The 72,089-nt window shown below is 36.6% G+C and overlaps 1 long non-coding RNA gene across 1 annotated transcript; it reads right to left on the reverse strand.

Moving 5' to 3' along the window:
• Window positions 1-18,681: 18,681 nt before the first annotated feature.
• Window positions 18,682-39,147, reverse strand: LOC125692068 (uncharacterized). Its single transcript, XR_007376433.1, has 2 exons — window positions 39,053-39,147; window positions 18,682-20,736 (listed from the first exon to the last, which is right to left on the reverse strand). It is a non-coding gene; the product is annotated as an uncharacterized LOC125692068 (long non-coding RNA).
• Between the last annotated feature and the right edge of the window lie 32,942 nt (window positions 39,148-72,089).

The raw sequence follows: 72,089 nt of genomic DNA on the forward strand, positions 1-72,089 counted from the left end.
TAGGGTATGTTATCACTGAGACATGGTGGTGCTGTTCTTGCCAAGTGTGTACTGAGGCCACTTGTCTTGATTGATAGCTTGTGGAAAAAATAGTATTCAGGAAAGCAAAGTGTGGCTTTAGATGAATCTTGAAGTTCAAAGAAGGGGCTCGCTGCCCTGTATCTGCCTTCTGCAGAAACCATGAACAGGTGCCAAAAAAAAGTAGGCAGTAGTGCTGCAGCAGTGAGGTCAAGGATAAGATTGCCTACAGTGATCATTTTTATTAGATTTATAGATTTAAATAAGTTTAGGTAAAGACAGTACCACATTCTTTTATAATAAAGCTAACAAAGAAAATTAAAAGGTACTAAAAACATAGGAATTGAAAATGTTTGTAAATAAAATAATAAACTGCTGAAATGATAAAATTCTTGAACAATTTTGAAGTGCTTATATTTATTTCATTTATATTTGTATTTATTTTAATATATATTTATATATATATTTATATATATATTTTTATATATATTTATATATTTATATTTATTTTAATATATTTTATATTTATTTCATTTATAGGAAGTTCATTTATAGGAATATCTGAACATGAGCCAGCAGTGCGCTCTGGCAGCTCGAAAGGCAAATGGGATCCTGGGCTCCATCAGGAGAGGGGTGGCCAGCAGGGACAGGGAGGTGATTGTCCCTCTCTACTCGGCTCTTGTGAGGCCCCACCTGGAGTACTGTGTCCAGGTGTGGAGCCCTCAGTACAAGAAAGACATTGAGATTTTGGAAAGGGTCCAGAGGAGGGCAACTAAGATGATCAAGGGGCTGGAGCACCTCCCCTATGAGGACAGGCTGAGGGAGTTGGGCTTGTTCAGCCTGGAGAAGAGAAGGCTGCGGGGTGACCTCATTGCAGCCTATCAATACCTGAAGGGAACCTACACCCAGGAGGGGAGTAAACTCTTCAAAAGGGCTGACAACAGCAGGACTAGGGGAAATGGTTTTAAGTTGAAGGAGGGAAGATTTAGGTTGGATGTTAGGGGGAAGTTCTTTACTAGGAGAGTGGTTAGGCCCTGGAACGGGCTGCCCAGGGAGGTTGTGGATGCCCCGTCCTTGGACGTGTTTAAGGCCAGGTTGGACGGGGTCCTGGGCAACCTGATCTGAATGTGTATGTTTGGTGGCCCTGCTAGGCAGGGGGGTTGGAACAACATGATCCTTGGGGTCCCTTCCAACCCGGGTGATTCTGTGATTCTGTGAAGTAACAAAGTTTAAAAAGTCCTTTAAATTGCTGAGTGTAACTGAACAGATCTGGCCATAGACTGCTGTTCTGAGGATAAAATATAAGAGAAGTCAGTCATCATTCTATAATTAATGGCCACAAAATTATTTTTCTACTTTACTTTTGTGGGTGAATATCAGAATGACAATTAATATTTCTTTTAAGTAAACTACCATTAAATCATTTAGAATCCTACATTCTAGATATAAGATGCAACTCACTGTCGTCTTATTGCAAAAAATAGCCAATGCAATTTGTAAACACAAACTGTACTGTTTCCAAAAGTTATGTTCCACTGCTATTTTCCATGGCTGGCTGTAAAAAAACACGTACAGGATTTAAACAACTTCTGAAAGACTTTGACAACGTTACTTCAGATGTCCAAATGATGTATAACAAAAATCTTCACAGCTTTACTTGGGAAACCAGTCACGCATTCTGACCTTTTTTATGCTACACTTTTGCTAAGTGTAATTTAGAACATGCTTGCATTAAAGTTGTCAGGCAAGATTCCAAGACAGAATAATAAAACTACAGGTGACTTACCACATCTTCCTTTAAAACTGCATGAGAATGCGAGTCTGGAAAGAGGACTCACTGGATTTCAACTAAGGCTTCCTATGAAGAACTTTTCCCCAAACAGCTTTGTTAGAAAGATAATGTAAATTAGACCCTTAAAACCTATTTTTCTAACATTTATCACTACTCCAATTCACCCTCTCCTCCCAATGCTTTCAAATGAGTGACTTGGGAAGAAATATAGCTGGAGTTAAGGAGCCTAGATAAACTGCTTGCTAGAAGTGTTAAATGCTAAGTGGTTTATCTATTCTAAATTCCTTAAATACACTGTTTGTCTATAATGTGTAGGGTTTCAACGGCAATGAAATTATTTTGAAAAACACAGAGACTATGTAGCATGTTTTAAGAATGATTATTAGCTTAATAGAGTTAATATAACCTATTTTATTCTGAGTATGTTTTCTGATTTTAACAAACTGGTTCTTAATTTATTGCCTCATCAACTGTAGTTCTATTCAAAATTAAGGGAGCTAAAAAGAAGCACAAGTGCTTCATCTAAAGCATTTCATAGAATCATAGAATCAAAGGTTGGAAAGGACCTGAAAGATCATCTAGTCTAACCATCTTCTCATTACCACTGATACCACAAGCACTAAACCACATCTCGTAGCTCCTCATCCAGATGCCTCTTGAATGCTGCCAGGGACGGCAACTCCACCACTTCCCTGGGCAGCCATTCCAGAGCCTGACCACCCTCTGAGAGAAAAAGCTTTTCCTTATGTCTAATTTATACCTCCTCTGGCACAACTTGTGTCCATTTCCTCGGGTCCTGTTTGTTGCCTGGGAGAAGAGGTCAAACCTCTCCTCATTTCCTCCCTTCAGGAAGTTGTAGAGTGCAATAAAATCTCCTCCAAGCCTCCTCTTCTCCAGACTGAACAATCCCAGCTCCCTCAGCCGCTCCTCATAAGACTTGTGCTCCAGATCCCTCACCAGTTTCATTGTCCCTCTCTGGAAAATTTCCAGGGCCTCAATGTCTTTCTTGTAGTGGGGGCCCAGAAACCCCTTAAAGGTTAAACAAGCTTTTAGTTCTGTTACCCAAAAAGGATAACTTCTACGCAAGGTCACACTGCTCAAAACAGACAGAATCCAAATCACTTATCATTGGTGATATGTGACATATATAGTGGCAGTCCTCAGGCTGCCTTTTCTGAGCATGAACCCTAGAATAACTCAAATTTATACACTGTAATGTTATAATGCAGTGCAATAACAAAGGTTAGTTTCAAAGCTAAGAAATATCTGAAACTCTTTCTCTTGGATTTTCCTGAAAGTGCCTCAAAGTTTCAAGACCTCATTTCCATCTCTCCTGAGTAGGATTTCACAGCTTTCCCCTCCCTAGGCTTGATCTAGGTGACAATAAGATATTGGTCATGACTGTTTTATCAAAAGCATCTGCAGTTTTGTATTTATATGACACAGTGGTCACACCTGTGAAAGAAGAAACAGAGCATGAATTCCTGAAAGGCAGAAATGTCTACTGAACTGCGTGAAAGCTTTGATTCTTTGTATATTCCACTGAACTGAGCTAACCTCATTCCTGGAGGTAAAACAAAACAGAAAAAAGAAAACCTCCTCACTCAGCCCGTTATTGCTGGTGCTTCCCATGTCTCTTGCAGTCTGTCAGCTCTTCATTGTTTCATCCTTCATAGCCTTTCCTAATCTATTCATGCCGCCTCCCCTTTTCTGAAATCTTTGAAGTTTTGGATCTATGCTGAACCCAGGCATAGCCCTAGGAAGAGTACGCCATTCCAGCCTATATGGAGTCAGTTTGTCTCCTCATAGCCCAGCAGCCACTCATATCCAAAATTCTTTGAAGTTGTATACCTGGGGCTGCCTTATCTGTGTTATTGTTCTACCATCTCTGCTCAGCTCTTAACAACTTTGTTGCCTTTTCTGATGTTTTAACTCTATGCATTCAGGTTGTCAGCACAACAAAGCTGAACAGAGGGAATCAAATAGCTACGTTACAAATTCTGAAAGTATATATTCCCAGATTTATGGTTTAGATAGAATAAATAGTAAATGTCAATTACTACATATATATATATATATATTCAAGCCTTAGTAGTTACTTAAATTGCAATCAAATAAAGCAGACTAAAGTTTATTCTAAATGTAAAATATTCAGTGACTCGAGTTTGACATGGATGAGATGCTTATCCCCCCTGGAATATTTTCAGTATGCAATGGAAAGCCAAGCCTACTTTGGATGTAAATGTATACCTCGTTTCCCAGAGTAGAGCTCACACCAGAATTTGGATCCCTATGTTATCTGTCCGTCACACAAGAAACAAGTCTCACGAACATCTCTGCACTACTGATATATTTGCACAGAGTATATCAACAGAAAACAGTGTACTGCAAGGCGGTCAGTTCTATGTGAGGATGGTCCTTCCAGATCTCCTAGAGCCAGGACCTAGAATCTCCACTTAAGGACAGAGATGTTCCTTTTGCACAGCTGAGGAGGATTTGGTTAATTTAAAAAAAAAAAAGCTGTGTCTAGGTGGTGTTCTTATGAATTCCAGTGGGTAGCATTCATTCCATACAAATTTAAATGGCTATAGTTCAGGCAATTCTGTCACAGAGGATGGAAAGAAATGGCCATTTGTTGAGGTTGAACAACCTGACCTTTTTCTGACATGTGTTCTTGGATAAGACGAATAACACCTTAAATTTGCTGTTCACTGACTGCTGAGATAGCTGAGATGTTCTACCTCAAAAGCAGGTCCAGTCTAGACATCTGTGATTTTTTTTTCTGTTTCACAAAGGAAAAACAATACCATTTAAATTAAATATGAAATACAATACAAAACAAAACAAAAACTTGACTATCAGATCACGGGCAATACATCTTTTATGTTAAGCTTTCTAGGAAATCTCTTCAGATAATAATACTTCTAGCTTAATTAGTTGTACAGGCTATCATATAAGTATGCTAAGTCATATGTTATGCATGACACGTATTGGCTAAATTAACATACAACTGTTTCCTCCTTTTTCTATTACTTTGATTATTGAACTGCAAAAGGTGATGAAAAGAGTCTGTAATAGTAATGTTAACACACAGACTTAGATCAGGTCTCCGAAAACACTTATAAAATTGCATCAGCCAAATTTGGGTCATAAAGTGGGTTTTGGTTTGAAATCGTATAAGTTTATGGTAGAATTTCAATGTCAAACTGTGCTAGCAGGAGTGTTATGCTTAATGTTCACTTCAATATTTCCCCAAATTTGGCCATGCTAAAATAAGACAGAAAGACTTAGCACAAACCTTAATATACTTAAAGGAGAGTAGCCCAGTATTTCATTTCTCAGAGAATTCAATGAGGCAGTGCCTAAGAAGCTGTTTGGCAGAGGTGTTTTTAATTAATTTTTTTGGGGGGGTCCAAAATGCAAAAACAAAAAATTATCCGCAGACTCTATTTATATACTTCTGTTGGCCATGCTGCACAAATAAATGAGACTCGTAAAAACCTTATGCCTGCCAAGAAGGAACCCCCCTTGATTATTGGCATTTCAATGCAATTACAGAATTCAGGTTTAAAAATTAGACTGAATGATAAAAAGCACATTCTTCATAAATATTTAACCTTCTTCAGCATGACAGTAATTATAGTGTGGAGCTCAGTAGCTGCATATTCCATTTAAAAGATCTGTCACACCTTCCATTCTAAATGCTTCCTTTCAAAGGTTTGTAATGCCAAGATAAAAAGAAAACTCCCCCAAGGTGGAAACTTAGAATAAAATCTTAGCTTCTAAAAAATATTATTAATAGTAGATTCTGAGGATGAGAGGGATTGTTTGAAACATAGTGAGATTTTACAACCACTGCTTCCTTCTCCCAAGCAAAATATTTAATAACACTGGATAGTCAATTCCGTTTTTACGGTCCCAAAAATACCTGCAAAAGATTGTAAAATTTTTTCATAATGAAAACACTGATTTTTTGTGACACTTTTTTTTTTTTTTTTTTTTTGTCCCTTGATCTCGTGAACAACTTATTAAAAAATATTTCAGATAGTTATTTGCTGTTGAGTACAGTTATTTTACAACAAATGAAGTGTTTATTTTCCAAAAATTCTAAATACTATATAGTGTTATTCAGGCAGGTTTAGATAGGCATAAATACATTTTGAGACATATAAACATATTATGGGAAGCTCAGTAATAGCTTTGAAGAAGGTTTTGATAACACTGAAATCCAATTCTCAAGTTGATTAACTGGGGGCAGCTAATTCATCCATTTGAAGCCTGAAGGGATGGAGATAAAGTGGGAAGAGCAAGAGCTAATCTACACTCTTTAGTTAAGCAACATTAAGATGTCTCATCAGAAAAGGGCAATATCTCTGGCTGCACTGGCATCCACACATTCGGCCCAGTTGTTTCCTTGTTCCCTCATTACAGAAGCAGGATGTAAGTCCTGCAGTCACTTCTGTTCAGCACGTGCCATCAGGACACTTAAGGAGTAACCAGCACTTCCTTCTCTCCCACAAGGGGAGAGCAGGAGTGGCTCCCAGGAGCTGTTTTCCCATTCCCTGCCCACACATTGTGGATAAGAAACTTGCCTACTTTATGTGTGGGTGGTGGGAAGGTGGAGGCAAATAAAACTGCATATCTTTATATGGCACATCATCTCTACTGGAAGTCAGGTTTGGAGCCCAGCTGCTGCTCATGTAGCTTTGAAAATCTCTGTCCTTGAAGCTGAACTATCAATCATTAAAGGCTGTATCAGTGAAGAGAAACTGACATCTCTCTGAGATGATAAGATTAGCCAGAGAAACGCAATCGAAACTTAAGTTTCACTTCAGATTCTTTTAAGCACTGAAAAATTTAATGAATATTTTCGTTTTCTATCTTTTCACTGCTAGGCTTCCTCTAAAAAAATTGCAAAAAAAAATAATGCTTTAGACCTGCATGCCACCACAGACTATTTTTATCCAGGTGCGTTACTTAGCAATTACGACAATTTCATGTCAGTTTTAGTATTCCATCAGTCAGCTGCAGGAGGATTTTCTGCCACTCTTGGCAGTCAGCTTTAGATTTATGTTTAAAATAATTCTTAATCATATAAAAACTTTCCTATTTCCTTATTTCTCTCTTCAGGACATTTTTTAAAGTGCTACATATCACTTCTAATTGTATTCTACTGTCACAACCAATTCCTACCCTTTGTTCCGTATCTTTTAAACATTTGTCAACCCAGGAAGGGACCCTTATTTTTTCCCCATGACAGCTTCATTTCTTCAACAATATTAGCTCAAACATCCCTGGTGATTTGCCTTTATCTTTAGAAGACCCCTCATAGATGGATGAAATAGGAGTTCCCTCTACAGATTTACTCTTCCTTCAGATAACGTGCAGTCACTTCTCTACTAATTCTAGTATATCACTCAATATAAAATGTTTAGCTTGTTAAGATATGATTTTAATATTAATGTATTAGATCTAGGAGGATCTTCAACTTTTATTTAATATACAAATTTTTATTTAATATACAAAAACATATGGGAGCTTAGCTGGTTGTTCAGTTAACTAGGCAAAAATTGGGAATTAATCTACACATTTTTCTAGTATAATTCTATACTACCCAGATTCACAGACACTTAGATTATTAGGGTCATGTCTGTTTCTTCTCAAGTTTTGGTATTATACTGACTACCTTTTATTACCTTTACTTTTGTATGAAGGTTAATTAAACAACAGGACCACCTCTACTTTCATGTTTGACTGCCATTTTCTACCTTTTTCATGTGACCATGGCTGTCAGGTAAGAAGGATGCTTTCCTCACTTGTGCTTCCAAACTCATGCCTTTGTTCACCTACATTCTTTCCAAATTCTCTGTACATCTTCTGAAGAGATTTGAAGAAATTCTAGTTGTTATTGAGTAGGCTAAATTTATGGCTTGATTTCAAGGTAGGATTAATTTTTGGGGTTTAGTTCACCTGATTAGCTGTTATTCAAACATCATTAAAATGCAAAACATTGAGTTCATATACCTGAGTCCACAATTCAAAGTTTTTTGCAGGTCAACAGTTTGAGCTGCTCTATAACTCTTCATGTGAACTGACTGCCTCAGTATCCACCATGGGGTGATACTGGAAGACTACAAGCACTCGATTGTTTTTATTCTCATCCTCATTCAGCAGTGAACACATCAGCAGCAAGGTTAATATTTACACAATAGCTCAGACTTAAGCATTGAACAGAATTGAAAGGCTCTGCATGTGAATGTAGGAAGACTGCAATGATACCAGCTATGAGTTCTCTAACAAGAGGATGAACTAGAAAAACTGACTTCATTCTATTCTGATGAAGGCATTTAATCAGTTTTGTCCTAGAAATCAAGCATAAGAATTGTGTGATACAAATCCAGATATGCTACTTGTACAGTAAGTTCAATTCTGTGACATGTACTAAAACATTTATCTACTTTTTTCCATTTTTTTCTCTTTTTTTTTTTTTTTCCTTTCAAGACAAGACAGGAGCGCTGCAGCACTCAACATTTCAGGACATTATAATGCTAACTGCTCTCTGCCTTTCACTGCTTCTAGAGGAGCAGTGATCCTTGCCTTCTCCTGAGTGTAGTCTTCAAAGCAAATCATGAGCTTGTCACAATTCACCTCTTGGATCACACTGCTGCTATTCACTATAGATATTCACGATGATGTTCTAAGGCACCAGAGTGCTGCAGCATGCCAATCTCCAGCCATACTTCAGGATATAGTCATACCAAGACTATAAAAACAGTTTCAGAATATGCTTACATACTGTATCAAAAATTATGCAAGCTTAAGAAATTTCCATGCCTATCTCTCCCTGCCACTTAAAACTCTTGACCCTCCTGTTAATGACTTCCGACTCTAATCCCATGCAGTATGTGTCAGTAAAATTGATTGCAGGATTTTGCTATGATTTAGATCACTAACATGAGTACGGCTAAATTTCTTTTCTACTGTTTAACGTATTTTTTTTCTATTATGTTTTTTAAACCCAGAACATTTTTGTGAATCATGTGACAGTTCAGCATCATAGAAAATGCTTTTCTAGCCAAACCGTTACAGAGATTCTTTTTGTCACTGCCTTTGGAAAGCAGCATGCATTAACATGAGTATAATACATACACATACATATCATACATGCATTTAAACATACCTAAAATTACAAGGATTTGGCAGATAGAATGAAAGTTTGACATTTAAAGGCAGAAAAGATCTGCATATAGATAGCAAAGAGAATAACATAGTCTTCATGAATTTATAGACATAATAAATTAAAAATATGTCTTCAATAAACAATTATTACTGAAATGTCTGATCTATTTAAAGCAAATGCTTCTAACTGGCTATACATAAGCAGAATAAGAGATATAATTCTTAAAAACAAGCTATTATGAATTTTTTTTTTTTTTTTTTTGCAAAGATGAATGGAGAGGGGATGGGGAGAACAGAAGTGGAAAGATCTTAAGGGACTGGATGCAATTCTAGATGAGATCTTCTCAGAAAGATTTTTATAGAAAGATAATGGCTAGAAATAAAACTCTAATCATATAGTAGCAAAATACAGAAAATGTGGCTGCTGGTGAGATTTCTGAAGCAGAATCTGAAAAAGAGAAGATAAAGAGCATGGAAAATTTGAATAGGAGTAAAAAAGATTACACACTAGGAATCGAGGTGTGATTGGAGGAAACTACACATGAATGTTGGAGACCAAAAATGAGAAGAAATACCCTCTCCTTGCTAAAAGACTTGCTGGTTTTTTTGTTTGTTTTTTTCCCCCCAAAAAACTGCATTAGGCTAGAATAGAAATGGGAGGTTATACTCTGCAGTGACAGCAACAGAAAAGATAAGAGGTCTAGCGTTAGCATACAAAGCACCTCAGCTCAAATCTATAAAACTTCATAAAGGAGATTTCCAACTCAGCATAGCCAGTGCCCACGTGCCAAAGAAAAATGAAAGGTTGAGTTCTTTGTTGGCAAGAAACAATTTAGTCCCACTGACTTCAAATAGAGATGGAGCAATTAATGCCAGCACAGAACTTTTCCTGATCCATTAGTTTTCATGCTAGCAAGAGAGAGGACAATTCCTTCTTAATGTGACAAATTTAAAATAACGCTGGCTGTCGCAGCTCAGAAAGTAGCTGGTGAAACATGCCCTGCAGAGCAGCTGGAAAAATTGTTTTATAAAAAACAATTCTTTGTCCCTGCAAAAACAATACCTTTTCTAATAATTTCAGTGTTTCTACATGCAACAGAATGAGTACCAGTCCAATACAGGCACATAAAAGCCACAAACATATTCAGGAAGGCCAAATTTTCTTTAAGTTGCTCACATGACACTTAATAGTATTCCTGAAGTCTCAGCTAACTCACGCTTGGCTGAACACTGATGGCTGATGCAATGTGTCCCAGAATCTGTCAGCTCCCGATATGAGAGATTTAAGCACAGGTTAAACCTGAAAGAGATCCCACACTAAGGGTTCCGTGCAGAAGTTTCACTTTTTAGCTTGGCTCTCAGGAGAAACCAAGATTGCCATGCTGGCTGGAAGTGACTAGAGATGTAAACACAGCCATTGCTGTGTCCAGGCAACATAGGAAAATCATCAATATTTTGCTTTAAAGAAAACTATACTTTATCTTTTGCATTCTAATTTCTTCATACAGGCAGAAGTTCAATAGATTACTAATAGAAATGTCACAATTTTCTTCCAGTGCAGAAACACTTTTTAAAGCTTCATGATCTCCTACTGAATGTAATTAGATACCTCAATGCACCTCAGTACATAAGCATCCAACCATATCATTAGTCATCTTTGGAATCTGTGAGGCTTCAATGTCTTTGTAGGTCTAGCCCCTAAAATACCTTCACAAATAATCTTGTATTGGAGAATGGGCTAAAGAAAACATAGAAAGGTAAAACACACCAATTATTAAAGCAGAGGAGTTAATGTACACGATTGATCAGCTTTGCTGCTTGAATGGGAACTGTTGTACAACTGAGTTTTTGGAGTGCGTCAGACACTATGGACAGCATATGATGCAGGGCACCAGCATTCCCCATTATCATCTCTTTCTCCCGCTGTCCATGGATAGAAAGCCTTCTGTAGGATGTTTCCTAATGTGTAGGATACAGTCATCAGTACAGCAGGTCACTTGTGCAGAAGAGAGCATGAACATAGCTCTTCCCTACTGTCTTTAATGTGGTTAGCACTACATATATGAGCAACTGCACTTTTCTCTTGTACATATCTTTTTACATTTCTTTTTCCTTTGATATCTGATGGTTTGCAAGGTATGAACTGGCAATCATGGAGAGAATATTTACAGGCCTGAATTTCTGGGAATAGGGAATAGAATATAAGACATTTGTTTTTCTAATATTTAGAAATCTATTTGTACATGAATATTTTTACTTCTCCTCAGAAAACAAAACAAAATAATTTGAAAAAAAGTCCTTGGGAAAAAATAAACCCTCTCTGAATAAAATAAAAGAAACTCCGGAAATTCAACAAGAGTTGTTTATCACTGCTAAGAACACTGAAGTTGGGGGCCTGCTCAGGATAAAGATGACTTCATTTCAGATACTTGATTTTCTGTTCTTCCTTTCATAAATATGACAGCTGCCTCCTCCTGACTCCCTGAGCACTGGCAGCTCATGAACAGTTCTCTCATCTCAACACCACACAGAAATCTCAAAATAAAATAATTGAGCAGTTACTGCACATTGAACTAAATAATCCAGTAAGTTGCTCATGCACATGTGAATAGAGAAAGCCAAGTGTTTGACTTTTTCAATACATGTTATCCTGGAACAGAAAAATATTTCCTTGAGGAACAAACAAACAAACCAACCAACCTTGCTCAAAATTGTACACTTCCTTCAAGTGTTATCATTGAAGTAAATTGTTATTTTCTCAACAAAAAGTTGTTTTGGAGATATTCATGTCATTCCATTACTAAGATCTCCATTTCATTTCAGACCATCTAGGGGACAGGTCAGGGTCTAGTGCTGCCAGGATGCCATTTCCTTCTTCCTTCGGCAGCCCACTAGAAAGGCAGAGCTCCCCTAACCCATGATTTACCTGCTTGTTAGCCTTGGCTGCCAGGGCTTTCTGCAAGGCATGCTTAGAAACACTTTTAAGAGCTCCACATTGGAGCTCCTAAATAATTTGTGTCAGCTACATCAGTGGAATTTGGAGGTATAGTTTTCCTCATTTGCTATCTTTTATATGCAGTTTTTCACAGAATAGAAAACAATACAGAAATCCACTGACTTTTGGAAGCCAGTAACTCCATTGAACAAGAAATTAGCAAATAAACCACACGAGACTAAAAGCTGCTAGGTACCAACAACTGGAAGCTGAGCAGAGTCAAAAGCACCGAAGAAAAGAAATTTGCACCACGTTATGGAAACAAAGCAAGAGATTTAACAGCCATGTGGACAAGCAGATACAAGACTGCCTACGCAGATGACGTTGCATGGAGATTGTGGTTTTGGTCAGAATTTTGAAGACATATAGCAATTTTTCACTACATTTTGGTAAGTTCTATTACTAAAAGAAAGGCAGTTTCATTTACAGTATGAAAAATCTACAAAATAAAATAAAGTGTTGTTATTCAGGAACTCTGAAGTCATACGTGATATAACTAGACATAAAAGTGAGTTATTCTGCAGTACTGGCAGGAGTTTTCTAAAACAGCCAAAGAAAAAAAGTTCAGTTAAACAAAAATCTGTTTGTGGCTGATGAGGTAACAGCACTCGCTCAACTTCTAGTCAGTGCTCTGTACACATTTCCTCTGTTTAAGTTTAGTGTGATCCATGTCAGAAGTGTAAACACAACATGCACAGAGTATTGATAAGAAGGGAACGTTATATCTAGCAGCGTCATTGGAATCCTTTACAATAACAATTTACTTGGACAATTGAATGGTCAATAAGCAAAAGTTCTAAACGCAGCATGCAAGATACTCAGATTCTTTATAATTTGACCAAAGTTTCATTGTGACATTTCCTGCTTGTTTTTTTTTTTTTTTTTTTTTTTTTTTTTTTTTTTTTTTTTTGAATATTTACATCTGCCTGGCAAATAGCCTATCTGGGAAACAGTTCACAATTTAGGAAGGAATAGGGCATATGTAAAAAGTTGAGCACTCATAAGATGAAAAGAAATCACTGCTCAAATTCTTTTCCATAATTGAATAAGCCCTTTTATTAAGGAAGGAAAAGAAAATGTTGAAGTGTCAGTTGCAGCCCCAATTTCTCCTTTCTTCATTCAGGAAAAGCTCTGCACATATTTTGGCATTGGGTCACAGAGTATTATATTAGGTATCTAAACTGCTGCACCTTGGTTTGAAAATTCTCTTTTCACTTTGCTCTGGTCCTCTGATCCTGTGGCGTTCAGTCACCAGAGCAAAATAAAAATCACAATATTAACAACAGTAAGTCAGCCTTGCATACTGATAGAATATCATGATGTAAGTTTTTGGAGCTCTTTCTGATTGATGATGAACAGCATCTTCTTCAGCAAATATTTCCATAAGGAAATAGTTTCCTATTTTTCAAACACATCCTTTCCAAACACAAGGGATCTGAAGTAGTATAGTATAATGGAGGAAAAAAAAAAACCAACAACTTTCTGAACTTCACAAAACTGTGTGTGATTTATTATGGTGTATATCAAAGGATGTCAGGGGATAAAGTGTAAATGAGACTATATTAACTGAAACTCAAAGGTAGAAGAATAAAGAAAAAAAGATAAAAAGAGGTACTCAAACTGATAGAGTTGCCAGGGCAGTAAAAGAAAAACAGCACTTGCAATCTATTAGGTGATTAAGTTCAGACACTACTCTTTAGGGAGAATCCAGATTTAATCTTCCATTGAAAGTTCACATCAAGAATAAAAATACAACCTCTTAAGACTCAAAAATTATTAATGTCATTGCTTCATTATTATTAATACTACTAGTAATGGCAATATTAATGACTTGTTCACCTGTGTAATTGAACAGGAAGTACCCCTTTTAATGTCAGTGAAGCTACTTCATTTTTCAAAGGTTGTCATGTGATGTTAAACTTTTTACAGACTTGTTCATATTTTATACCAAAGTCTTGTAAGAAAAAGCGAACATAGCTATGTAGGGAAGAAAGTATTGTTAGTCCAATTCATATTTTAGCACCTAATCAAAACACAACAGACAGGTGTTTTTTGTCCAGGTACACTAACACCTACATGTATGGTCTGAATTATTTATTACAAAATAACCTTCTAAATGCTATGGAAAATTATATGTAAACTTCCAATATGCATTCCCTTCCTCTGATGCTTCTCTTGCTCTAAATGCTTCTCTAGATCGATGATGAAAGCTAGCATCCCTTACAGCAGCTCAAAAGCAACCTGAAGTCTTTGCCCCACATAATAGGAAAGGCTGATGTTTGTTACAATTTCTAACTACACATTTCTAAAACAAGTTAAATAGCTCAAGCTTGCTAGCCCTGGCAAGTTCTAACACCCCTTACTGCTAGGTCAATAAAAAGCCTTTGGCTTTTGGCAAAAATTCTTACAGGGCTACATATATGAATATTTAGATACGTGTATTGAGTGCAGAAGAGAAAGGTACATACAAAAACACAGTTTCTATAAGAGTCTAGCCTAATGCCAAGAATGCACGAAACCTAAATGGAACGAAGTAAAAAATTGAGGTGCACAAATCTGCTGTCAGAGTTATGCTCCAAAATCTGCTACGTCATTGGATATCCAAAGCATAGTCACATCCATTTCTCCACTGAGATACATGATTTCTTGAACTGTGTCTGTTACTTTAGTATAAATATGGGTTGATATTTATAAGTATCGATTATGCAGAATAGAATAACTTCTGAAGTCAGGTGTTTTTGTTAGTAAAAGATAAAGTGTTTTTTAATTATTCAGGTCTTAAAATTTATCAGCTGAAGGTACGCAAAGAAATGGAAGAAAAGATAGTCAGAATTTTGAGAAGTCTAGGAGTCAATATTTGGGAAATTCTAATATCTTGAGCAACAGATAGAGCTTTTTCATAGGACTGTATTGATAGAAATAAATTATGTGCAGGAAGGGTTAGTAACTAGTACAGCCAGAAAGATTTGATAATGTAGTTTAATCTATTTACAAATAGTTTAAAAAGGGGAGTGAATAACAGATTTTGCAAAGATAAAGATTTGCATTGATTGGATTTAAACAAGTTAAAACTGATGAAAACTTAGATGTCTTTAAAACAATAGCCAAAAATAACAATAAAGATACAGGGTCAAATTACCACAGAATTGGATGGTATAATAAATGAGCCTTTATACCATAAAAATTGTATTTTAGTTTCCTGGTCAGATTTAAGAGAAAAATTTAAGTAGAGCTATATACTATATAATTGTCCCTTACATCTCTCACGCAATATATAGACAGCTAGATTAAAAAAAAATACTCAAATAGATGGTCACCTCATCAGAACTGATGAATACACTCCAGTGTAAGCATTACAAATATGAAACCTAAAGAAATATTCAGGGGAAATGTACAGCTTACTACTCCAATCATTTGAATATATTTAATTTTTGCTATTGAAAATGAATACAAGTTTCCATACAAGCGTAGGGGGATCGGCATTATTCAGTCTCTTAGACAGAATTTAAATAACAAACAAAAAAGTAGCCAAGAATGTAGTCACAGGACAGTTATTTAAAGACTAGTCTAGAGTACTCATGTGAATAAGGCATTTGATATAAAAAGTTGGCAAGCCATTCTATTATTTGTACTGGAAGTTGAGTAGTAAATTCTAAGGTTGTTAAAATATTGAATTTAAAATACATTAGTTATAGATAGCCATTCTGTAAACTTAATTTATTGCTGTTTGCCAAATTCCTTGAGCTACATCAAGGCCAAATCTCAACTTCAGGCTTGACTAAATGTTTGACATGTTAGAGTCATAACTGCTTGAGCAGTATTATGAAACAGAGGGCTAAGAATGTTTGTATGGTGTTGTAGCTGCTTGTGTTTTCTATTTCCAATTGCATCTCAAAAAAATGAGGCTAGTGCCTTATTCAGGTGTAGAATAATGTGTTGGATTGACATAACTCAGATTTCAATCCAGCTATTCTTAAATAGTTGATAGGAACAAACAGCATTTAGTTTTCAGATTACCAACATTTTATGAAAAGTATTCTCACAATTAAATCAGATTTTAGAAAACACCCACAGCAGTTTCAAATTGTCTGCAGCTCCTCTTCACCCTCCATCTCATTTCTTGATTTGCAAATAGCAAGATATCATGTAATCCCTTCACAGCAGCCGCCTTGCAGAGTACATTTTGTCAAATAACAAATTGCTACTTTAGTTTTTTGAGTTTGAGAAATGTGCTGTTTACGGTATTTTGATTAAGGTTCAATTCTGTCATACACAACACATACATGAACAGAATAAAAAACTTGCCCTTGCAGAGAAGGTAGCCATAGCATACTAAATTGTATTAGGAAGATGGTAGCCAAAAAGTCAGGTGAATTATCAGTTATTTGACATTTATCTGACACTTGTGAGTCAAAATCTGAATTATCATGTCCATTTGGGTTTTCTCTTAGGCAAGGAAATTGGTTATGTGCTACACATACATGAGAAAGCCGCTCCTGAAGCACAGAGCCTGTGGAAAAGCTGAAAGTGCTGTGTTTCTTCATATTTAAGAAGAGACTTGGAGAAGATATTGCTGCACACAGCTACCTAATGGGAAGAAATAAAGGTAGAGAAACAGTCCTCTCCCAAAAGTATACAGAAAAAAGACAAGCAGAAATAGACACCTACTTGAAAGATAATCTTATTATTAGAAATTGTTATAAAGAGCCCAGAAAGAACTATAAGCTTCTCAACTGCTTTTTCTTCAATACATAAAAAAGAACTACTGTTTCATTATTTAAATTCTTCTAAAGATCCCATTTTTACATTGAGAGATGAGTACTCTACAAAATATCCCAGATAACTACCTATGTGAAGATGAAAGATTTTGAGAAGTTACAAGTTAATGATTGTTGAAGAGCATGAATTTTCAAGTGCCTCAATAAGACAAATGAAAAGATAAGATCCAACAGGGATGAAGCTGCAATAGCCTCAACTGGAAGCAATAAGCATATCCTAGGAGGAATGAACTGCCTTGATAAAAGCAGCACAAATTGAGATCTGGAAAATTACACGTGAAATAAAAACAGTCTTCAGTTTAATGTTATAAAATGCCTTGTATTGCTGGGGACTCAGGAAGGATAACATTCCTTTGCTTTAAAAGAACCATCTCAATAAGCATTTTGTCAAGCTGTTCTTGATAATAAAACAAAATGTTAAGAACTACACACAAAGACTTATCTCAAGGCTAGCTTTCTTCCTTTCACTGGATCTAGAAAACTTTACAACATATTCTTTCTTTCTTTGAAACTGAAGACACTGAGACATGAACTGCTAAAGACCTGATAAGACACCAATTTATCTTGGACTTAGAACAGACTCTGTGTATCGGTTCATTGTCCAAACCACTAACACTTTTTCCAGTTGACTGAAAAGTGCATTCTGTGCATTACAGTGAACAGATATATAATTTTTCTTATTTAAAATAATGTTTTTTTTTTCCCCCCTTTAGGGAGGAATATCCATGTCCCCAGTCTATGTTCTATGCAAGCCAGCTGAGCACATCTTTATTGAGTCTTCTAATATTCATGTAATCCTTAAGCATGTCCTTCAGACTTTTCCATTTATATAAGAAGCCACAGTATTTCACAGTTTGTCCTGTCAGCTTTCTTGAGGCTTGCTCCATATCTCAGCAAGAGTTTATATTCCCAAAGGAAACAATTATTACTCTTCTGATTTGTCACTGCATAGAGGAAAGTCTACATATCAGTGTAATTTTATTTTATTTTTTTGGCTGAGAATGGACTTTTTCCCACTTTACAATTAATTGTAAACTAGAAAAGTCAACAGAATTATGTATGTCTCAATCCTTAATGGTAAGACATTAGAAGTATAGATCATATTGAATTAATTTGTTTATTCAGTAAAAGAAAGCAGTACATAGTGTAATTCAAGTAGCGTTCATATTCAATTTCATCTGCAAAAATATACTATTAGTATTCAGTTTTGACATCTTTTTATGAAAAATTGAATAACTTGTTACGACAATTAAAGTAAATACATGAGCTTAAAAGGACACTACATCTATTATGTGACAGAAAACGTGATTAACTAGAGTTTTGTCATTGTGGCCAATGACATCAACACTGACTGAAGTTTCTGACAGGTAGGTGTTACCTTGGACTCCCCTTTGAGGAACTGTGCTTTAAGTCTAGATCTATCCAAAGTAAATTTAATTACTAAAACAAATTGCACAGCTAGAATCAGAGAACTATTAGAATACACTGAGTTTGATGGACTCTTGTAGGAATTAAATATCTGAGACAGATCTTCAAGTTTCATTTCTACAAGGAAAGGAAACCTTGATGCACATATCGTAAACTGGCCATCTACCTACTATAGACGATGTTATTAGCAACAATAATGAAGATCAAAAAGCATCCCTTGTATACCCCCTAAAGGGATTAAATCCACCCTGCTGTAGAGGATAAGAACAAAGTTAATGTACCATGTAATCCTTGCATGAGTCCAAAAAACTGTGTTATTTGAGTTGCCTTTCAGTCATGAGAACAAAAAAAAAAAGCAAGGATATAGCTTTTGGAACAAATTTCTCTCTTTGAATTGATTTGGCACACATGCTTAGAATGAGGGAGAGCACACAACATTCATCCTGACAATTGTGTTGCCATATATAACAGAGCAGATAAAATACAGAAGATCCCTGTGAAGGTCAGTTTCTTCCACCAACCTTTATTTCTTAGGTCTAGATATACAGACTCTATTTAGTCAGCATTTTGCACATGTACATGCTTATGATCATGGTTTAAAACCATACACAATTACACTTTTGTCATCCCTGAGTTTGACCCTGATATCGTAACTAATCCTAACTAGAAAAACCAGCTAGTACCACTCTTTGATCCCACTGCTGAACCAGAGCTCGAGTTCAACAGTCCATTGGTTTTGTGCAGTGCACAGTTCAGAGACTTATAAATCTTTCTGTACCTCAAATGCCCCGTTTATCTAAAAGATACCTCTCTGCTTGTGTCCCCACAAAGGCCCAAAGTATATAGTAAAAATGACAGTCAAAACACATCCTTTCCTTACATTCCACTGGACAATGTGTTTTATGACTGCAAAACTAGAATACATGGAATCCCCTCTCCATTACTTGGAATGAGACCTTACAAGACTTGAACAATCTCTACCAAATTAAGCCTTTCAGCTGGACTGCACTATGTTTTTGCCACGTTGTAGCACAAGCACAGGTTCTATCACAGCAAGTATTCATAACTAAGTGTAGCTTAAACTATAGGTTGGAATACCAGGAAAACTAGTAGTTTTTTCCCCTAACACAAACAACTCACAGAGTGAAAACATTTCCATGTTTTTTTGATGGTTTACTACCATCTAAATATGTAACTATCAGATTATGGAGCAGTTTACAATTAAGCAATAGCCAGTCATCAGATTTCACATACAATAATGTAGTTCTATGTCAATTTCAATACAACTCCACCAATTAGTTTTGCCTTGCAGTATGGTCATACACTGTTCCCCTTCAGTAATTGGCCAAGAGAAATCCAAGGAAATTGTTTTTGTTTTTTTGGTAAGGACGTGATAATCTGTTAGATATTACCTCAAACTGTACATTAACTGAATGAATAATCCAAAATAAATGGAAATATAGTTTAATGGAAGTGTCATATTTTAGATTAAAAATAGGGACAAAAACAGATACTAAATTTTCATATATTTACGTTAAGAGGTGAAGAGAACCATAAGGCAGGTGCATGCACAAAAATACATGCACAATTGCACAGTTTATACAAGTCATTATTATGATTGCAGATGCAAATGATGAATCAGATGTTTAACTGTTCATTTACTCATGTAAGTACTGTTTTCCCAAGCAATGACATTGTATATATGTAAATTGAGAATCAATCTGATTTGTTAGTGCTATACTCACTTTGTGCAAGGGTAAATAACTACTAGAGATGAAAGGAAACAGAAAATTGTGGCTGCAGAGTTGAATGGCATTAATTATTGGTGGCACTGCAGCTCACTGTATTGCAAAACCTCTTCCTGATTAGATGCACATTCAATAGGAGAGATGACTAGGGGGAAAAAAAAGAAATGCAAAAGCCATGAAGGCTGCAACAAGAAATATAGCTTCTGTAAAGACAGTAGATGTCCATTACCGTGGTTTGGAATCTCTCTGACAGGAAGATCTCTTCTGGGATATAAACTACTTCCATTACATTGATTATTTTTTTTCTGTCAGGAACATATGTATTGATGTATACCATTTGTTTCAGTAGGAGACTGCTAGTGAGACAGCAATAACTTGCAATCTAAGACAACACAAGCAGAGATACCTCTTACATTTAAGATGTGCTTTTCAATCAAAATGAAAGGCATATTCAGCTACACAAAAAAATCATGCTATTCCAAATGAAAGCTATAAAGATTTCAATGAAATTTGTCTCCAGGTTTTCATGTATTTCCTGAATCCCTCCACGTGCCTTTCTTCCGGGAGCTTCTTCAGGTGTGGCTGTGATTTTTTCTTGTCTCAAAATTCTGATTTAATCCTAATCCAAACCTTCACATGAATACATATCTTGAACTTAGAGTTTGCGACTTAGCCAAAAATCCTAGCCACAGCAAGGTGAACATGTTCTCAGGCGATTTCTCTGAAACTTGCTGCTCACTTTTGCAGCCCCTTTCCAGCTCTGTTTGAGTTAGGCTCTAGAATTCTTCTTACTCCCAACTGTAAGTAAAGAACAGTATTAACTTTAATTCAGGAGTTGCAACAGAGACAAGGCTTAGCACAACAGTTGGAATTAGGACCCCTAAGTCACATTCAGAACCAGAAAATTAGGCTGAGAAAAATTTGAACTGAACAATCACTAGAGACTTTGGGCTAATGCTCAGTCTAGGGCTAATGATTTGACTAAGTCACAGAATTGCAGGGGTTGGAAGGGACCTCAAGAGATTGAATCCAACCCCCCACTAAAGCAGGTTTCCCTACAATTGGTCACACAGGCAGGTGTCCAGACAGGTCTTGAATATCTTCACAGAAGGAGACTCCACAACCTCTCTGGGCAAACTGTTCCAGTGCTCTGCTACTCTTACCATAAAGAACTTCTTCTGCATGTTATTACAGAATTCCCTATGTCCCAGGTCGTTACTCCTTGTCCTATTGCTATGCACCACCAAGAAAAAAAGCTAAGGTTTGCTTGGGGAAAAGACAGAGGTTAGAGCTCCATGTAGGGCTGGAAAGAGGCTGAAGGAGAAGGGATTAAGCTACAGGAAGAAATCTCCAAGAATACTTTCATCGTGCACAGGGTTGAGTGATGATCTGAAAATAAGCCAAGGCAACGACCTAAGTATATTGTCAAACTGGGAGAAGGAATGAAATTGCAGCTGGAACCCTGAAGGACTGAAAAAGCAGGGGACTACCGTGACAACTTCAGGCTGGGAGCCACTGGTTGCATGCTCAGTGTGGGTCTAGGGTAGGATTAGGGTTGCAAGAAGGCTGAATGTTAGACCTACAGTTGATGAGCACCTGGAAAGGTGTTGAGAGAAAGGTGTAGATTGCTAAAAGATATCCTTTGTGACATGCTGTTCATCTTGGACACTGGATTGACCTTTGGAAAAGCTGTGGCTTAGCGGTTGTAGTGACTGGTTCTGTGTTTTTCATCCCTCTAGGCATTGTGCTGAGTAGATTTAGGAAAAAGGAGAACAGGAGAAATAAAAATTATTATGACTTTTAATCACATAATTCCAGTAACAGTTTCCAGTCTAGCTTAGGGAGACATTTTAACATGAAAAGCATGTAATGAGGATGAACGAGAATTTTTTAGCATAGTAACACAGGGAATACGTAGAGCAATGGGTTTGGGGAATATGAAGAGAGAAAAGAGTAAAAAGACAATTTAGGCTAAATCTCAATGAAAACTCCCTCATATTAGCATCCATTAATCAATTACATGGGTGGAAGTGTTCCTTCTTGTGAAATTGAGTAAAACAGGGTGTTAAAAATTAAACTTTTGTCAGGGAATATAGAAAATGGCTTAATAAGCCTTTCCATCCATCACTTCTCTTTAGATAACACAATGTTTTCACCCCATTCAACTTGTTAAAAATACTGTGTTTGGATTTTTAGGCTAAAAAGCTAGATACCATTCTGTAAGGAATGTAATTGAGACTTTGTTTTATAGTGGCTTTAATAGGTGTTGCAGATTACTTCCCTGGCTCAATAATTTACTATTTTTATTTTCCCCAATTCTCCATCTACAATTTTGAGGCTTTTGTAGCAGTAAGGATATTTCTCACTGAATAAATTTCAAGATGGAAAAACCTAAAATATTAGGAATGGGAAGCCCTAAACAAATCAAATTCTGAGCAAAGAAGGAAGAAATCAATCTCAAGGGAAATCTAAGTAGGATTTCAATGCTATCAGGACTATTAGAATTATTATTTTCAGAATTAATTTTATATAATGATAAATTATGCAGGAAATAATTTTTCTATTTCATGTAAATTTGCAGTATTAATTGTGGGTGTCTTTCTATGCATTCACATGGTTCTAAATACCTGCTATTTAGGTTGTTATCACCCAGCATCATTTAATTCTACAAGATTAAAAAAAACTTTAGACATTGCCTGTATTTTGTCCACCTGCTGGACTCATCTCAAAAGGTTTCAGGCCTCGCATGGCACATACGGAATACAAGCATTGTGTCAGCACAATGAGACCAAAAGTACATGACTCCTTTACAGACTGCTCGATAACAGCTTTGCCAAAGTTCTGCTGACCCTTCTGGACAAAATGTCTATTACAGATCTTTGCAGCTGTGAGCAGCAGGAATCAACACAGCCAAGAAGCTGAAATTTAATACTGCAGCTTAGTGAGAGAGAACTGGAAGAGAACTAGTCCAAGTGTCACTGACTGAGGATCACCTCTTTATCATCTCCGTTTTCCTACTTTTCTGTTGTTGCTTTTGATTTGCATTAGGACATCCATTACTATGCCTGTCCAATACCTAAATATTAACTAGCATAGAGCAGTTGTCCTGATCAAGGCATGCTCCTGTCAGTGCTAAAAGCATCACAAGCAGAAATTCCCAAAGGGAAGGAAGACATTGTGTCATAGTGAAAACTGTATAGTTAGTAAGGGGAAAAGTATTGTGTGGGCAACCCGCAGCAGTAGAAATGACAGCCTAATCACTGGATATCACTACCTACCTAGAAACACCACCTCCACACCATTTTACTTTTTCTAGATGGACTAGAACTGAAGGGAAAGGTTTATTCTCTTTGTCCTTTTTTTTTTTATTTTATTTTATTTTTATTTTAAGGGGGGAAGGGGGAGAGAGGGAGTTCTTTTTCTCCTGAAAGTTACATTAGTCAGCTTATGTTCTCAGCTACAGGCCTTGCTAATTAATCTTTCTCCAGATAAACCTATCTCAACATTACTCATTTAACAGATTATTTCCTTGACCAAGCATTGATGCATGAGACCTCATATGATACTGTATGTGTCCAGGCACAAATTATGGTAGCATTCCTCATTTCCTCAGCAGCTTATTTCTGGGCTCCTCCTGCCCTTCTCTATTAGTAGCACATCTTTCAGGATTCAACCCTGTCTGATAGTTGCACAGGCACTTTCATTCTTTGCTCAAAGATCCTGTGAACAGCACAGAAATCCAAAATTCCCACAGTAAGTCAGGTACAGGGAATGGGGAGTTAAACTTCTGGGTCACTCTTCTGCATCCATCACAATTTCTGCTTAAAACATACTTCGGAATTTTTTTTTTTTTTTTTTTTTTTTTTGCCTCTTTATACCTACAATTAAATGGGGGCAGTCATTAATTTCTTTGAAATCTCATTCATCTCTGCATTTTAGCTTTTGCTAGAGGGGACTTATTTCCTTTGTTGAATTGGCATGCTGAGTGTCATCCCCCTGCAAAAATGGAGGATCTCCCATGTGCTGTTGTATTACAAAAGGTAATAACATTACCATGGTCATCACATCTGCACATGACTACATATGTGCTAATGAATACCGTAAGATATCATTACAAAACTCTACATATTTGTTCTCAGGTTTCACACAGTTGGAAAAAAATACATCCATATTCATTATAAACTCCAAACAGTGAATTAAGTAATTCAAGAATTACATTTCCTAGGTTAGATCAGCCTGATTTTTCTTCTATCACAATGACAGAATTATATCACTGAAAGTACACAAGAAAAGAGGTTATTTCTTCTGTTTCCTTGAAGCAGTGAATGGAAAAATGAGCTGAAAATTGAAGCAGCTGTTGCCATAGTTGTGCATTAGTCTGCAGAGAATCTTTCTGCCAATTACTTTTTTCTCCTGCCTGTATGACATGTTCCAAAACTGTCTTATTGCAGACTGTATATCTGCCAGAGTCACTCATGAATACTAGTGTACCACAGAAGTCTTTATGAGAGCTGCTCTGAAAGTAATGTCACCTGTTTTGTTGTGTGGTTGTTTTTTTTTTTGTTTTTTTTTTTATGTTGGCCTGTAGCATCAGAGGCAGATGCTGGTGGTATGGCAGCAGAGGTTGAACCTTTCCACCAATATTCCACTAGATTTTGCTGCTGTGCAAAATAAGGCAACAGAGGGGCACTGACAAAATGGCATCTGACACAGTAGTTTATATGAAGCAAAGGTGTGTCACTGAATTATTCCACACGGAAACAATGGCACGCTGATATTCATTGATGCTTGCAAATGTTTGTGGACACCAAACAGTGGATGTGAGCACAGTGAAGTGGTGGGGGGTGCATTTCAGCAGTGGTGATAGTGACACAAAAGACAAGCCAGATTCTGGACAGCCATGTGAGTTTTTATGAGCACAGCACACAGGCTTTTGGTCATCGCTGGCAAAAAAAAGCACAGCTAGTGGTAGTCACTATGTTGAAAAAGAGCAAGTTATCAGCTACAAAACACTATCAAATAGTGTTATTGTGTTCTTTGTATCTGTAGCCATTTCCATGGAAATAAATAGATGGCATTACTTCCAGGGCAACCTATGCACATGGATTTTCATCTGGTTTAGGAAAACAAATTTGTTTTGACTGTCGTTTGCTCCCCAGTTGCAATATGTTAAAATTCAGTGTAGACGTAGGGTCTGAGAAGACTCTTGGGAAATATGAGAGGAGAATGTTTTCTTTTTTGTCCAAGAGATTCCATTTGTTCCAGAAGTAACTGCAGTTGTTCACTTACAGAACAGAAATAATATTCTCAGTAACATGACTAATCCCAATAAAGATTACTGATTCAGAAGGCAGAATTAGAGGTTGTGCTTGTTAGAGGAGAGCCCAATATGTATGTAACCCAGGTAGGTCAGCATCCCACTCAGTCTATCCTGTATCAATAGCACTGCAGCTATTTAAGGAAGATTTTCACTACAAAGTATTTTCCAGGGCTACAGACAGAATCACAATACCTATGCTGCCACACCATAGATTTTACTGCAACCAGAGCTGATTATTTCACTTCTAACACATCTATAGCAGCTGCAATCACATTTGCTGATACAGCAAGACCTTTAAATATATTTTGAATATTATTAATGTATTGAAATTACATATGTTCATTTACATGAGGAAAAAAATGAAGCCAACTTGCCTATTAGCTTAGCTAGTGCCACAGAGAAAGCACAGTAGAAGAGGCTTTTGTAGCTCTAATCTCATAAATAGGATTGTTTCATACAATAAAATGTTATGAAATAGACTCAGGGCAACAGATGCTACAATGCTGATGAAGAATAACAGGAATTGTGAACCTAACAGCCCAGCAGCTATCATGTGTCATTTGAAATTATATAAGGTACACCATATAAATTGAACTAATTCTTGTTCAGAAAATCCTTTTAGAGCTTGCAGCTTTTGTTGTTTTCTCTTGATGCAGCATTTTTGCTCTGAGTTCTGGCAGCGAAGTGAAATTTACTCAAATCCTGATGGCCCTGTGGAGCCGGTGCTTCAGTGAGCAGAATTTGAGCAAATCCTTCTTTGTTGCCAGCACTAGGAGCAGAGTATACAAGATTTCCATGGAGAATGCCACTTTTAGGAATGCAAGAAAATACAGATCACTAAAGGTAACATGAAAGGTGGGATAAGAGATAGAAGAAAGTGGGAAGAAGAAAGAAGAGGAATTGGGACCCAGAGAAAGAAAAGACATCACCAGAACACAAGAAAGGCAAAGAAGTATACTGAACTCCAGTGACTGCAAATTAGGACAGTTCTGCATATCATATTTTTAACAGGTAGAGCTGAACATCCAACCTACAAACACAGAAAGGCATGGATAATTATTTTTTAAAGAAAAATCCAAATTTTCTTTTTGATTTTTTCAGGCAAAAGCATGTCATTTCCTTCCTATCTCCTTCTGGAAATATAGCTGTTACTTTTTCTCACATTGGCTATCTCTGCAAAAGAGAATCCCTTTCTTTCAAGTGATAACTTGAAGTCTCCTTAGAGTACCCACATAGAATTGAGTTGCAAGAGACCCTGAAAGTTTATCTACTCCAACTTCCCTCCAATAAACAGGGACGTTACAGCTAGAAAAGAAAAAGTATGTAGGGAAGGTACAACTAATAACTGACCACCCACATAGTAGAACCACTAGAGCACTAAGAAAACAGAAGCCCCATAAATCTGTTTGTCCAACAAAGTTGTCAGCTGAAGACTTCCATCATCCAAAGTCTCTACCACAAAAGAGAGGGAACAACTCAAAACCAAACCTGCCTGATTCAAAATAAAAAACTAAACTAAGAAAAGTTAAGTACTATTCCCTTCTAAAAAAATAAAAATAAAAGATTTGAGTTGATTCTAACATGGGATGTAAACAAGTTCTGCAAGCTCATGAGTTACTGCAAAACAGCATTGTTGCCCTTTAGCACCTTTCAGCCTGAGGTCTGGTTACAAAACCATTTCCACTTTAGCAGGCTCACTGTATATTTCCCCACAGTCTGTTGAGAGCAGAGACTTTTCCCTATTTCTTTGGTACATAGAACCTTTCAGTCTATAAAAATAATTGATTGCTTGCCAACACGCATCTAAACCCAAATATTTGTGCAATTCAACATAAATTCACCACCACACCTTGCTGTGCATCTCTGAGCTCTGTGGCCCAATTTTAATGGAATACTTGATGAAGCTGATGTGCATATTTTCATCCCACACATACAAATTTATCACAAGAATGATTGCCTTCAGCAAACAGAACACTGCATGCAACATTACAAATTTAGATATACTTCCCTGAAAAAAATCTCAGGAATGAAATTAAAGAAATAATGACTTCAGGAAAAGAAATCTGCCTGAAATCCAAGCCTCTGAGAAGTGTCCTACCTTTGTGAAAATTAGAATGAAGAGTGGCAGGGGGTGAAGGAAGTAGGGGTGGATGAATAGAATTACTAGGATTATACATAAAATAAATCAATCTGACAACCTGAAAGCACAAAACATTATACAGCTGGTAGAGTTTTACCTAGCAAGTGGATTAACACAGTAAGATTGTTTGTTTTTCACTCTAATCTATTTGAGAAGTCAGATCTGATTTGCAATTCTTTCCCTTCTCAAGTTAGTTGAGGATCAATGTTTCTTAATTTTTTCAATTTTCTTGAACTGACTAGATATATTCCCATACGTTCCTGGAGGTTTTAGCTAGCAGTGTCCCGGATGAACCTTATTGTAGGAGGAAGACTATTTCTTTCCACCCTTTTCTCCTATCACTTTTAATTTATTCCCTAGATGTTTCATTAAGAGGCTACAAGTTCTCAGAACATTAATAGAGGTTTAAATTAGACTAGTCTCCTTCCATTGATCTCAGGTCTCAGCCATTCAGTCTTTTCACCTAACTTGATACATAGTTGTAAATGTACTTTTCATGCATCCCGCTTTGCTTGAATTATTTTTCTTATAGTGAGATAGCACAACACCACAGATTCAAACAAATAAACAAAACATCTGCAGTAACTCAGCAAAACTTACCAAAGTTGGCAGATAAGGCCATTCACAACACCTAGCAATTCCGCATACACTAGAACATCCTTTATGATACCAGAAATAAAGGTTAATGCTAGTCTCCACTCTCCTCACATCACTGTATCACCCCTCCTGCCCAACTTCTAAGGCTCAGTTGCAGAACAGTGATCTCCAATGGGGTGTAAAGCAGAACCACACTCACCCTTCTATCCTGCAAAGGGAAGCAACTTGAGAAGAGTTCCAATTGGGCATGGCATATACTACACAATGTACTGCCAGGCAGGTCAACACTGTTAAGGGGAAAGCCCAGCATCTGGCACCAGTAAAACAGCAGTTCTGCTCATGTCCCAGCCTGGAGCTGTCAGCTGTGATCTAAGCAGACCCAACATAAAGTAGCAAACAGAGCATTTGAGCAAGGGTACAGGATTCAGGGGGAGGGAGGGAATGAAAGGGAGGAACTTCCTTCACTTGGAGGCATTTCTAATGCTTTAGTGAACGTGCAGAAACATCTATCAGGAACACAGCAAGTCTTGGGGTCTAGCAAATACTGAAAAGCTTGGGTTTGTTCACGGTAAACAAGTAGCCCATTACCCATCACACCAACATTTTGTTTAGCTGTGCTCTATACTACCCCATTACTTCCCCAGCTTGTTGATTCATGGAAAATTAAATTGCTATCCCATCATTTACTCCTTTTCCTTAATCAGTCTCAGCAACATTCTCCATTTATTACAACTGGAACTTTTAGTGAAATCCTTAGTTGGAAAGTTTGATGTTTCATTAACACTTAATGTAACTTTGGACCCACTCTGAAATTAGAAGGAGTGTGACTTAAATGTCTACTGCTTTATGTTTATCCCACATCTTGCTGAATTATCTCAGCTTCTGTCAAAATCAGTAGGAGTTGAGAGAATTTTGCAGTTGAAGATAGCTTATAAAAATCAACCCCTGACTGATAGGCCATTTTATTTTGTGATATTCTTTGTGAGAGCCTTAGTGTAACTAATAATTATCATAATCAAAAATCACTCAGGCTGGAAGGGACTTCAGGAGGCATCCTCTCCAGCCTCCTTCTCAAAGATGGGCCATCAAATCAGATCCGGAGTTTGGATCAGATCATAATGCTGAACACCAAGTTAGCTCTGATATCTGGTTGATATTTTGTTCTCATAATATTTTCCATAATTCTCTACAAACTGTATATGATATGGTTTCACAACCAGAGCCTGGTTTGTAGAACACTCAATTAGTCTCAATACTGAAATATAAGATAAATGCAATCAGAAAAAAAAAGAAAATCAGGCACAGATTATTTTTCTCTTCAGCATTATGAGAAAAAAGCCTGACTGACATTAGTATGAATTCCCATGAATTTGGATTTAAATACAAAACCAATATGAACTAATGGCTAACAAGCTGATAATAAGGAAAAACTATATTTGATCATCCTAAAATCCTGGGAACACAACATCTACATTCATCTGCTTACATTTTTCTTTTCTTTTCCTCTAATCCACTTTAAAAGACAGTTTACTGTAAGAAAAATGGACAATAGAAGACAACCACAAAATTTTTAATATGATTTTCTTACTTTCCTAGTCTTGCCCATTCAACATTAGTCCTAACTCTTGCATGCTTCAGTTCAGTTTCAGCAAATTGCTGTCACTGGACTGAAGCTACCTGGAGTTGCTGTAACACGGCCAAGTCTAATTCAATCCCCACTAACAAATTAACTGTATGTGGGACCAGTCACTAGCACTGAGGTCACCTGACACAGAATTGCCTTTGTTCCTGCCACTAAACACCATTTTATAGCTGGGTAACAGTATCTTAATTAGCTATCGATAAGGTTCCACAGCCTAAACTGCCCTCTGAACAGCTAGCTCCTGACAAATATTTGGGAGAATAAATATGTCTGGGCCAAAAACTTGCCAGGGAATGTTCTGGCATTGTAACAGTAGATACATTTAAGTTATGTTCCTGAGAACACAACTTGGGAACACACACATACCTGGGAACCTCAGGCAGGTCTGTATTATTAAATTAAGCAGTGCCAAGGAACTGCTGTAAAAGCAGAGAAAAAAGCTGCAGAATACACTTTCTGCCCATGCTCCTGCTCACTACTTCCAAGCTTTGGCTGAAAATTACTTCAAATTACTGTCTAAGTACCCATTGATCAGAAAACATTCCGGGAAACAGGAAATTCTATTTACGTATCAAAGAGAGCTTTGCCATCAGAAGAGTGGTCAAATACTAAACCAGCTTGCCCACAAAACAATGTGTAACCTCCATACTGCTAGACATTCAGAACATGGGTAGACAAACTTGAGAAAACTGATTAGATAAGACTTCTTCCAAAAGAACTAGATGACCCCTTTCATTCTAAATTGTTCTACTACTGCAAGAAAACAAACAGATCTTCCCAGGTCCTTCATCAAGGAGTACCTGGATCTCAGAAGAAAGCAGCTCTTAACACGTGCTTGACGGTTTGCAAATCTGAGAATTTCTGTTTTAACAATGAGAAAGAAAGTACAGGCCTATACTTTAAGTGACTTGCTTGGCAAGCCATGTTATTTTTCTTTTATTAATGAAAATACCATAAACACAAGAGCAAACAAAACTGCAGCCAGTGCAGATCACCAGGTAGTTGCAATACAGCTTACAGATGAAGAAAGTATTCCATGATGTTTGAAATATTTATCTTTCACTTTAACACTATGTATCTTCATTCATAATATTCACTTACGTGTATACAAACTTCTCGCTTGTTTGGACTGCTATGGAAGCCACTTTTGGGATTAGAGCTCTATAACGCACATGCACATTTCTAAACTAGCCTTCTTATCTTTTCATCCCACCAACTATCCAGCTATTTCCAAATCTCACTTAGAATTAGGCACCCTTCCTTTTTAAAACTTCATTCTTTTCCCTGCCCACACTCAAATATTTGGGATGGAGTTTTCATTAGCTTGTTTGTTCCCCATGATATCCTCTAAAATACAATATGGATTCTGCACATTATGCAATTGCCTTTAATAGAGCAAAGAAATAACCCTAGTAGGCTCTGTTTCCAAAGAGTAAGATTGTTCAGAATGGAGCCCATTGTACATATCCCACTCCTCCAGCCCCTGATGTATTGATTTCAACTCATTCCTTTGAGGAAACCAGTTCTGCTGCCACTAAGAATTTTGTCTTTGATCCATGAAGCCAGATATCCATTAACTCACTACATGAGCATTATTTAAAATCATTTTAAAGATGCCAGTAATGAAATTACCCCATTTTGCAAATTTTGGAGTCATTATGCAGTGCTCTGGTGCCAGTACACACAACAGAAGCCCTCTCCCAAGGCTATGATTTGTGCCACTTGACTGTACATTTTTCATTATCATTTATTTTATTAGCAAACCTGGCCCTAAGTGCCAGTCAGTCAGCCTGCATGTAGACAATGTGTTGCTCTCACAAACAAAGAAGTCAGAAGAAGAATTTTAAATGAGCTGTTTCAGAAGTGTTTATCATCTAAACCTACTTCCCAAAGTGCTATTATGATAGTTAGAGTGCATCTACCTACCTGATTTTCTACTTCAGAGCGAATTTCCACCAAGACAAACATCTCTCCAGTGGTGATAAACAGCCTTGCACTTGTTTCAGTGCATATCTTATTCATTCAAATCTACACAACAGATTTTTTTGCCTCCAGTTTGGAACATGGTTTGACTGAAAAGGCTGTGTTTACATGAATCTCTAAACATCTGTTGAAGATTTTCCTCATTCCCAGTCCCAATATATTATAAATTCTATGTACACTCTAAGGAAAGTTTATATTATCTTTATGAAAATAATTTTTAAAAATGAAAACTTTTCAAGCAGATTCAGGTCATTCCATTTCAAGAAGTAAGCCTGAGGGCAGCAATTGAATCAAATATTGTTTAAGAAGGATATAGGTAGTATTCAGGCCTTAGTACAGAAGTGAACTTCATCTATTATGAAAATATCTCCCAAATCATTATGAAGTTTGTCTATTAGTAGGCAGATCTAGGTCAAATGTTCCCATGAGCTGGGCTACTAATGAAACGGGTTCAAATCTAGTTGTTTTCATTATACATTTCCATATATTTTTAATGTATATTTATACACTGCCACTAGAAAACTCAATGTTCTTTCAGCATAGCCATTTTACTAGGAGTACTCATCAAAATAAGATTAAAATGTAGGATTAAGTTCATTTGGCTTCTACTATATCAAAGATCTATTTGGCTTTGGTGGTATTTTTATTCTTCACCTGAATAAATCTCCCAGCAAGATGACATTCTATTATTTCTGAGAAAGACATTTATGTATTTATTGAGGTATTAAAAAGCAAACTCAAGCAAAACTCTATTTGCTATGAAACAATGATAACAGGAAAAAAGAGGCTCCTATTTCAAGATGCAGCACTGTCATACACCTCAACTGGTATACATCTTCTGTAGGAAGAATCAGGCCAAGAAAAGCTGAATTTGCTGTTGATGGCTAGAGAAAGGATCTCACTATTCCATCTCTTTATTTCTCAGTGGATATGTGAGACAAGATGGTTACCATTATCATGACTTCTCCTCTGTTCTCCTAAGTGCACAAAATTCTTTTATGGCTTTAACTATATGGTTTTGATATTTAGTTACTGATTCAACAAAATCACTGCTTTTTCACTTAGCATTTTTTTCATGCTTTTAATAACGTGTCCACAACAAAAAGATGTATGCAATAGGAAAAGCGATAGCCCATACTACAAAAGTGAAGCTCACTGGTGCGAGAAAATCATTACCTGTTCATAGGTGCAATGAAAATCATTTCAGAAGTTATGAAGGGGAAAATGATATCAAAAGTTTATATTTAAAGTCTATCCAGCCAGTACCATAGCATGGGGGAAAATAAACTATTGTAAACAAGACACAACAGTCAGTCTCAGAGAAAAGAGATTATTATTGCTACCTGTTTTTCTGGGTCCTCCACACAATGGTGAGGAAGACCACCCTAATCCTGATCTCTCAAGTTTCCTATATGCCTCCCCCTTCAGAAAGAGATTCTTTGAGATTGGTTTACTTGTTTCCCATATATTTTTTAATTCAGTTCAAAGGAACATGAGTAAATTCATTATTAGCATTATAAATAGCTTCATTTGTTTTCTTCACCATAAACACACTCATCAACCCTGTGGTCATGGGCCTCAATTTGGTAACTTATCCAGTTTGGATGTTGCTATGGAAGCCAATATTATTTTCATGTGTATATGACTTTTTGCACTGTGTTTCACAGGTATTTCCTAAAGTACTGCTAGGCCAAGAAAAATTTTTTTACAAACTGATTAAAATAAAGACTACTTTAGTTTGCCACTGATGAATAAATGTTCAGAGTTTATGCCACCTATCTAGAACCATGTGATTATCCACTGGATGGAGATAATGCTAGCTTCAAAATCACCTCACCACACACATAGAAAAATAAAGAAGTACAGAAGTACCCCCATCTTACCATACGATGTTCATTGAGAGAAGTGAACTTGCTTAACAATGAGCAAGAGATTAGATGATAGAATATAAAACACTGAAGAGGAAAGCATGCCAGTATAACAAAGCTACTGTATATTTTCAATGTGTCAGTGCTCTCTCCAGCCCCCAGAAAAATTAGAAATTTGTAGACTACTTTTAGGTATATACAAAACAGTCTTGAAACAGAGAAACAGAGTCACCAGCAAACATCTAAGAGATAATCATTCAAGTGTCATCTCTTTTACTGGCTTTAATTTACTACGGTTTTCACATTTTTCACCTGTTCAGTACAGTTCTAGGTAAAAGAACTGGACAAGAGTCCACTTCTCCTTTAAAGAAGCCAAAATAGCTTTTGATAACACAGCTTTGACCTTATCCTATTTTTACAGCCTACTTGCTATTTCTCAAGTATTATTCACTACCTATTATTATACTAATAAACTTTACTATCTTTTATAAAGCTGCCAGTGCTTACATGCTTGAATGGCCCTCACAAAAGAAAGCCATAATGACAGAACAAGGTAAACCTAATAAACCATTCTTTGTTCTTAAAGTGTATTTGTGAAAATAGGCCATTACCTTTTATTTATTATTCACATAAATGTATGATGGGATTTGTACCCTCTCCATATTAACTGCCTCTGCTTGCAGAGATCATCCAAATTTTTTTTTGTACCTGCGCTTTGAATCTTTCTCTTTAGTAATAAGGTAAAGAATATACTCAAAAAAAATGAATATATTCAAAATTTATCCATCCTTTTTACAATCTCTACAACTGCATGCATAATCTACACATTAAGCTCTCTTGCTAGTTCAATACTTAGGTTGATATTGCCATCTTAAGCCACTTAAGTGTGACAAATAGGAATATTGCAGAAGATGAAAAAATGTACCATTTGGACCTTCAAAATATTGTTGAAATTTAAGAGGAATGCCACAAATACTATAGCTTGCCATCAAACTAATAATAGGCTATTTATGCATGCAAAATACACCAAAAAAGCATAACAGCATAACCAATAAGCAACCATGATATGTCTTTCCAGTTTTGTCTTGTTAAGTACTGTCTTTACACATCTATAAATTATTTACTAGCATCTATTATTTTTATTCCTGTAGATACAGGAGAACAGAGAGTCTTCTACTGTTTTGTTTGTTTGTTTGCTTTATTTTTGTTTTTAAATGTTGACTTTCAAAGTTCTTTTCTACTTTGATCTGTTATGTATGTCTGTATTAGCTAAAATCAAAGCTGTTCCTTTGTATGAATCAAACAGATATGAAATACTGCCCTTAAGTCTTCATCCAAGACACAAGATATTAGCTCTTCTAGTTTCACTGGCAAAAATGAAATTTTTAGAAGCAGCAACAACAACAAAAAAAATCAGAATGCAGCTCAAAAGGTATTCAATATTTCACAAAATTTCCTCCGTTTTACAACAACTCAAACCTGTACAAGCACCTGGGAAAACAAATCAGAGCTATCAGTCTAGACATATGCTTGGGCTGCTCCTCAGGAAAGTATGAGATCCTCCACAACTTCAAAAGAATCCTTGAGACATCAAACAATAATACTGAGCTCCAAGGTATACATAATCACATTTACCCTGACTTCCTTATCTCCTCTAAGCCTTCATGCTTCCCCTACCAAAGTACTGGTGCAAGATGAGCTCATAAAGAAGAACCCCAAACAACTCTATGCTAGGTTTATTTTGCCTTACTCCTCAGTGTTATCAGTTTTATCTCCAACATTAGTATCTGCATGCCATTATCAGTTGCTGTACTGAAGGCCAGTGTTAAGGAAGGATTAGACATCTTTATTTGAGCCAGCTCTTTTCAGCAACATCTCATACAATGAAGTCCTGGTTCTAAAGACCTCTGATGTAAATTTAATTGGATCATCAGATTCATGACAAACATTTTTTGCTATCAGAATACTGATAGAACAGAATACGCTCAGACCATAACTTCATACAACATATTTAATCAAGCAAGTAACAGATTCTAGATTATTCTTGCTCTAAGCTTATAAAAATCTTGTGAAAGTTCAGAGCATACTCCTTCTTGAAAGCACCGGCGGACGAAAAAATCTTTTACCAAGAGCAAACTTGGTGTTCTGACGCTCCAGTATTAATATTTTCTTACTCATCTTAGTTCTGTGTGCTTGCATTTCCTTCAGGCATAGCAGTTCATCCTACAATTCATTTCTGCTGAACAACATCAGTACATTTTTGCAGAAAAATTTTTGACTCACAGCACCAAGAATAGAAGGGAATATATGTAGAATCAGATATAACATCAGCCATTCTCTCCCTGGATTTGTTAATTCCACAGACTATAGTTTAGGATATCTTTTTATAGGCTTTGAAATAACAGACAATCTACTTCAAGCTCTAGGAAAGCTTTCCAGTAGTTAACTATCCCAGTTATTATAAAGTCACCCCCTAAACTCATACATCACAGTCAAATGCCACCCTAAGCAAGTAGATAGTCTCAATTAGATAAACACATCAGTTTCTCACTACCATCTTCATTCGAGAAACACAGTGTTCCTCTTAATTATTTTAAGATACTCTTCTGCATGCTAAGTAGCCTTAAACAGGATCTCAGGCACATATAAATATGCTCATTATTATAGAACAGCAATATTACTTTTAAATGATTTTGGTTAGTAAGCACAGAAAGTGTTCTCCATTGTTCTTAAATGGAGAGCAAAAAATAGCAAAAAATATCATCATTTCCTCTGAAACCCAGAGCTATTTCTTACTCAACTCTAATTACAGGTAGACAGCAGGGAACAGAGAGCTGTTCTGCCATTTTTTGTCAGTAACTGCTTACCCAAATGTTGGTGCAGTGTCATAATTTGCACATGAATTATTTAGGTTCCTATTATTAAGACAGTTCTCCAAATGTTCAGAAAGTGCCACAGACTGGCAAGGTGTTCAGAGATGCTCTATATCTTTGTCAGTAGCCAAGAAATCTGCCCAAACTTCTTAGCAAAAGCAATGATTTAAAGACAGAAAGTTGTCAGCGCTTGTGAATAATTTCACAAACATACTATTCCTTGCAATCTACCCCAGCTATAGCACAACTCTAAAGTCAATTAAAGCAAGTCACTAAAGCTGTTCAGTGTAGTAGTATAGCTGACTGCTTTCTCAATTCATCCTAGAGCCTTCCTAAAATTGCAAAATATTAGAAATTTAAGTATCAATTTCTCAGGTTGAATGTCTCATTCTGCACCATCCTGAGCAGCAGCTGTGAGTAACTACATGATCCCACATCACTATGCTGCCTTTCCACTTTTCCTTTATGAAGATATAACCAACAGCCATTTTGCCTTTGTTAGGTGACCTCTGTATTACTCAGAGCTCATTGCTCTCATCAGTCCTGCTTTGCTCAAGCTGTTTGGACATGTGGAACTGCACACTGATGGTGAAAGCATTGTTGCTGTCTGGCTTGTTAAGTTTGCCTTCCTGTCTATTATCTTCTGAAGTAGCCCCACTATCCTCGATACTTGACAAAGAGCACAGTCAGTGAGCTGGTGATCTGCCCAGTACAATCAGTACTCATTAGACTAGGAGCAAGTTAAAAATGGAAACTTATTCAAATCTTGACCATTTGGAGCTGATACTTCTGCAAGCAAACACTGAGTAAGTTCCTTGCCAGCACTAAGAACACAACATACAGTATTTCCTGGGAGATTGCCACATTTGGAAATGCAAAAAAGTACAGCTGGCCAAATGCAAACTGAAAGCTGAGTTAGAAGTTGAAGGAAGAAGGAGAAGAAAGAAAAGGAAACGAAGCCCAGGAGAAAAAAAGGAAAGAAACAAGGCAAACATGGACAAGACTCAGAAAAGACAAGGAAGCATACTGAACTTCAGCCACTTCCCTAGATTCCCTCCTATCCATAAGGATAAAAGAAAAAAAAAAAAAAAAAAAATCACTCAATTTTTTTTTTATTATTCCCCAGCTTTTCTCTCAGTGAGGAGTCTCCTAAATTTTGGCTTACTGCTAGCCTATTATTTACAACTTTTTTTTTTTTTAAACAATCAACACCTCTAATAGCTCCCATTCACACAGCATGAAAGGCTGCTTCCCACAGCCAAAACATACACTATAACTTCAAGCATTTCACTCTGCACTGTCTTGTAGGGTAGCTCCTAGAATATCAGTTTTCCATTGGCTTTATGCTCAGTGGTCCTGCAAAGCAATGTTTACGTAATGAACCTCTTTGGACAGCAGCAACAAAATTATTTTCTTTCCAGATTTATAGAGCTGCTTGTTTCTTCTGTCTTCAGTCTTAACATGCTAACCTTTGGTAAACTCAGGTAGAAAAAAAACAAGATAGAGGGAAAATAGTCAGAGGTCTCTAAACATTGTATTCACATACTCTTGGCCACAATGGAAAATTCCATCTTACATCTATGAAAATGATATAGAAAAGAGAAAACTAATTCTAAATAGCACATCAGAAAGTACAGAGAATCATATCCCAAGACAGAGAAATACAAGCACCACTGCTCACTGTGGATTTCATTCAAGTGAAAAGAAACAGCAATGGCTATCTAAAAGAACAGTGCCTGGACAGGTTTTCAAGTGCACCCTCTTCTCACTTGCTACCAATGGCATTGTAGTGTCATAGCCTGCTGGGGTATTACAGTCAAATCCTATACCACAGAGAATAGCAGGGAAGGTTTTGGAAACAGCTTTCTTCCAGGTCACTGTCTGAATGGCCTGAAACAGGCTCATAGGAGAATTAGACCTCGCTATTACACTTTGAATAGCATGAAATCATTACCATGATGAAGGACAGTAAGAAAGCTGAAGAAAGTCATATAAGAACTTTGGATTTACTAGTACATTGGTCATCACAACCAAAATTAACCAAGTGATGCGAAGGGCTAAAGATACATCTTCTCTAGTGCTAATCAAAAATTCAGCTCACATTTATTTAAAGTAAGACAGGAACATGCTTCCTTATTTCTATATACTTCTAAGGACCCAATTTCCAATAAGAACCCTGTGTTCCAGGAACTGAATCCAACCTGACACACATGCAAGCCTCAGTATAGAGTATTTGCCTACTATGGAGTGGGTTTATCACTAGAAAATATATGAAGTTATCCTGCCAACAGGTTAGTGAAAAACTGCACGTTATCTTTCCTCCCAGCACAGGTAGCAGAATGAAGAAAATACAAGTGGGAAACAACCACCTGTGACAGGTTTTTTTTTCCCCCTCTGCAGTTCTGATCACAGCAGGATTGTACCAGCCCTAACTACATTCCACCAGCCCAGAGCAGTGGAGAAGCAACCAAAAAACAGAACATAACAGCACTTAATTCCTTCACTAACAACTTAAACAAGAAAAAAAAAAAAAAAAAAACAAAACATAGTCAGTATACAAGATGTAACACTATAACACAATGGAAGGCACAACAATAATAGTAGAGTAGCAAGGTCCTAAGCTGCATCACGTGAAAACTTGCTCAAATGAAACAGCTATAGGCACAAAAGCAAATAAAAGAATCTACATACCTTTAGAACACCTCAGGCATGCAGGGACCTCCAGCAAAATACCCTTACCTCCAATACCAGCCCTTAAATGAGGTCTGAAAAGGGGTTGGTCCTGGCTCTTCCCCTTCCAGTCATCAGGTTCATTGCATGCACCTGAGCTCCCCTGGATTGGCCCTGCCTTCTCACCAGGTGCTCAATCACTGCTTCAAGCCCTGACTTTGCATTTCCGCTACACATGGGAAAATGCTCACCTGTCAGTGCTAGTAGATTAATACATCTCCAGGTTTCCATTAAAACAAGGAAAATTACACGCTTGGATTTTCATCTATCCTTTCATGTTATCTTGCCATGTCTTAGAGGAGCTTTTACTAATCAATATGCATAGTCAGTCTCCTCATTTCTTTTAGTGCACTTAGTAAGAAAGCAAACTGTTTTTGTTCTTCGTTTCATTTTTCTATGCTACGTGAAATGAAGGGGACATAGAAGTCAGCTTGTAAAGATTTACGTGAACCTTGTGTAAGCTCAAGAGTAAGAACTAAGTAAATTCTAAGAACTAAGGCAAAGGGTTACCTTAAACAAGTAAATTAGTGGTCAGGAGAATAACACTATTCATCATTCATGTATCTCCAGCAACATTCATTTTTCTATCTTTGAAACACCTTTTGCATTTTCTCACTAGTACTTGAAGTGCTATATAGCTCCTTGAAAATGCAGGGTAGGCACAGTCAATGACACTATGTGCCGCAAGCAATGTGCTACTATCCTTGCCCCGTCCTCCTCTCCACCTATAGTTTCAGTTCTCTGAGGTATGAGGACCATTGCTCTGTGCAATCTCCTTGGCCCTTCCTCAGTTCCCTGGAAAGCTCCATACTGCTCCCATCACCATGATGCACTGCGCACAACCATCAACAGCATACAAGAGGCATAAAGCAGCGAACAGAAGGAAGATTTTAGGTAGAGAGATAATTCCTTGGAGAAATAGTTCAGAAAGAAGCACCTGCCAACTCTAAGCTTGCTCTTTTCCATTTTCCATGACACTTGCTTGACCTTAGGAAGGCCGTCAGTATTTGGTAGATAGTGCAAGCAGCATGGCAGCACAAGGAAAAAAGCAGATATGCAGTCTGAGACACCGTGCATGCTTTCTAGCACATATTTTACACGCAGCCAAGTGGAGAAGTCTTCACCTCTGAGGCAAAATATATTTCGCAAGGCTGCAAGTGAATTCTGTCTTACAGACCAGTCAGGTGAGACAACAGGTTTAATAATGTAACACACATGCTTGTGTCAGCAAGAGGTAAACGAGTAAGACGAGTTATTTCTGCAGCTTGAAAACCACGCATGATAAAGTCTATGCTGTGCCAAGATGTGAGATGAGAGATCACAGGTTTTTGTTTATTATTAGTAGTAGTAGTAGCTCCTAAAAATAAACAGAAAATATTTTGGACATATTCAGATCCAGCTAATTCTTGTTACACTGTCAGCCTAGAGTGATAGTATTAAATACCTATTCACAGCTGCTTCACACTATGCTGTCATTAAGCACCGTTACTGAGCTTCTGGGAATTCTTGGAGATAATGACACATGCTTTCATTTTAGATAGAATAATCTGTGTGTTCTTGAAATCCATGAGAGAGTACATCAATTAACATATCGCAAATATTAATCCATAAAACATGCCTGCATGTTTCCGGTTGATTTATTATTTTTAAACAGTCTTATTCTTTCTGCTTGCCTTGAATCATTGCTTGTTTAATCAAAGTTCTGCTGGTTTACTTAAAATAGAAATGACATACAGGCAGAACTTTTAAAACTCCGGAGGAATAGAGGAATTTTTATTGGGCAGATAAGAAAGTGAGAAAAGATTTTGTACAGCCTCCATGTAAATATACTATACAGGAGAGAGGTATGACAAATTAATTTTTTTCTTTAATCATCAGATACTAAATGTTTTGATATTAAATTTTTCAGCTGTCACACGGTTGAGAGTAATAAAATGCATCTTACTATTTGTACAGAATTTTTAGAATCTTTTTCTGAATTCAAGGCTTTTTAACATGCTTCATCAGTTTACAAGGGCTGAATTGCACTTGGTTTCTAAAGGGAAGTACAGAAATGGAAGTTGAAGAAGTCTATCTAACACCTCTGTGTCTTTACTCCTTTTGCTATGAATGAATGGGTACAAACTACTGTCAGTAGTGACACAAATTTAAGTAACTTAGGTGGTGTGAAGGTGGCTCTCTGGTTCATCTCCTCCCTGCCAGACAGGAAAAGAACTTCCATCACACAGGAATTATCTTTCACCTCCTGAGAGTGTAGCTCAGGACAGAATCCTCAGAGATATCACCTGCAGTTTTTACCTTTCACATTCAAAAGTGTTTTAGGAACTAACAGGTGGACATTCAGCTTCACTAAAGACTCTGAGATGTCAGACCTAGAGCTGACAGAAACTGAGTTCAGCAACAGATTGACTTATTAGGTTGTTTTGCATGATTTTCCAAAATTTTGGAAAGTTAGTTAATAATTGGGAAATTTGTAGATTTAAAATCTGCATTTAGGAGAATATCTTTTGGGCTAGTGAATATGTGTTTAAGACTTGTTCATAAGTCTAAAGTGTGTTCTTTTGTCAACACAATGTAAATTTTATTGTAAGGAAAATGACTGGTTTTAAAAGTGCTCAACAAGCAATTTGAAAGCAAGATTGTAATATTTCAGGTATGTTCTTAAGAATGCATAAAATGGTTTTGTGAGAGGTCTGTGAGAATTATATGCATTAGCCATTACAACAAATAATTTAAGGAAAAAGCAGCAATAAATAACCAACAGAAGTCTTTCTGCATTTCCTGGCAGCAGTTTTTTGAGTGTCTCATCTTTAGCACAGTTGAGGGGGATATAAAAAAGAAAGGATCATTCATAAAGGAGTTGGTTTTTAGCACATTAAATCTTGACTTTTATTCTGATAACAGCAGCCAGCGGGGTCTTCAGACCTTGTGACCAAAGACTCAGTGAAATGCAAGGTTCGCACAACCTGAAGAATCTGATCATAAGGGTGTCTCAGGCATGACAAAGTCATTCTGGGCAGTGCAGTCCCTCAATAAGAAATACTTTCATGTGCGATTATTTATTGTACTTTGGACACTGAAAGCATTTTCAGTTTTAAATAATTACACCATGTCTACATCAACATGTCTGAGAAAATATAGAAAATGAATTCATACTGGCAGTTAGCATGTGAAATGGAGTAACACTGAGGAATGGAATTTTCCTGTGAAAGTATTAAAAACACACACACACACACACACACTTGCCCAAGTCACGTTGACAGATAACTGTGATACAGGGAAAAGAATTTAAATCTACAGACTCGGGAGCCAAATAATTCTCCTATTAGAAAGATTTCTGTTGTTTCTGAAACAAGGAACATATTAAATGAAGAAAAAATAGCGAAGGGAGCTGACAGATCTAAATAATTCTCAGAAATTATCATGAAAATCAACAGATTAAATAGAAGGTAGTAATTATGCCCTTGTTCTTGAAATTCTGCTATAAATCCCTATTTAGTAGTAAAAAGAACTTCTTAAAACGTGATTATTTAAAAAATCCAAAGCAAATTTGTTTGTGCCAGTCTGAACTTCAGGAAAACAGAATTAGACATCTTTATGAAAAAATTCCTTAGATGTGTTGAACAAATATTTTCCTTTTTAAACTCTGGGAAAAAAAAAATGCAGAAATCTACTAAACTTGCCAACAGCTGTCATGTTGGGAAAATCTAAGCATACTTTAGCTCAGTAGACTGTTGCCTTTCTATTTTGGCAATAAAGTAATTCACTAAACAGTGAATAAAGTAAATTTCATTAAATTAATGGAAAGTGCCTTGCAACCAAATTTTTCATAAAGTGAATTTTAGAAATGCAACATTATGGAAACCTGAATTCTGACCTGATTAACATCAATGTAGTCCGACGAATGAAAATATGCTGGAGCATATCTAATGTTAGTGACATAAGCAACACGCTCACAATGACTGGCATGTTGTGATGCCATTATCCCCCTCATCCTAATGAGTATTGTCAGGAGCAATGACAGGAGCGAAAGCACAAGCTTATGGAGAGGTCTTGTTGAACCATACCCATAGGTCACATTCTTACACTGTTTACATGTGTTCACATTTGATATTATAAAATAATTTCATGACATGGACACAGATCCTAGGCTCAACTTGCACTACTTTTTATTACTTTATTATTATGTGGTGGGTTAACGCACATAAAACAGGCTATAAACTTTAAACAACCTATTTAATCATTCTATATTTATTGTGATGGAAATTCCCAGTGATGGCTGATATAGGCTGACTAAAATCAGACTGTAGCTAAGGCAATAATTTGTAATTCAACCAACCATATCAAACAGTGAAATGGATTTACGATAGTGAGAGAAATGAAGGTCAGTTCTCATCAGTGAAGGTGCTGTTGACTGTAGAAGTATGTGATGAAATTAAATATATGTTTTCGCCATTCTTAAAACACAAAAAGCAAGCTGAATAAAATTCCATTGCTCTGAGGTTTAAAAGTTTCCCCCTCCCTCCCCACAAGAGCAGCTGGATGGTCACATCAAGACAGCAGTACATTATTATTCATGTTATGCCAGCTAAAAATGAAAACAAATTAATACATACTTGCTTCTAACATTTGGTTGATATTTTATGAATATTTATTTTTAGCATTTAAGTAATAATAATAAACTAAAAGAAAAAAAGAAAAAAATCACACTACTTTGCCATTTTTTTCTGTATGGATTATCAGAATCACTCGAAGTCAGATCTTAACAATTGTTGTTTCACAGACTATTGCAAAAATTGGGGCATTTTGGACCTAAATGTTATCAATGTCCTGTGCGGGGAGGGGAGAGTGATGCATAACATCTGAAAAAACTCTTGTTATTCTCTACATAATTTCGTATTATGTTAATTATGTAACTATGATAGGAGCATCTTGTCACCCTGTTTCACCTCACAGCTGCCTGCTAGGGTCTTTTATCTACAGATGCTCACCTGCATAAATATCTCTAAAGCTGTCAGCACAAATATACGCAAATCTACAACAGATGCACCAGTGCACCTTTGGAAGAATTCTTCATGGACACAAAACCAACAACTTTTCCCTTCCCATCATATTTTTTTCTTTTTGATCTTGAGGTACACATCTGTGCCATCTTCACTTCAGTGTTGTGCTTCACTGTTCTGTATAGGGCTGTCTCTCCCACCTCACCTGATACTTTCTGGCCACATTTGTGAAAATTGATTTGTTCAGATTCTATATTGCACTTCTTTTTAAAACATGAATGGAAAAAAATATCCGGACATACATAAAATCCTAAGGGACAGAAGGGAGAGAAATGTATAAAGGTGTATTTTTGAATCAGACAGTCAGGTTAGCACGAAACTACTTATTTATTTAAAAAAACCTGCAGACAATGGGATGATAAATAAGCATAGAAATATTAAATTCCATAAAAAAATCCTCCTAGCTAATAAAAAACCCTCCTAGCTAATGAACACTTAATATAAGAAGAATTGAGGATTATTAATTACAGAGGTTAATTAATTATTGAGGTTTGTCAATAAGACCATCCAAACCACAGATGGGAATTTTGTCTGCATTTCAACCAACAAACACAAGCTGTAATGAAAGCTCAGACACAAAATCATCAAAGAATGAAGGATCACTTGTTAGCAAAATGAGAGAAGCTGATGTGTTTGGCTCATGCAGGACTGCAAGAAGTTAGCAGGACATAATTTCATTTGTTTATGGTACATAAAGAATGTGAAATGAATTAAATAAATCCTTGATTGACTGCACCTTAATATATATATGAATATATATTTAAAATGTATATATATGATCCTTTTGCTACTAACAATATAGGAAAACAGCACTGTGTGGTGGCAGCAACAATTCTGAAGATGTCTACTTACACAACCAGGCTGCATTCTAAAATACATGCAACGCATTACCTATATTCCCTTTCTACTCTGACAAAGATTCAAGACAACATTTTGCAAGAAATGGATTGGAAGATCAATTTGCTTTTTATAAAAGATAAATCAGACAGCTATCATATTGATTAAATACCTACAAATCCTTACAAGCCCTAGATAGGTATAACTGCTTCCTAGGAATGTTATTTACCCACTGTGGAGGTGAAAGTTTTTCTTGATTTCAACAGAATGGAAAGAGGCCATGTATAGAGGATCCAAACAGCCAGAAACATTTGAGAGGAAAAATCTGTCCCGTGATTTTAAATTTATAAAGGTGTAAGGAGGTCTGCAGAAGTATATAGGTCAGTGTATACTCCAGGTCAGTATTACTGAATTTCCAATGAAATGTGCTTTTAACTTGGAAAGTTTTAGGAAGCTGAAGGGTTTCACAAGAGTTTTTATAATGAAAATTTATTTGTAGTCCAAACCCATAGAAAACACATGTAGATCTGTTGTTATTTCCTTTGTCTTATTTTTTCTAGCTGCATTAAATCATAAATTCTTGTGGAAATTGTGTTACCTACAAAATACACCTGAAACAGTTGTAGACATATTGAAGGTCAGAATTTTTTTTTGAGGGAAGGAAGGAAGGAAATATAAAAGATACTTATCTTGCATAGATTTGTCATCCCAGGACAGAGCAGGGGAGCAGTTATCAGCAGCTGTTATGCCTACAGCCATGTCTGTGTGTAAACAGCCCACCTCATGAAGAAACACTTACTGGATAAGGATTATAACCTTCCCTTAAGATGCTGCAGAGCCATAATGGCAGCTATGAGTCAGCAGCTGCCAGTAAAGGATTCTCCTCTTCTGTGTCATGTTTCAGACCAGAGCTTGTGGTTAGTTGCCCGCTGATGGCCACGCAGAAGCATCACCAGTTAGTGCCCTCATTTTGTTCTTCTCTGGGATCAGGACACCTGGGGTTCACTTTGCCTAAGGAATATAATTAAATATTACTGTTAATCTGATGTGATCCTGGCTACTGAAGACTCATGATATGCTTGTATAGCTGTATATAGCAGTATATAGAATGGAGCCCTGACTATACTCCCAATCAGATGCATTGCTGTTTTGTACCATTTATTTGAAGACATAGTTTTGTTGCTCTAGAAGAACTAATTACTGAATCTTTTTGTCAGTCTCTAGTATTGAATACAGAAAGGTGAAAGGGATGCTGGTGGATAAGGGGGTACTGTGAGGAAATCACAGATCTCCTTAGCTTCTGATGAAATTAGAGTGATGGTGTTTTGGGGGCAAACGTGCAGAAATCTTTTTATTTCTTCTTGTAATTTGGAACAATTGCCTACATGTGAATCTTATAAAGCATGCAGAATATGGTCAGGAAAGAAGAGGTGTTTCTGAGAAATACTAGTCAGACTGACCTCGATAAAGTAATTAAACCATGTCTCATTATGCTCCACAGTAAACTTCTGTTTAGTTCAAAACAGAGTTTGAGAAAAACACCAGGAAAATGTACAAAATGCCAAAGGAAGAGGGAGATCTAAGCATGACTGAATGTTACTTTTAAGCCTATATTCTTCCTTTGATGCAGGCTTGTAAATCCAATTAACATTAATGAGAAATGTGTTGTGCCCACATGCAAACAATGAGCTGAGAATCCCTACTGCCCCCTCCTAGATTTCTTTGTATGTTTCAAATATTGAGCTGTTACATTTAAAACATATTTTGATTTGAAGATTTTCAAAGTTTTATGTTCATTCAGCCTTAATAAAAGCGAATAGTGACAGAATGTAATTCCTTCTAAAACGTCTTGCAAAAACATCAATAACATCTTTTAATTTTCTGCATGTTTGGAAAGAAAAAAAAGACAACAACAAAAACAGCAAATAACGTCAATGTATTTTGCACAGATCACATAACCCACATTGTCTAAACCACAAAGTGCTGATGGTTCTAGATGCTGATAGTGTTTTGTGAGGTGTTCATGCTAGATTTCTAAAAAGAGAAATAATAAATCAAATGAAGAGGGTGGGAGAAAATGGGTCTTGATCTGTAGTAAATTAATCAGTGGTGTCAATATGAGCTTAGATCTGCAGAAAGACTACTCCCTCTTCAAAGAAACAAAAATCTTCAAAATAGAATGAAAGACTTCAGTTGTTTCCTGAAACAGATTTTAAAATGAGGAAAGTAACTCATCTGCATTATTAATCACAAAAACACATCCTACGAATTTTAATATTGTATTTAAAATTTCCTACTCAACATAGTATTCCTCACAACCCGACAAGGTGACAATCCCAAAACCAGAACAGATGGTCTTTAAAAAGATATGCAGATCCTCGTTTCTACTGAATCTCAAGAATCCTTCAGGATTGATAATAAAGCAATACATAGGTCCCTTCCAACCCAAACAATTTCGTTATTCTACCCATATACATAAAAAGAAATGTACTTCTTCAGTAGCTTCTTGAAGTACTTCTATGAAACCAGTTAGCTATGTCTGGAAGGTTTTATTTCTAACTTAAGGGACACCTTCCTGCTCCACAGATGGTGTTACAATGCTTAAGCATTAATTGAACTTTTCCCTATCTGGATCAGGATGTGTGCATACTTTTATTAATATTTTCAATTTTGCTCTGACATCTACTTTTTTTCATTACTTTGATGAAGATCTGCAATGATGGCATGTTATCTAATATGACTAGTTTCAGGATTTCATTCCATCTTGTTTTCAAAGTCCTACAGTCATTGTGAAAACTTTTCAAACTACCTTCTAAATTACAGAATGCAATATAATGATAAGTAGCAAAGAGATGCTTTCTAAAATTCTTGGCAGAATATATGGTGTTATAATTTGAGATATCATAATGAATCTTTCTCTCCTAGAAAAAACTTACACAACTTTTAAACTATATTTTGGTGTTGGTTTGTTTTATTATTGATCTGATTTATTAATTAGATTAATATCAGATCAGATTAATCAGATATTTATTATCTTATTTACAAGATCTGTTTTATTATTTTATTTTACTGTAACTTCTGTGCAATACAAAGAAACCATTTTCTTCTCCTGAAATCCTTCAGGTAACTGTAGAGTCCAATCACATAGTTGTGCAATTTCCTTTTACTGTCACATTTGGCTCTTTTAATTCTTCCTCAATCCTTTCTCTTTAACCTCTGTTGATCATTGCTGATGTTCACTGTACTACCTCTTCTCTGTGATAATGCGATGCTGCTTGTAATTTTCTATAGGAATCTCTCCCAAGAGAGATCAGAGTTTCAATAATATTTGAAATTCTGCATGTATTGAGTTTCTTATAGAAAAAGATGTGGAGCTTTAGTGCATGACTCCCAATAGTCCCCAGCTATAGAAATTCTCTTGTTGTTCAAGTGGAAGAGGCCTATGATTTCAGAGAAGAAAGTTGTAATTTCCTCTTCATTCATCCATTCAATCTGCTGGTAAATGTGATTTCTGAGTATACAAGCATCCGTGAATGGTTTTATAATGATCCTGCAGTAAATTAATGTGATTTAATCTGAAGAGACTTGAAGGCTGCAGCTGCATCAGATAATGTTGCCCTCCTCCTGAAATGTAACAGTAGTTTTGGTGGTATACAGAAAACCAAGTATGCAGAGGGTCCAATGGTAAACAGGACAGAAATACAGATAGATATATATATGTCCAGATGTACATAAATATCAGACAGTTATTTCAGCTACCTTACTAACAATAGGACTGCAGAAAAGATGCTGATGATGGACCATAGATTCAAAAAGAAAAGGGGTGGGCAAGTGGAACTGAAGAGAGGGAAATGTAGCCAGAAGGAAAATAAAGATGTTGAGTTAGAGCTTACATTGTGAAATATTAAGAAGCAGAGAGCCCTTGCAAAATGTAGCTCAGTGAAACCTGCAGGGCATAGCCACAGCCACAGATATAAAAATATGGACAATTCATTCACTTGTAAACACCCCAGTTTTCCTTGAAGGTAAAACAAGATAGTGGAAAAAAAAAAAAAAAAGGAAGAAGAAATCAAAATTCAGACAAAAAGCTACTAAAAATACAACCTTAGAAATGCATATGTACAGAAATGCAGTATTCTGTCAGGGAAGTTAAACTGGAGATTGAACCTGTAAGATGTCCCATTCCACTACATAAGGCACATGAAAGAGAGGGAGGTGATATGAGACAACCAGCATGGCATCACCAAAGGAACATCCTGCCTGACCAACCCGGTGCCCTTCTATGATGGCATAATTTCATCAGTGGATAAGAAAAGAGCCACTGATGTAATCTATCTGGACTTCAATAACATCTACTTAAACGGGAAAGATATGAATATAATGGATTGACCATTCAATGGATAAGGAACAAGGAATGTTGAGAGCAAGATCATATGCAGAGAGTCAATGGGTCAATGACTGGATGGAGATCAGTGATAAGTGGTGTCCCCCCAGGGGCCAGTACTGGGACCAATGCTTTTCAATATCTTCATCAATGATATTGAGAGTGGGATTGAGTGTCCCCTCATCGAGTTTGCTGATGACAACAATGACAGCAGGTTGATGAAACCGACAAGCCTGAAGGATAGAATGCCATCCAGGAAGACAGATATGTTCTAGCAGTGGGCTTGGGAGAATCTTGTAAGTTTCAACGAAGACAACTGCAAGTTCCTGTATCTGGGTTGTGGCAACTCCCACTATCAGTATAGGCTCAGGGATATAAGGATAGAGCAGAGCCCTGCTGAAGAGGACATGGGAGCACTGGTGGATGGCAAGCTGGACATGACTCAGTATCGTGTCTTCACAGCCAAGAAAGCCAACCATATCCTGGGCTGCATCAAAAAAACTGTGGCCGGCAGGACGAGGGAGGTGATTCTACTCACCTGATGTACTGTGTCCAGATGTGGAGTTCTCAGTACAGGAGAGATGTGGACCTGTTTGAGAGGGCCAGAGGAGGGCCGCAAAGATGTGCCAAGGAATGGAACATCTCTCCTGAGGACAAGCTTACAGTCCTGAGGCTGTTCAGCCTGGATAAGAGAAGGCTCTGCTGATACCTGAGAAAAGCCTTTTTGTATCTAAAGGGAGGCCTATAAGAAATAAGGGGACAGACTCTTTAGCAGGGTCTGTTCTGACAGGACAAGGGGAAATGATTTCAAACTAGAAGAGGTGGATTTAGACTGGATATAAAGTAATAAGTTTTTTATGATCAGGGCAGTGAGGCACTGGCACAGGTTGCCAGAGATGTAGTGGATACTGTGTCCCTGGAGACATTCAAGGTTAGGTTGGATGGTGCTCTGAGCAAACTGATCAAGCTATAGGTATCTCTGTTCATTGCAGGGACGTTGGGCTAGATGATATTTATACGTCTCTACCAATCAAAAAATTCTATGAGTCTGATTTCTTGGGCTTTTTGCTTTACTTTGTTCTCCTCAGAGAAGAATCAGTTTGTTGTCTAGACACAGATGATTCTTTGTTCTTCATAAATCCTAGCAGAACAATCTCTTTTATAGCAGACTTATGAAGAACCCACCAAGAAAAAACAGGAGGTGGAATGAGTGTTTACAAGGGTGGATAGTGATACGAAAAGGAGGAATGGCTTTAAACAGGGAAGGCTTAGATTAGATATTAGATGAAAGTTTTTCACCCAGAGTATGGTGACACACTGGAACAGGTTGCCCAAAGAGATTGTGGGTGCCCCATCCCTGGAGGCATTCATAGCAAGGCTGGACATGGCTCTGGGCAGCCTGATCTAGTGATTGGTGGCCCTGCACATAGCAGGGGGGTTGAAACTAGGAGTTGGAATGATCATTACCCTTTCGAAACCAGGCCATTGTATGATTCCATGATTCTACGAAAAAGCCATTTTCTCAAAATCTATATAAGAAATGAGGACAGGACGTGTTGCATCTCCTGCCGCACCAGGAACTCAATAAGAAAAAAATCATTTTGTTCTTATTTCCATTAGCAGAGTTAATGGGGATACTGTTAAAGAGCTCAAGCCTCTGATTCAGCCTTCATCTGACCTCTAGAAAGGGGTTAAACACTCAAAGTTCTGATAGCTCATCTGTGTTAACCCATTTGATCAAAATCCTCTTGTGCATATACAGTTCATTTGCTCTCAGATTTTACTTTGGAAGTTATGAATAATAAAACATCTACATATTTCTAAAAATGCAAGAGGGTATAGTAAGATCAGACATTACACATAAAAATCAATACTTAGTTAAATCAAAGGTTAGAAAAATGCAAGGTGGGAGAGGGTTAACAGAGTATCCAGTTAAAGCTGATGCAGCTCAGAGAAACAGATGCTTTTAAAAATATTTTCCAATGATTTATAAATATCAGTGAAACTGAACATGCTTATTTTTCATTCATTTCATAAAGCAACTTTTCTTTCACAGTTCAGTTTCTGCATTAGAACATTTTTATGCTCTTATAACATTCAGCATTTGAAATTCTTGTCTTCCAACATCCCGTGTTTTGAAAAATAGACAATACATATTTTTCTCAACCCTTCCAAAGGACTTAACTCAGTAGAGTCTCTACAGTACAGTTGTTTCTACATTCAGATCATTTATTTTTTGCTAGTACTCAGTGGTAACACCTTGGTTTTATGCATCTACATGTATGCAATGTAAATGAGGAACCCTGGCAAAAGTTTAATTTTCTAAAATTATTTCTGTGTTCTGGTATTACACTATCTAAGTATCTGGATTAAGGTGCTACATAAGAAAAAAACTTCAATGAATGCAATTTTGATGAAAGAATTCCATGTACTATTTAGCAGTAAAGAAATTTCACAGCTGGAAAAATGTAAGCCATATGAATATTATTTGTACATGCCTTGTGCATGAGATAAGTTAAGAGATAGACTTATGTCATGGATAATGGACACACACCAGTCAGAAGATTTTACATTTGGAAGGGTGTTCTGTTAAAACAAAACCAGCAAGTTATTCAAATATACTGAATTTGTTTGCCCCACATTCTTACTGAACAAGCCAGCAAAACAAATAACACACATACCAAAACCCATAAAGTATAAAAATTTAAAGAAACAAAAGAGACTGTCATTAGCAATCATCAAGGAAAAACTGTCAAAAATTCTGCAACTTCTTTCTTTTGTTCTTTGCAGTATCAAAAAAAAATTCATTTTTATTTTTCATAAGTCACAGTAAAATCCAGAGTACAAATATGTTCACTGTTCCTTCCCCAACTTTACTCTAGCAATTAAAAAAAATGCAATAGGCACAATCTATAATTACAAAAAATTGAGAGTAAAGAGGAAGTTTGCTATCTGGGAATCACTTTGTTTATTCTATCACTTTGTATATATTTGCCTCAGCATTGTTTTATTTATAAACATACAGCGGGGTGGGGAGGTTAGGTGAAACTCAAGGTTACAAATAAGATGAATGATAGGAAGATCTTGTGAGGCTCAGAGAAGGGAAGGTTCAGGAGTGAAAAGCAGAAACCTCAGGAGACTAAAAGTATCTGGGATGAAGTTTAGTGTACAGAAAAGAAACCTTTATTGTAAACATGGAAGAGGAAGAATGGAATGGGAAAAAATAGGTCTGAATCATATGGCAAAAAACAAAAAGGACCAATGAGAAAAGGATAATTAAATAAAAGGTGGCAAAGTTACCCAATGTTTAAATTGCTTATTTATACCCATATACAAGATTCAAGGTTTGAGGTAGAACAGTTTGCCGTTCTGGTATATATGCACTATATTATGTACTAAACTACAGGAAGTAAACTTCCTACAACAAATTCTGTTAGAATGAACTGTTTGTCATCCTCACTCACATAGCACTCCAGCAGGAAGAGATTAATGTGGAAAGAAGAAGCTGGCCCCATGCCATGTGTCAGGAAAACTCACAGGATACACCCTTCAAGACTCTTCCTGAAAGGAAAGAAAGTTTGGGTGGAGTTTGGCAATGCATAAAGCAGAAATCCAGGCATATCCGTGCTGAAGTTTAAAAGCAAATTTGTTCCTCCCAGGAACTGAGTATCAGCATCATATCAGTAGTGCTGCATCTCAGCTAGCAAATCAATAGAAAGACGGGATAATAGAATATTACTCTGTAGCTGTAATTTTTTCTCCTAAAAAGAATGAAATAAACTATTTTTTATTAGGACCCAAGTTCAGAGGAATTTTTTGACTGCTATTCCTGTATATGTATACATGTATTTAGTGGAAATATATTCATCTACTGAAGTAGGATAAATACCTTGGAAAAAATAAGTAAATACAGTTAACATTAATACTAGAATGCTACATTTCTCGAATCCTAGCAATGAGTGGTATTCAGGATTGAGCTGTCAATATTTTTGGTTGCAGTGGAATGTCATCTTCTTGAATATGAGCAGTAACAAGTAGCCAGAAGGGATGGAGTGCAAAACATTTACTGGGAATAATTTGAGTCTCAGATGTCTTCATTATGCTTAGAAAGTAGAACACCCAAACGTGTGCATGGCCATGCAGACTTAAAATGTTTATGTGCAAAAAATCTGAGTGCAGTTCCTTTCTCACTGCAGGAACGTGTGATGAAGTGTTCTCATGCATATGCAATTTAGAATATCTTTCTTATTTTAGAGAGTTAACAGAGGGTTAAAAATCAAAACAAGCAAAATTTTGTGCCTTTGACTACAAAGACCTTGAAGAATTATAATAAAATAAAATTGTGTCTCAATTGTTTCTGCATAAAAGAGTGGAAGGTAAGCAGGCTGAAGTATATGATTTCAAGTTTCATTCGATATTTGATTTAATATGTACAAAATCCAAATAAGGATTTTGCATCCCATGTAAGGATTTTAGATCCCATAGGACTAGGTGCATGAAACTCATCCAAGTTTGTTTGGGATCTACTGAACATCAGCAATTAACAATTGTAGCATTTTCCACTATTCAGTGAAAACTGTAGAACTTAACCCAATTCTCACAGAAGTCAAAGACAATCTACTTGCTGCTTTCCAGTCACCAAGAATTGGATCTTTTGTCACTGGCTATCTCATAAGGAATTCAAGGATCTATTCATTGATGTACATTATACATTTCAAATAAGCTCTTTTTGTAAGACTAATTGATGTTATATGATAATGCAAATGACAAGCTTATTTTCTAATATGCAATTTTCAGATAATAACTTGAATGTGATGTGCTAAAATGTTGCACTGAGGTATACTAAATTACTGGAAGTCAATTCAGACAGGATATTTAGCAATGAGCATATATAATGACATTCACCAGGCACAAAGAAAATAAGTCATTTTCTTTTTAGATGAAGAAGAATGAAGCACATTTTCTTACTGTGCATTTATGCTATTTGGTAAATTGTGAAACTTAAAGGTCCTTGATAGTAATAGACTCTCACAAGTTCTTGAGCACAAAATACTTCGAACTGTCTTAGAATAAATAGGAATTTTGTCCCATTCTCACCTGAGCTAGTCTTGGAGTGTTTACTTCTTTACTGTTTTTTGAGGGAGTATCACAAGAAACTTAGCTTAATTACTGTGATTTTTTCTGCTTGCTTCTTTGTTTCTGCAGGATACTATAACAATATGTGTTTTTATAATCAGTATGAAGCAATCTGAGGTTAAAAAGGCAGATGGAAAAGAAAACCAATAAATTCACTATTGCTTCCTTTGCAAAGAGCTGGGGTTTCTATTTGCTGTTAAGAATTGTGAAACCCAGAGACAAATACAAATAAAAGAAAATTTGATTCTGAAAATTTCAGAAGTGCATCTGTTCCGGAGTACTGGTAGAATCTAGATGGGCAGTTGACGGAGGCTCCCTGATTCAAACACTTTTAAAATACATAAATCAGAAGTAAATGTCTGGAACAGGTGTTCTTTTTGTAGTAAACACTATCAGAAAAGCTTTGCAGAAGAGTCATCTGTGGATTTCTGCTGTAACAAAGAACTATTTCCAAATGTCTGCTTTTTTTAATTCTTTTTTTAAATCATCATCTAATAAACCTTTCTGTCCAAAATGCTTGTGTTGCATATTCTCTGGGATCCAATGAACAATGTTCTCAAGATCACTGCAAAACACATGCTCATTATCATGTGTTACATTCAGCATACATTACAGCCACAGAGGTCCATTCTGATTCCTTGATAAAGTATACTGAAGAATTTCACTCCCATTCGCTCACTAACTTCTACATTACACTGACTAACTTCTGGTTAAAGTAACACATATGCCTCTTTTTAAGTCCCACTCTGGTAAAGATTTCAAGTGTTCATAAATTCACACTTTTTCTAGTTGGTTGAAATAGTAATTAAATAAATCTAAGAGGAGATGCCAGTTCCTGCTTGAATTTGATTATCTTTTAAAATGCTTCAAACTTGCAAGAGGAATCTGGGCTGAAACTGTCTTCATTTCAGAACTTGTGCACTTCAAAGACTCATAGGAAGGACGCGTTTTGTTTCACTAGTGCTGAAGAACAGCACAAGTAATTTCTCTGGACTGAGAAAAGGTCTATTAAATGCTTGGAAGACAAAACTTTGTCAATTCCCCCTTCTTAAGTCAAAGGCAAACACAACTGGGCTTTGCAGCAACAGTGCTGTTACATATACAATTGACAAAAGATCCAAAGTAATTTTTTGGCAATACTTTGAGACCTTATTGTTTTTGTTTCCTCTTAGGGTTTGTCACAGATTAGGTACGGAAATACAAACGACACCAAATTTAGCGCTGGGGTATTTAAATAAGATTAAATTCTACACCACAAAGTTGTAGAGATTAACACCAAAACTGGATTTACTTTCAGCTGCAATTTGGAAGGAGTAGAAATCCTGCATCACAAAAAATGTCATTCAACATTTCAGTACAACACAGCCTCTCATGATAACACTAAAAAGAGACAAAATCTTGTAGACCACAAAAAAAAAAAAAAAAAAAAAAAAAAAAAAACAAACTTGGAATTTTTATAGTTGGAGGAACTGATTTGTTCCAGACAGTGAAAGCCAATTTATTTTTCACAAATTGTTATATAAAAAATAGACACTGGTATTTTTTGAAAATATAATAACAATATTTTGATCTGATATTAATTACTTTCTTAGCCTCTGATGCATTCTATTGCAAGATTGGAAATATGTTGGGTACCCTCTAGTGGGCAAAATATCATATAACTTCTTATCATCAAAAATGAGAATTTGTGCATGCATTTCAAGACAGTGAAATATTAATTTCAACTTTAGAAACAGTATGAAAAAATTTGATGTAGCTATGATCTAAAACATAAAGGAAATGTAAACATAACTGCTAAAAGAAAAGATAGTCAACATTTCATTTTGTTTCTAAGAATAAATAATGGGACTACAGCCACATGTGAGATTCCTTTTCCCTCTTACAGGCTGGAATGTTTCACTGTAATTTCATGGCGCTTACATGCCTGTTAAATCCCAAGGTAATGGCTGTGTTCTTCAGCATCCTATCAATAGATGAAAACAGTCTTTTCAGAATGAAAGCTAAACAAAAAACTCATCCTAGGAAATAATTATCTATTTTTTTGTAATAAGGTATGTACGAAAGAGTAAAGTGAAATCTCTCTCTCTCTCTCTTTCTCCATTTGTTTGTTTGTTTGTTTGTTTTTAACAAAGATCCAGGAATTCAAAGCTCCTGCTGACCTCAGATTCATACTCATTTTTTATCTCAGTTCAGCTACTCACTAGAGTAGTGTTGGAAGATATAGATCAGACACAGTGTTGGAAGATATAGATCAGACATCATAGATGTTATTGGTTTCCTCTATAGAGAAGCTGTGAAAACTTACAGATGGAACTGAGGATTATTGTGGTACATAAATGCTGCAAACACTTTTTTCTAATAACGGGCATTAAAAGGCATCATCAGAACAACCATTACTAGTTACGTGGAACAAGCAATAAATCAGACATGGTATATTCGTTTTTTCCCCTCTAATTTGTTCTTATCTCCTGTCATTTGTTTGAGGAATGTGAACTTTCTGATGTTTTGACGGTCACTACGTAATTTACACTGACTAATTTCTCTTCCTCCATGCAACTGACTTATATCACTGATTTGACAGATCAATTAACACTTTGTCAGTCTTTTCTTCCCACATTATTCATTAGTAGGTCACCTACATTTATATACCATCTTTGTATCTTTTCATTTCACAGCTATTTCTAACACTAATTTGACACGTGTATTATTAGTGCTTCTGCTTTCTGGATGCAAATCAGATGCATTCAAGAATGTTTCACTCCTTACCCATGATAGAAAATTTCATAATGGAAATTTCATATTCTCTTTGTGTCAGTCATTCCTTTTTCATTGCAGGAGCCTAGGAGAGCCCACAATAAAGGAGTTATGTGCTTGTAACCAGTGCAGGAGTTCTTTAAAAAGGAATATATAGGCATGGACTTGCGTATCTGAGAATGGGAAGCAAAATATCTGGCATGCAGAATAAACACAGACCTTCTGTTAGCAGGTTTCAGTTGGAAGTATAACCAAAATTATTCCTTTTGAGAGCACAGATTCAGAGACTCCCTTCATTCATGGCATGAGCCAGGCTTAGCTCTGGAGCTCAGCTGGTGACCATATAGTACAACTCCCAGGCCCTATCCAGGATACGCAAAGTCAGAGTTTTGATTTTCTTCACAGATTCAGATGCTTGTCAGAATGAAAGAATGAATCTGTATTAAAATACTCTGGGGAAGCTTTCTATTTTGTTTCCCATTGCCCTGTTCACTATGGCTAAACCTCTCTCATGTGAGAGCAGAGAAAAATCTTTTTATTCCATTGAATAAAAATCCCATCAGGGAACACGGAACAGAAGTTTCAGGATAATAATCTTTTATGCACAAAAAAAAAAAAAAAAAAAAAAAAGATCTACCATAAAATCCTAATAGCAACAACTCAAGATTAAACTGTAGAACTGGCTTTTCAGGCTTATGCAATCTCCATACTTCAGGCAAAACCTTTTGTTCATCTTCATACTTGAAAGATGGAATATAAGTTCCTTACCTCATGTGGCTTTTTTTCTCGGAAGCAATCATATTCATATTTATAAGAGAGTTTACATGTATACTATACTCCTGGGAGTTTCTCTCTGGTATAAAATACTGATTAGTATTTCTTTCATGCCTGAATCGAGTTCAAAATGATCTCAACAAGAAGCAAGGGAGGAGAACCCAAGTCTTTTTCTCTAACTCCCTTGAGCCTCACAAGAGCTCAAAAAGTAAGGTAAAATCACAACACCCATGTAGAGCAATTCTGTTCCTATTTCCCTCAGAGAAGTGACACAAACCACACTTAAAATCTAAATCAAGCTTCTAGTAGTAACCCAGAAGAATAACTGAATCTTGAAAAACAATTTAATTTGGTTATTTCTATGGCTAATCACTCTTTAGCATAATATTTTCTATAAATACCAGAGTTTTATGTAGCTCCTCTGTTTTGCTTTCTGTATAGATATTTTTAACACATCATATGTTTAGGACAATAGGCTAAATTAAGCTTGCTTCTTCAGTCTAAGATTCTAGTGGCAAATGTATTTTTGTGAAGAGCGTAAAAGCATTGGCTTAAACTTCAATCCAAACATTTTATAAAATTAAACAGATGGCTGCTGACTCCATTTCTAACAGAAATGAGTGCTGGAAAGACTACACTCTTGCTCAGGCAATGTAAATATTCCTGAATTTAAATCATCAAAACAAGAAGCTCATCTCAAAATTAACATATTCTTTGCTGACCAAGAAGGCATACACGTACACCAATAAATGAAGAAGGTAGGAAATTGTAGGTACTTAAATAATGATGGTTTAATAATCTTGAAAAGAAAGGTACTTTAAAAGTAACAGGACATTCAAAGATGTTAGCCCATTTCCCAGCTTAGGTAAGTACATTGCTGCTTCATCTGTGGCTCTATTTCCATAGCAATAGCAGAAGGCAGAGTCATGGGGTAATTTCAGGTTCCGTTCCCTTAACATAACTGTTCTGATGTAGTCATTAGATCAAAGCAAAGAGACCGTTATCAGCATCTTTAAACAAAATGCTTGTCCTAGGCTCTGAATACATTTGTTTCTAGCTAGGTTCACCACTTATCTCACGAGACCATTCACAGGAATAAGGCTTCCCCCACATCAGATCACAGGAACTGCTTGTATCCCTGGAAAAAGCACGAAACAGGAAGGAAGCCTGAATTAGGAAAGGGCAGAACCATGATATCACCCTCTTCTCATGCAGTGGAGGCATGTGAATGCTGGTAATACAGATTTCCTTCTGACAGCTCAATCCAGAGACCATGAAGTAAGGTCTTGAAGGCTTCAGGTACAGCTCCACCAGTCCAGCTCTGTGCTCTTTGTAGCCCCAGTCTCCCCCAGCCTCCTTCTGCAGGTCCTCCTGGACTGCTGCCTCTTAACAAGGCTTTCTCAGCATTTCCCTACCACTCCTTCACAACTTGGCAACGTCCTTGCCAAGTTCCTTAACGTGTTTCCAAAATTCACCTACAAAATATCTCCAGTCCTTAGCTTCTCACATGCATTCTGCACCTGAGAGACACTACTCTTTGTCTGGCTAACTACAGTGTAGGAGATAAGTACCATGTAGACGCTTATATTAAAAGTATTATAAATCATTTAATTGTCCACTAATTTTGAACTCTGGAAGGCATTCTGTTCTTAGACACCAACGAAATAAATCACATATTTTCTGAATGTGTGTATTGTGCCATGTTCATAGAATCATAGAATCATTATGATTGGAAAAGACCTCTAAAATCATCTATTCCAACTATCCTCATATCACCAATATTGCTCACTAAACCTTGTGCCTCAGTGCCACATCACCACATTCCTTGAACACCTTCAGAGACAGTGACTCCACTTCTCTTGACCCATACTGAACTTGAACTACCAATAACAGCTATAAAAAAAATCATACAGACAATGCTTTTTTTTTTTTTAGTGCTTTGAAAGCTTTATCCTTCTATTCCTCAGTTTTTAAATTCCAGTGCTGCACCGAGATTTTCACTTCAACAGATGTTTCCCCATTGAGCTTTTCCTGTTTAATATATTTCAAACTGAAGTTTCAATCTGCTTGCTCACCTCTCTCTACTTCAATGGATCAGCAGACATGGAAGTAGAAAAATAGCTCAAACAGATGTTTCAGAAGTTAGAAATGTTAGAAAAAAGTAGAAGATGCTAATGTGGATATTATATTTGTGTGTGGCAGCATTAACAGATGCTCACTGAGACTAATAACTACTTCTATCATTCTCCATGGAAACTGATAGCAAATTTGAATTTTAAAAGTTGCTTTGAAAAGCTCACATGGAGTAATATGATTTATTACACACAGTGAAAGTCAATGAAATTTTGCCAGGGAAGCATTTATTGTATTTCAGACAAATGAAAGTGACAAACCCTTGCCCCAAGGAACTTAGCAGGTTGTGGCTTCCCTGTGTGTGGTTGTACAAAATGCTGAGAAAGAGAAATTAGCCTCTACGTTGCACTTCACAAGACCCAATTAGTCACAGGCCTATGCTCCTTTTAGTCTCTCTTTTCTTAAGAAAATGAAAAGAATATAAAAAAATTTAAAAAGACCCCATAGTTTATCTTGATCCCAGGTGCTATGCCACTTCAATGTGAACAAGCAGTCTTAGTTTATATGTTTGCACACACTCTCCTAATATGATCAGATATTGTCATTAAAAAAAAAAAAAAACAACAAAACTGTTCAAGTGTATCTAGAGCATTCCATAACTGTTGGGAGTTAAAGAAACAAATAAGAAAAAACATAATATTCTAGAGTACAAGTCTAAAGATGCAAGATATGGGAAAAGCCATAATGGCTGATGCACTTGTTATATGCTTGAATTCTTAGTCTCATTTTGGGTTTGTGTTTCCAGACTGAAGAATAGAGAAGAGGTCAGTTTTAGTGAGAAGCAAGAGATGGTGGAATGGAATGGACTAAGTGCTAAGCTCTAAAAAAGGCAAGCTATAGGAATAGAAGTGATTAGCTTCCAGAAGCACTGCCTCAGAATATCTTTTGCAGTCAAAGAATACTGGCACCTGAACAGTGTTTGCTGAGTTAACATGGGATACAGTACCACAAATGAGTTCAACTTTGGTATATGGTGGATTACTTACCACTCATACAAACAATGTGGCAACTCTTTTGTCTAATAAATATGTTAAAGACAGTAAATCTAGGCGATTTGCCCAAGGCCAAGAGGCAATCTGTAGAAGCTAAGAAAAAAAAATAAAATGAACACTCATCCCATACACTCATCTGTCCTATTCTGAATCTCAGCCATGGATCCTAACTGAGAGAGCTTTGCCTTGAAACCAAACCTGACAGCATCCTACTGAAAACCTTAATCCATTTTCCCCACACCTCAATAACCATAAAAAAAAAAAAAAAAAATTCTTTGATTTTAACAAGAGTTGAAGTAGATCCTTTATGAGTGAAAAATTAAGAAACTAGATATTTTTCCCCTTCAGTTTTCAGTACATACTGATATATATATACCACATACTAGTGTAAAAACATTTGTCATATGGTAAAAGAAGCATTTGACAAACTGCATTTTTATAATGCATTTTATGACATACTTTAAGTTTTATCCAGAGGTAGAAGAAGCTTGAAGCTCCTGAGAGCATAAGAAATGCACTGAGCTGCAGGGAATACACTTTAGAGAATAGTCATTATGTAAGAAATAGCAATTACATTTTAGCATAAGTCAGGTTATTTGTGAACCAAAAACTATGTTTTGAATTTTGATTGTAGAGAAGAAATAAATCTTTTCACATGAGAAATGCAGATTGTTATAGCAGCTGAAAAATTAAATGATCTTGCAGAAAATACTACCCTTTTAAATTCAGATTCAGACATATATGTTTATAGTTAGCACTGTGGGAGTTTCCTATTAGCTACCTTAATTTCTGAGCCAACTTCATACACAAAGAACAAGGGAGATCTCTTAAAAAAATTTTCCCAGAATTTTCTTCTCAGACAGTTTTTGAAGAAGCATTAAGGTATTGTGACCACTGACCAGGAAAGTTACCTGAGCATAACGTGATTATTGTTACATAACAGTCATTTATCCCATAATTTCAGATATAAGGTACACAATGTTATTAAATTAAATTGTGAATTCCTAATCTACTTCTGTAGAATTTTTTTTTTTTTTTTTTATGTATATATATGTACTATACTAAAAGAAGATCAGTTCAGGACAAAAAAAAAAAAAAAGTAAAATTGTTTCAGTTACACAAATATATACTCCTTGTTTTGAGGATACATTTAGAATGCTGTGTTTGACACGCAGGTTTATTTACTGGATTATACCTATTCTATGTCCCCAGTAGGGCCCACTGTGAGAGGAGGCTGGACCAAATGACACATTAGTCCCTTAGTGCTTATTAAGCTTTATGACTCTCTGCTGAAGATTGGTATCAAAGCCATTTTTAGAAATTAACTTTCTATTCAGATTTTACCTATTAGTGTTTGGGAATGGTTAGTAAAAAAAATGTAATATTTGTGATTGTGGATATGGTTTGAAGAAGCCCACGCAGAATTACTTGCACCCATTTCAGACCTATGTCTAAGCAATGCAATATTTCATCCTAAGACTTTGTGATCTTATTATTCTGTGAGAAAAAAATAGTTCAGAAAATGAGAGCTGGCTTTTCACTTAGAGAATAAAAATGATAATTATAGTTTCACAGGTGAGTTCTTGTATTCTCATTGGAAATAAGAGTATATTCCTGTACATGTGTTTTCATTGACTTAATCATTAAAATAATATTAAAAAAAAAAAAAAAAGATGTTGTTCCTGAACTTGAAAAAACCTACAAATCATTAATTAAATAAAATATAAAAGGAACCATGCTTAAACATTATATAGCACTTTTCTTCTGCAATACAATGTATGTATTCTCCACAGAGCAGCTGTGCTGGGAAATAATTACTTTTTAAATAAATATATTGGATATTTGGATTTAGATAATATACATCTCTAACTTTGTTATATTTATGCACTGAGCATTTAACAGTATAAGAAGAAATTGATAAAAGACTTTTTTTAAGATACAAGTAGATTCATGTCACTAAAAATGACTTTATATTCCAACAAATCCAGAAATTATTCCAGTTTCATATTTCTTATTAATCTACTTTGAAGTACATTTAAAGAAGTAATTCATGAAAGAACTTTCAGTGGCCTAAGAACTCACAGAAGTTTGACTGATTGATTGAGAGTACTCCCTTGACTCCCTTGATCACAAACAAGAGGAAGGTTATCTTTCTAGTTCCTTTAACTCAGACAGATTGTTCTGAAAGGCTCACTCTTCTCTCCTCCTGGTCCTTCCATCTCTCTCAGGCATTGCAGGTACCAGACTGTACCTGCCTCATAAAATCTTGCTTCCTTTCTCTGTGTACTCCTGTGAATTTGTTGCGTTAAAGCAGGTTGCTCCACGATCACGTAGAGCCTGAGCATCAGCCAGATACCACAGAACCACTGAATAATTTATACCGGAAGGGATCTCTGAAAGTTATCCCATCCATCACCTTGCTTAGAGCTCGGCTGGCTTTGAAGTTAGATCAGGATGTTCGGAGTCAAATCCAGTCAAGATTCAGGAATCTCCGAGGACAGAGATTCTACAGCTGCCCTGTTCAAAGTGGTCTGATCTTTCACCACGCTCACTGAGAAGAATTTCGCCTTATATTCTGTTGAAATTTTTCTTGTAACTTGTATCTTTTCCCCCTTGCCCTTTCACTGTGCACCTCTGAGAAGAAATGGGCTTCATTTTAATATCTACAAATTAAGGAAGTGAAGACAGCATTTGAATCTCCCATATGTTTCCTTACATGTCCATAACTTGATTTTATTCTAATTCCTCAGATGCTGCCACATGACACAAGAATCTGTGAGCAGATCTTATTAGGAAAGATCTGTGAGAAGCGCCCTATTCATCCTTGCTTGCCTTCTTCCACACTCACTTGTCTTCCTGCATATTAGAACAGACCAATCCTGTGCTTTGAGGAGCCTAATCTAGCATTCTTCTGGACCTCTTTATTCTTCCAGACATCTTTAGTAGTAGTCTAGTAGGTCTAGTACTCTAGTGCTAGTAGGTCTGCTAGTAGTTCCCTAAACACAGTGTAGTGCACTCTACACTGGTGGACTACAGGTTCATTTTTCTGCTTCTTATTGCTATATTCACCTCAGAATTTTTCACACTTCAAAGTTGCTACAACCTGGGCTGCTATCAATCTTTGTAATGTCAGTCAGTTCCTCTTTATTTCGCAGAATCACAGAATCGTAGGGGTTGGAAGAGACCTCCAGAGATCATCGAGTCCAACGCCCCTGCCAAAGCAGGTTCCCTACAGCAGGTTGCACAAGTAGGTGTCCAGGCAGGTCTTAAATATCTTCAGAGAAGGAGACTCCACAACCTCCCTGGGCAGCCTGTTCCAGCGCTCCGTCACCCTCGCATTTGTGCGGAACTTCCTATGCTGCACTTTCTGGCCACTTCCCCTTGTCCTGTCTCCACACACTGGTGAAAACAGTCTGGCCTCGCCATTCTGCCCCCCACACCTTAGATATTTATAGACCTGGATCAGGTCCCCTCTCAGCCTTCTTTTCTCAAGGCTGAACAGACCCAGTTCACTCAGCCTTTCCTCATAGGAGAGATGCTCCAGGCCCTTCACCATCTTCGTGGCCCTCCGCTGGACTTTTTCCAAGAGATCCCTATCGTTTTTGTACTGGGGAAGTCAGAACTGGACACAGTACTCCAGATGAGGCCTTACCAGGGCAGAGTAGAGGGAGAGGATCACCTACCTCGACCTGCTGGCCACGCTCTTTTTAATGCACCCCGGGATGCTATTGGCCTTTTTAGCCACAAGGGCACACTGCTGGTTCATGGCCAACCTGTGGTCCACCAGGACACCCAGGTTCCTCTCCGAGAGCTCCTCTCCAGCAGGTCATCCCCTAACCTGTATCAGTGCATGCAATTATTCCTCCCTAGGTGCAAGACTCTACACTTGCTTTTGTTAAACCTCCTCTGGTTTCTTACTGCCCAGCTCTCCAGCCTGTCCAGGTCTTGCTGAATGGCAGCACAGCCTTCAGGCATGTCAGCCAATCCTCCCAACTTTGTGTCATCAGCAAACTTGCTGAGGGTGGCCACTATCCCCTCATCAAGGTCATCGATGAAGATGTTGAACAACTCCTGATAACTCCTTTTCTTCCAGTTGTCTGGAGATGGCATCCAGCACAAGCTGTTCCATCACCTTTCAGAAGACAGACAGAGATGAGGCTGACTGGCCTGTAATTACCTGGATCTTCCTTCTTGCCCTTTTTGAAGACCGGAGTGACATTGGCTACCCTCCAGTCTTCAGGCACTTCCCCCATTCTCCAAGACCTCTCAAAGTTGACAGAGGGCGGTTCAGCAATCACCTCTGCCAGCTCCCTCAGCACCCGTGGATACATCCCATTGGGTCCCATGAATTTATGAACATTGGTTTTGCCTAGGCACTCTCAGACCACCTCTTCCCTGACTAAAGGGAATTCTTCCGTTCCCCAGACCCTCTCACCAACCTCCAGGGTCTGGGATTCCCAAGGGAGAGCTTTTTCACTGAAGACAGAAGCAAAGAAGGCATTCAGTATCTCTGCCTTCTCAGCATCCCCTGTTACCCCTCTCACTTAGTAGGGGAGCCACATTCTCCTTAGTCTTCCTTTTACTGTTAACATACTTCAAAAAGCCTTTTTTATTATCCTTTATCACCTTTGCCAGATTCAATTCCAGGCAGGCTCTAGCCTTCCTCCCTGCAGGCCATGACATTTCTACATTCTTCCCAAGTGGTCAGACCCTTTTTCTACCTTTCATGGACCTTCTTTGATTTCATGGACCACCTTATATTTACAAGTTATAAGACCAGTAGTACTACTTCCCCTGTAAACTCATCCATTACCTGCATCAAAACCTTGTCATCAGCACAATCTAGAAACCTTCAGGATTGCTTGCATCCCATCAAGTTTCTCTGTCAGAAGTGGTTCACATTAGAATGAAAAACCAGAGTATGTCATGATTCTTCTAGTTTTGTAAAGAAATATTCATTGATTTCTTTTTCTTCTTGACTATGAAACATATAGCAGAAACCCAATACGACACACTCCCTTTGTTTAGCCTCCACTCTTTTCTCAGTTCATTGACAAGTCAACTCATCACAGTGGACAATACAAAGACAACACTGCATATCTATCCCTTCTTTATAGAGTCCCCTATACCACCTCTTTCTCATATTCATGTACAGATTTGAGACAAGTCTCTTAGCAGTACCGTTTTCCAAGAGTACTTTAAAAAGTCTTCCTAGTCATTTTTTTCAACAACACACTTGGCTCCTGGCCTTTCTTCCTCCATCTGTCTTCAGTATTTGTTCTGTACCCTTCATAGTATCTAGTTATAAATCCCCATCACTGTGTGTCAAACTGAATCTCAAGAGTGTTGTGGACTACAGGCCTCATAAAAATACATCAGTTCCAAGTGGATCTTCAAACAATCTGAAATAGTACAGTTACTACACAGCCTCTGTGCTCCCTTCCATTATACCTTTCAGTTCTAATGCTTAAGAAGACATGGCAGAGGCAATGCACTACAGCATGCACAGATTACCAGATACCACTGCAGGGAGTACAGGAACACAGGAAAATAGGGTGGTAATCATCCAACCATAGTGCTTCCTTTGCAGTTTCTCTCAGCTGTGCCCTGCATTAGTCTCTTATGGAGCCAGTAGTGTCTAGCAACAAATGACCTCTTCCACCTGAACCCAGCCCCGCAGACCCTCCCAGTACTACAACCTTGCCATTGACACTCAATATAATAATATAGTTCTGTCTTATTGCACTTCATTCTGTTTGCTTGGTTGGCTGTTGTTGTTTTGTTTGTTTGCTTTGAAAAAAGTGTGGCAATCATTGCATTCACTGCTGAGGGCAACCTACAGCTCTGAGAAAGCATACACTTGCAACTTTTTGAACAATTATAAAGGCTTTAAAAGCTGGATTACTGCAATATTACTGTACACACCTGCCATGAAGAATAGTACTCCAATCATGGTTTACAGCATCAGTATCACTGGAAATCAACACTCTGCAGAATTAAATTAGTGACTATTTCTATTAACTTTTGATCTGAATTTGTAATCTTACTCACTGCTCACTTGCAACAGAGCAAATTCTTGTAATTGGATTTACTTAGGTATAACTGCTTGCAATTTACACCAATTTATTATTTTTAACTTCACTTTATTTCCTACTCTACTTTACATCACATTCATTTAAATTTGTAGAAATGAATGCACCTGTTAGGATATCGCTTAAACTGGTGATGAACATTTCCACTCAAAATAGTTTTTCCAAGTATTCAGTTTCAAAAACAGTAGTGTCAAAATTATTTTTTCCCAGATGCATCGATTTGGCATTTTTTAGCATAAAAGATGTTTAAAATTTTAGAATATTAACTGAAATGACATATATTTATTGAGTATTTAAAAAAATGGTAGCTATATTGATAAAGGGAGGATTCTGGGGTGTGAATAGGTGACTGGGTGAGTTGTTCATTTTGTTTTTCCTTGGACTCCAAAGAGCAATAAAGGAAAATCATGTAGCTACATAAAATTATTTCCTTTTGTGTAAGACGTGTTCTGTTTTTGTAGGTATTTACAAAGCACAACTATTAATTTTAATTTTTTTTGTCCTGCTATGGCATAAAATTACAGGAACAGGGGGTCAACAAAGCTTTCCTATACTTCTATTGTGTATTAAATGATTTTTTAATTGTTTTTCCCTTTTTTTACATCTCCAAATACAAGCTAATATTTAGGCCTAGAAAAAATGCTTTTCAGGTTGCATCACAATATTGAAACCATATGTGTTCTAGCCCCCTAAGTAATCCCACAATGCTTCTTTTGTGTTTCAGGACCACTTATTATGGTCCTTCTAGGGCCAAGGAGCCAGAACTACACAAATCCTGGCTCTTTGGTATGACAGACCTAATGTACTCTGGCTGTAAAATGAAGCTGAATGAGTGTGAGATTCTATCTCTGTAGCTGTGCAGAGAGATATACACAGACAGACTGCACACAGAAAAGTGTGAGAGTCAGTGAGAATCTGATCTGGTACATATTTTCTTTGATCTGTATTTTCTCTATCTAAATGCCTATATTTATTTCTCTGCAATATCTGTATTCATATCCCCAAGTCATTTTTGTGATGTGGGCTTTATCCTTTCAACAAATCTCAACAATGCACTAATTTATTTGCATGCCTTTGAGATGTTACCCTTACTTTCTCATTGTTCTTACACACTGCTCTTTTCCCATCCACAGTCCTATATTTGACATGTCACTTTCACATCCATTCACTGCTACCTTTGCCAAAGAGCAGACCAGAATTAACAGGATTCAGAAGGTAAATTTGCCACTTAACACATTCCATTTACATTTTCAATCCTTTAGTAATGTAATGTCTTTTTAACCTAGGTGGTTAAAAATGCAAAAAGGACTCTTGTTTAAAAACAGGGTTTCAGTAAAGGCAAGTATTCATCTTGTGCTTTGCAAAAAAAAAAAAAAGAAAACACCATTAAAATGACCAGGTAGCTACTCTACCTTACAAAAGATACTCTATCTCCCTAACTCTCTTTTTTGTCTCTAAGCTGTAAAAAGGAAGTAGCAGAGAGCAAAGAAACAAGAAAATAGGTCAGTCAATGTTTAAATGTTCAAGCTGCACAGCAGTTCCTGCTCTTAAAAGCTGTTTTATTTCACAAGAGCAGTAGGCTGAGTGCAGCACATTGTGCAAGAACTATTCAGTATAGTCATTTGGGGGTTAAAAAACACACATACAAAAGACCAAAACAAAATAATTGCCATAGTAATGCAAATACTTTTGCTACAACAAAGCCAGCTTGCATATTGCAGTTCAGATTAACTCTTCTTTTGATTTAACAAGTTGCTTTCAAGGGAAAAATTTAAACAATTTATGTAGATTCATGGATTTTGTCTTAATTTGACTGCAGAACTACTATCAGAAAGAAACAGAACTTCCCTGAACCACCAATAAGGCACATTAACTATTTACTATCCTTTATTTACTTCTTACTCCAGATATTGCTGACAAATATTAAATGTTCCTTCTTGTCTAAGACATCTGTGCAATAGAGTTGAGATTCACATTAGCCTTGAACTGAATGGCAAATATTTACAATCTTTTTGTGGAGTTCTCAGTTATTTTGATGGTAGTTAGCATTGCCTTCACTACACTGAAAGCATTTATATCAAGATATGTTGCATGTTGCAAAGCAAAGGTGTAGGCAAAGGTGAGCTGAATGAAGGAAAATACTTCTGCTCCTCTCCCTAGTGAAACTGGATGAGCTTTCTGGTCATGTTTCTGTACTTTCTTTGGTGAGCCTATTCTATCAGCAGGCAAAGAAAACCAGCCTTTTCTATCTAGTGTCTCCAACATACGGGTCAGACAACTTGAGTAAGGGTTAGATTGAAAAACAGGTCCCAGGAGTAATACTGCATGAAAGATCATCAATATACTACAAAGACTTTGAAAATGACCTCGAGTCTGATAGTCCTTTTAGCTCTCAAAATCCTTGTCAGTTACATGCATATATTTAATCATGAACCCCCCTTGATATGACCCTGCATTCCTTCTCACTGCTATGCCTAAATTCAGAGCATCTTTTAGGCCATTTTAAGATCTTAAAATTCCCTCTGCGCATGCCACTAGTTTTATTCTGGTCTCAACATTTAAAGAAAGCAAGTGTCTTAAATTCATTTTAAAACAAATCACACTGAAAGTGTGGGGAAAATAGTTCAAGTTTTAGCCAGAACTTTAACGCTCTACTTTGACATTCTAGTCTGGACATTAAGACAAAGGCACTTCTAAGAATGAAGAAAAATAATGATATTAGAGTTTAATGAATATGATGATTAAAAGTCAATTAATTTGAGGAGATGATGGAATCAAAGCTTGTATCTTAATGGAAGATGATAATTCAATTACAAAGCTGCTCCAGATGTAACTATACCAGAGGGAGACACCAAGATAGTGCCAGATTTACAGTTTACCTTATTGCAGAAAGGAAGACAAGGTCTCTTCTGCAAATTATACAAAAATAAACAAAAATAAAAGGTCTGGCGGTGAGCTGCAATACAGCCTATAAATACAGCTATTAGAAAAGCTCACAAAGCCTAGCAGTCCCTAAGCAAAATACATTCATGGAAGAAAAGCATCTCTACAGACCTTCCTTAAAACCCTTCCCTGTGCCACCCAACAAATTCCATTCGCTCCCAGGTGTATTAGGCTATTTGAAAATCCTGACTACCTTAGGACTACTTCAGATTAGTGCTATTGATATGTCCCTTGCTGAATATTACAGAAAGCAACAACAGCTTTTTGCTTGTCTCCAAACAAAATAAAAATAAAAATAATGGAATAAAATGTGTCTAAAACCAGTCATCCTTCCACAAAAGAGCTCTCAGGTATCACACTCTCATCAGATTCATCATCATTAAAAGAAGAATGAGAGTCTTGTAGAAATTTTTGGTCTTTTTAAACCATTTAGTAATTCATTTCACTGTCAATTTTTTTTCAGAGACTTATTTTCCAAGGGAAACAATGAGGCTCACTGATGCTAAGAGAATGCTCACAAATGTTCAGGTTCCCTGACACTCTTTCTCCCTGAAGAGTTACCACTTTTTTATTTAAACCCAGACAGCTTAATTTTGGGAATGAAAAAAAAAGAAAAAAGAAAAAAGAAAAAAAAAAAAAGAAGAAAGGAAAGGAAGATAGACAGAAAAAGGTGTCACTATTACAGGGACAGTTAAGACAGAGTTGAATGTGGCTACTGAAAAGATGAAAGACAGGAACTTCTGCTTTGTACTGTAAATAACATTATTTAATGAAGTCTTACAGTCCTGAAGCTGAACTGTCCTGGCGCTGACAGAAGTAACAAAAAAAGAAGTGGACAAGCAGTGGCCTTCAGAGCCTGTCAGTTTCCTTTCATTATTGTTGGACAATATGGTGGTGCTACACTGAGGTCTCATCTGTAAATTCCAAAGAATAAAGTTCAAAAAGCAAGAGTGGAATATGGCATAATTTTTTTTTTTTTTTTTTTGCTCTATTAAACAAAGAAATGTGCAAATCAAGAGAGAAGTTCTTCTGTTATGCTACTTCTAAAAGGACTATTACAAATTCCAAGACACATGCAACAACTTTGATTTTGGTAAGTGTTGCATACTTTTGGTCTTGAAATAGACCCAGTAATTCCTATTCATCAATGGATCTGGCATGACACCTCACATTTGTTTTTGAGGAAGAGCTAGAGGAGAAACTATATATCATTGACCTTCAGCTGATGAGTTCCCTAAATTTTGGGATCACTTTATAATCTAGAATTGAAAATGATGTTTTGAGGCTTCACAAAAGCAAATCTCCCCATTGAATTTAAGAGTTCAAATCCTTTCCTTTTCCATTTGTGTTTTATTCTTTTAGTAAAATGTGTTTTTAATTAGATTTTAACACATTTATGAGAAAAGCAAAAGTATTTTCCCACTTTATTTCTGGCATAAAAAATCAAGACTGAGGGAGAGAGGGAAAAAAATCATTTTCCCCAACAATTTTGAAATAAAAACATGTGAAAAAAGTTGTCTGAGTAAAAAAAAAAATTCTTATCAACAATTTAATTAGCTTTGGATAAGGTTTGGAAAATAATCAGTACTGGTTCTACAGCTCTGGAGATACCCAGTTCTCTTTCCAGTCTAACAGGCAGATTGCTTAGACTGACTGTGAATATGGCAAGGAAATATTCAAATTGTGCAAGCCAAGTTCTCAAAACACTAGAAAGGCATAGAGGCAGAGTTGCCCTGAAAAAAAAAAAAAAAAAAAAAAAAAGGACAGTTAGGTATTCCAAGTGAACACAGAAGCAAACTACTTTGGATGGGATTTAATCTACAGAGAATGTCCTGTTTTTGCTGACTAGTGCTTGCATTTTTTTTATTTGTCAGTTCTACTGACTTCAGT

This window comes from Lagopus muta, chromosome 4 (genome assembly GCF_023343835.1).
Source record: "Lagopus muta isolate bLagMut1 chromosome 4, bLagMut1 primary, whole genome shotgun sequence".
Taxonomy (NCBI): Eukaryota; Metazoa; Chordata; class Aves; order Galliformes; family Phasianidae; genus Lagopus; species Lagopus muta.